The 60,948-nt window shown below is 41.0% G+C and overlaps 2 protein-coding genes across 5 annotated transcripts; one reads left to right on the forward strand and one right to left on the reverse strand.

Moving 5' to 3' along the window:
• Positions 1-21,063: 21,063 nt before the first annotated feature.
• On the forward strand, positions 21,064-23,547 carry LOC136746438 (M-phase-specific PLK1-interacting protein). Of its 3 annotated transcripts, none has more exons than XR_010816398.1 (2): positions 21,064-21,414; positions 22,594-23,547. XR_010816398.1 is itself a non-coding variant. In XM_066698931.1 (2 exons), the coding sequence occupies exons 1-2, from the start codon at positions 21,882-21,884 to the stop codon at positions 22,843-22,845; spliced, it is 606 nt and encodes a 201-aa protein (XP_066555028.1). In that variant the 5' UTR covers positions 21,423-21,881; the 3' UTR covers positions 22,846-23,547. The 3 variants fall into 3 exon arrangements, 2 of the variants coding, with proteins under 2 accessions (XP_066555028.1, XP_066555029.1); XM_066698931.1 differs by lacking the exon at positions 21,064-21,414 and adding an exon at positions 21,423-22,235; XM_066698932.1 differs by lacking the exon at positions 21,064-21,414 and adding an exon at positions 21,423-22,235 and having other exon boundaries at positions 22,597-23,547.
• Positions 23,548-26,372: 2,825 nt separating this feature from the next.
• cdk12 (cyclin dependent kinase 12) lies at positions 26,373-59,633 on the reverse strand. 2 transcript variants are annotated; one of them, XM_066698934.1, is made up of 14 exons: positions 58,342-59,633; positions 43,549-44,289; positions 43,167-43,343; positions 41,591-41,730; positions 40,478-40,648; positions 39,380-39,569; positions 38,629-38,685; positions 37,623-37,724; positions 36,289-36,366; positions 36,047-36,163; positions 35,401-35,532; positions 34,961-35,187; positions 31,846-32,310; positions 26,373-28,988 (listed from the first exon to the last, which is right to left on the reverse strand). In XM_066698934.1, the coding sequence occupies exons 1-14, from the start codon at positions 59,631-59,633 to the stop codon at positions 28,291-28,293; spliced, it is 4,587 nt and encodes a 1,528-aa protein (XP_066555031.1). In that variant the 3' UTR covers positions 26,373-28,290. The 2 variants fall into 2 exon arrangements, with proteins under 2 accessions (XP_066555031.1, XP_066555032.1); XM_066698935.1 differs by lacking the exon at positions 31,846-32,310.
• Positions 59,634-60,948: the final 1,315 nt, after the last annotated feature.

The following is a 60,948-nucleotide window of genomic DNA, read 5'->3' on the forward strand; positions in this document are numbered from 1 at the left end:
ACCAGAGGGAAGAATGCCTGAACACATCACATTTGATAGGGGTCATAAACCCCTCACTATGCAAAATCACGGAATTCAAGAACAGCAAATTGTGAACGCTATTAAATTCTAATAAAAACATGGATGAATCAAGGAAGGCATTGTTAGAGCACAGTAAATGTGGGACACAACTGACTAAACACCATGCTAATTCACGATGGCAAACTTACATAGACTGTCAGTGTGGTGGGGCGTCAGTAGGGGTGTCAGGTTGTGTGTGATGCATGCAGGCAGGAGCAGCAGTTTGTAGAGAGAATAAAAGTGAGGAGCATTGCCAAGTGTATCCCTAGAGGGAGATTGAAGGGGACAGAGAGAGAATAAAGAGGAAATAAAATTAGGATTTGCACACACACACACACACAAAGACAGGTACAGTCGAATACACATGCAGTCATTCTGTCAAATACACATACGCACACTGTGTAAAATGTCATATGATGGCTATCATGCAGGTACAGAAATACTCGTATATAAAAACAGATAAACAGAGGTTCATATACACTCTGAGATAGATGCACATGCTGATCAGATCAAAATAAATCTACATAACACAGTCCAAATGCTGACAAATATAAATGAGAAATTCAGATGCAGAAACACACACAACATCAGCTTAGCTCAGAAGTCATGACAATGAGAGATTTAATAGCCCCGATACACACGAACACACAAGCAGAATCCCTGCAACACACTCTGGGTGTAGACAACCATTAAAAAAGTGCAAATCAGGACACATACAGGGGCCAAGATTAAATAAACATAATGAGACGTCAATACGCAACACCAGCACGTGCACACGCAGGCATGGCTGTTGCAGACATACACGCGTGCAATTGTAAGGTGTACACGCACCTCAGAGCAGGCGACCACCAGTGCTTTGCAACAAGCATGCACTGAAACTGCGTAGGGGAGAAGGGAACACATACACAAAGAGATACAAAACAAGTGTGATTGTAGGAACTTGAAACACACGCACATCTGCAGACCAACTGAAAAAAAACCATGCAGATCCACACAGGAACAGACAGCTGAGAGGGTGGTAGGAGTGAATATGTTCTGTGTATAGATCTTGTGAATCAAGCACAGTGGTTTATCTCACAGCACTCTCCACTTCATAGAGAGAGAGAGAGAGAGAGAGAGAGAGAGAGAGAGAGAGAGAGAGAGAGGGGGAGGGGGCTTGGTTTTGCCTGTTTGGTTCATATGTGACTGCTGTAAGCGTGCATGTCTATGTATCTGTCTGTTCCAAGAGTGTGTATGGCTCTGTCTCTCAATTGTGTGCTGCATTGTGTGTGTCTGCTTGTGTGTTTTTATGTTATTTGTATTTTGTTCTTTTCGGGAGAGCAGTGTGAACGCGGTATGTAAATGAGATGGTTATTACCGCATTGCTCATCAAGCAGCGCGGAGGAGACATTAATAGGCTGATGAATATGCATGTGAATTTGTTAATTAAGTTAATTATTCTGCTGAAAATGCATTCGTCTTCCAAGGACATCTTCCCCAGGATTTCAACCTGCTTCACTCATTAGTCATGCAATATTTTATACGAGGAAGATGGAGGGAGAAAGAGAGAAAGGCAGAAAGAAAAAGAAAGAGTTTTAAGTTAAAAAAAAACAGGATGAACAATTAAAAAAATAAAAAAATAGAAAAAGGAAATAAAGAGCAGCGAACGTTATAAACCTTTCAAATTTCAAATTAAACACATACAGTTTTTGCTCTGATTGTTTTTTTTTTTTTTTTTTTTTTTACATCCTAGGCTTTATTTTCACTCATGCTAATTTTAAATGATTTTTTTCCTCGTTTTTGGCTAATTGCTTATTAAACCTCTTAAATGAACTTTTTGTGCCAACTTTCCAACACATTAATTAATTGTTGTAGCCAATTAACTGTCGTTGTGCAAATGAGTTTTAGCACAAATGGTCCTGCCGGGCCACCAGACAGCCGCCAATCTCCCCGCCAGCGAGGCTTCCCAGCAGCCTCTGCCACTTAAAGAGGCCGCACCTCCACTAGCTGTAAAGAGGCACGGGAGGCTAATTCACTGAGGCTGAAGAGGCACTGGAGACCATTTGGAAAGGCAGTCTTTTGACTCCAATTTAAAATGGCAGAACTTGGATTTCAGATTTGGAGAGGTAGTTCAAACTGCCTTTAGTTTAACAATACAACATTTTGTCTTCATCTCTAATGTCACTGCTATGTCTGACTTCACCTTGAATTGTGCAAGAAAGGATCCTTATTTCATTTTATGGTATTAGGACGAACAATTCAAATGTGACACAAATGTTTTAATGCAAACCTAGTAAATGGTTTTCTAATGAGAAAGGCTACCCATGAAAGTGCAGGACATGCTGAAAGTACTCAAGACCATCACAGTTTAAAAAAAAAGTATTTTCTGTAAAATAAATTATATGAATCTGTAAAACAGAACAAATTGTGTTTTTCCTCAAAACTGGGCTTAGCCTACTCTTAATTTAGGCATGTGTCAATAGATTGTTGATCTCCTATTTTAAATGATAAATGCACTCTCTCTTAGTATGAACCTTTGACTTTTACACTTGACTTTTGAGGATGTGTAATAATTGAATTAAAAAACATCCCTTTGAGAGTGCAGGAAATACTCTCGTCCACATCAGCACCAATCCACGTGTTTGTAGAATTATATTGTTGCATCAAGAAAGCATTACTTGGTTCAGTACAGCACAGTCCACCACAAGGCATGAGAACTCTCCCATCGCTGAAGCTCACTTGTGTCTCGTACACATTGCCTCACAGTAGAATTGACTAGGCTCGCCGCATAAATGGAGCTTTTATCTACACAAAGTGAAGAAAATGGTTAATTAAGAGTTATCATGATCCAATTCAAAAACAGAGCCTTCCTTTGCCATTGTCAACCTTTTCTGCAGGGATGTGAGTACTTGTTCATGAGCTGTCTTTTAAAGTGAACAGCCATAGAAGTATGCTCAAACTTAACCTTGTTTCAAGATTAAACCGAAAAAGCTCACATAATATGACTTGAATGCAGTATGAACATCTCACAAGATAGTTTTCTTAAAAAAAAAGCTTTCAGACTATAGGTGCATACTATATATTTTTAAAGCACTTGCATCAAGCATTGTGTTTTTTGTGTGTGTATCTTTTTCTTCCTCAATTCAAATTCTACATGCCTGGAGTACTATACTGCTGTCAGCCAAACAGGGGAAAGGAGACCAAGGGGTATCCTCTGACCTCAGGGCCAGACCCCTTCCCACCAAACTAGAGGAGATGACGGGTTATAAAATCCTTTAGAAACTATTTCAGCTCAGGCACTTTCTGCATGGCCTCCTGCTCAGAAGCCAGTCTAACTGTGTTGTGAGTCTAACACACTGCGCCCCACTCCCAGGTCTGCAGACACACTTCATTCCCAGGATTTTGCTTCTTTAAGTTACCAAACTATCAACAATTATATAGTCATCGAGATCTCAAAATCTGATCCAATGGCATGAAAGAAATGCTATTCCCCAAAAATTTGTTTTTTCATTCAGTTTTGAGATTTTCTTTTCATTTCTCCCCATAAATATCCCTGCAAAGGTCTGGGTGAACTAAGTTTGAAGTAAACTGGCTATTTTGCCAGTTTAAACACCGTTCACTACCACGTTGACATTTTCACCCTGCAGACACCATCACCCTCACAGAATATCTGCAATCCAAACTGTCTGATGTGTCCATTTGAAGCAACGCTGCACAACTGCCCCAGTGTGAGCCTCTATGCTGGAGGGAGATGCCAAATGTGTTGCCCCCAGTGTAGGTGCCCCAGCACAGAGGGTAGCCCGGCTGGTGAGGCTGGGTGAAGTACCTACTGATTGATGGCAGTGCTCTGGCAGTCCGCCTGCACCGTGCCCAGCCTCCTCTTCCACTTCTTCTCCTTTATCCCTCTTTTTTGGCACTCGTTTCCCACCCCTCCCCTCAGCTCTCAGGGGGCTCATTAATTACTGAAACCCCCTTCTACACAGACACACACACACACACTGTGCATAAGGGCAGGTGAGGCATCTCCTCTAAAGGGTCTCTCACCCTGGGGCTCAGCTGTGTGTGGGGGTCTCTGTGCCAGTTGCAGTGGGTATGTCTGTGCATGTGCCAATTAGAATGAGCGGGTGAGTGTGTGTGTGTGTGTGTGTCTGTGTGTGTGTCTGTCAGTGAGTGTTTGTCTGTGTCACTTCAGGATGTGTATGTATTTAAGTGGGACTGGATTATGCAAGTGTGCCTGTGTTAATTTGGAGGTGAAGATAACATATGTCCTTGTGGACAGGTACCAACTCTGTCCCACCTTGTTGAGGCATATCCTCTAACTAAAGTAAGCTTTCCAAGCTGTAAACACTAGGAATGATAAGGCTTTGAAATTGCTGGAACTGTTTTGCTAAACCTGCATTATACAAAAAAATATCTGAAAGTGTGTGAGAGTATCTGTCCATGTTGACTCGAGCGAGCCTGTGTCTCTACTGCATTGTGTGTGTGCAGTGTCTGTCTCTGTGAGTGGGTGTTTCAGTGTTATTGCCACTGTATGTGGGAGTATGTGTGTGCACCTGTGGGTTGGTGTTGTCCAGGTTTGCACGTGATTCTGTGGTCCTTTCAGTGCCAGCTTCCTTGCATAATTGATCAATAATTCTTGGTATGCATGGGCACATTTTTGTCTATCTCTCTGGGTGGGTGGATGTGTGTGTGTGTGTGTGTGTGTGTGTGTGTGTGTGTGTATTTGTCTATCTGCATTCTCTCAGGACTGTATAATTATATTGTTGCCCATAAGTGAGTTCAGTGTACAATTTTGATAAATCTGTCCATATCTGTCTGTTAACAACTTGGTGTGAAAAGAGTCTCACAACATTGGGTGTCGGTACTTTTCCACACTCAGGAAGAACTTACAGATACGAATGAATGTCATTACTGTGAACGCAGTGCATTTTTAATAAGCTTTAATCAAAGAATGTTAAAAGTTTATCACAAAAGGGGGGGGGGGGGAGTTAATTCAGAGCCATGCAAAAATAGATAGGACTCTTGAGCACACAGAAACACATTGGAGAAAAGCACAGTGTTTGTATTTGACCACTTTAAAGAAATTAATAGTTGAGACATTACAAGATTAATCACTGCTTGATATCATAATATCATGAGGCATTATATGTTGAAATAAAATAATAATATGGTCATTATTTATTACCAAACATATAACATATTTGATATGATGGGAATAGCCGTGGCAAGGTCATATATGCGAACACAGTAGTAGTTCGTCTTACCTGTAAATTATTCAGATTTACACACTCATGGAAAATGTTGTGCAGTTGTCTTTAATATAAATAGTAAATAGCGAAGACAAAACGAAAGAAACTTCCCAAACTTCTTCTATATCTCTTAGGCTATGTTTGTTATTGGGCGTTTCTGCTTCACTGGACAAATATAGATAAATAACTAAATAATAACGTTTAAAGATTTTGTGACTATTAATGGTTACAGTATTTATTAAAGGTTAACTCCAGACCTTTATCAGATCCTCAACATTTTAGCTACTACTTCATTTCAGGTTTGCAGTGCTTTTTAAAGCCATTTCGTTTCATATTATTACACACTGCGACAGCTGTCTAGCCCCCTCAAGCGTTAGTGATATTCATTGTGTGTTTGTTGTTGTTCTTGTTGAATAATGTCGAATTACAGATTAAATATGGTAGATTATTTGTGATTATATAAATGCAGTATTATACAAATTAACTTAATTCTTGTGCGCCAATAAACATACATTTGACCTTACTTATCGATTAATTTGAATATAATGGTAGTATCAACACAGTTCACAAAACATGTTGAACTTTACATACATACATACATACATATGTTGATTATATACTGTATATACATCTATATCGTCAGCAGCAGCCTATGCTGGATGAAAGAGTTTCCATTTGTTTCTATCTATAGCTTCTATTTTCCATGTCATGCCCGCAAGGTTTACATAGGTAACTTTTGACTTATTCGAGTATGCATTGATCTACTTCATTAGTTCAGTTGTTAGATGTATATAATTTAACGCGGCTGTTAACGATGCATTTGATTCTACTAATGTTTATTTTTAGTTTAAAAAAAAAATCATCAGAAAATCGGAAGTTATTCAAATAAACTGTTTATCTGGATTCCCTTTTCCTCCCAGTCCAAAGTCTTGAACATATCTTCAGGTGTTGCCCATGAAGAGTTTTGAAGAGACTGTCACCATCTTTGGCTGACAACCCCCTAGGAACTGAACCCAGAACGAACCATTACCACGACAGCAAACCAAAGCGACAACCCCGGCCGGACATTGATGTAAATTGATGTAATTCATTACTATATATATAATGCCTATAGAAAGTCTACCTAAGGTGGAATTTTGTTGTCAGTTCCTCAGAGTTTCATGCATCTAAATCAGGACTGTTTTGACTTACCTAGACACCATACTCCACATTAAAGGTTAAAAACGTTTTTATTGTGAAAAACAAATATAGGCTATATTAAAAATACAAAACTGAAATATCTCCACCGAGTTAATACTTGGTGAAAGCACTTCTGGCAACAATTTCAGCTGTGAGTTTGTTGGGATAGGTGTCTATCATGTTTGCACACCTAGATTTGGTGACATTTTACCATTCTTCTTTAAAAAAATGTTCAAGCTCTGTCAAGTTCCTTGGGGAACAATGATGGAAAGCAGTTTTCAAGTTCTGCCACACATTTTTGATTGGATTTAGGTCCGGGCACTGACTGGGACACTCAAGGACATTTGCCTTTTTGTTCCTTAGACACTCCAGTGTTGCTTTGGCTGTGTGCTTCAAGTCATTGTCATGGACAAACTTTTTCCCCAGTTCCAGCTTTCTTGCAGAGGGAAGCATGTTTTCCCCAAGAACGTTTCTATACTTTGCTCCATTCATTTCCCCTTCCCACTGCCCCAGTCCCTGCCGATGATAAATCTTACATTAACATGATGCTGCCGCCACCATGCTTCACAGTAGGGAGGGTGTTCTTTAGGTGAAGCATTGTTTTGGGTTTGCCCCAAACTTAACGCTTTGCATTTAGGGCGACAAGGTTCAATTTTAGTGTTTTTGAGTATTGCATTTTGCATACTTCAAACAGGATTCAAGGTGTGCTTTCTTGACTACCATACAACTCAGATTTGGGGAGTGCTGGGATATTGTTGTCACATGCACACTTCGACTAGTCTTGGCCATAAATTTATAATAATAATAATAATAATAATAATAATAATAATAATAATAATAATAATAATAATAATAATATAGTTCTTCAGATCTTCTTTGGCAAAATGTTGTTATGTAGTATATTTGGAAGAAACAACACGCTGTTGAAAGGAAATCTACTCATGCTTGAAGAGAAAAGTACTTAATCAATGCATACTACAAGTTCTCACTTATGGCCGTGAAACCTGGTTACATTATTAGTTGAGTAGAGTCCACCTGTGTGCAATTAAAATGTCACATGAATACATCTATTTCTGGAAGACCCCAGAGTGTCAGAGAGCATATCCAAACAACCCCACCATGAAGACCAAGGAGCTTTCAAAACAAATCCTATCAAAAGTTCTGGAAAAGTACCAGTCAGGGTTGGGTTATAAAATAAATCCCAAACTTTAAATATCCACTGGAGCACAGTTAAATCCATTATTTAAAAAAATGGAAAGGATATAGCACAACCACTACTGCCTACAGTAGGCCATCCACCGAAACTGAGTGACTAAGCAAGCATGTCAGGGGTCAGAGAAGCCACGAGAAGCCAATGGTAACTCTGAAGGAGCTACAGAGTTCCACAGCCAGAATGGGAGAAACTGTCCACATGGCAAATATTACCTGTGTGCTCCACAAAGCTCTCATCAAATCCTGTTTGCATTTTGCCATAAGGCATGTGGAACACAGCAAAGATGTGTCAAAAGGTTCTCTGGTCACATGAGACCAAAATTGAACTTTTGGGCCCAAATGCAAAATGCTATGTGCTGCACAAAGCTGACACTGTACATTTCCCGGATAACAGCACCTAACAGTAAAGCATGGTGGTGGCAACATCATATTATAGGGATACTTTTAATTGGCAAGGACTGGAAACCGTGTCAGGATTGAGGGCAAGATGGATGGAAACAAATATAGGAAAATTCTAGAGGAAAACCTGCTTCAGTCTACAAGAGGGCTTGGACTGGGGCTGAGGTTCACCTTTCAGCAAGAAAATGATCCTAAACACACAGCCATGGCTACACTAGAGTGATATAAAAACAAGAAGCTGAGTGTCCTTGAATGGCCCTGTCAAAGCCCAGACCTCAATCCAATTGAAAATCTGTGACAAGGCTTGAAAGTTGCTGTTAAGCAAAGATGCCCACCCAACTTGAAGAATGTTCAGAATTACAGGAACCAGATGTGCAAAGCTGGTAGAGACTTACCCAAAAAGACTCGAAGCTGTAATTGCTGCCAAAGGTGGCTCTACCAAGTATTGTCTCAGGGGGTGAATATTTATGCAACTTCCACATTTCATTTTTTTAATGTTTAATTAACTTTTTTTCACAATAAAACAAAGTATTTTGCACCTACAAGGTGTTGTTGTATGTCGTGTTAATCAAAGGAAAAGAATCCCAATAAAATCCACTTTCATTCCAGATTGTAACATAACAAAATGTGAAAAATACCTTGGGAGTGAATACTTATGCAATCCACTGTACACACATATATACATCAGATTGGATTGGCGTTTCATTGAGTAACACACATCTGCAGATTCCCACAGGTGTAACTTGATGTTCGGTATTACCTTCTGTATGCAAACATGTAGAGAATGTGTTGCCCTACAGTGCCCTCTTGCGGCTGTCATGTGTCACAACACGCATCATTCCCCCGCCCGCTTCGCCCTGAGCAGAGATGTTTAAATTGCAATTTAAATATTTCTGTGAAGGGGGGGTCTAATTAAAACCCAACGTTTTAGTGTTGTCCAGATTGTAACCGGTATGCGGCGCCTTCCGTTATTCGCAGTATAAGTTTAAATGATATGATAACATCAAATAAAGCAAAGATGACATTTTACAATCTGTTGTAGAAATTTGAACACCAATTATAACAGTAGGCGGCTATCAGATTATTTGGTGTTTGCTAATTTAAATCTCACCCCTCGGTTTTGTTAAGGGAGAGAGTTTATTTTGTATATAATCTAATATTATGGACTTTATTATCAAAGGATATATCAAATCATTATATAGAAATATGTATTTTATTATTATATTTCTTTGCAAACGCCCTTATCCACGACGACTTATATATATATATTGTAACAATTGTAAGTCATCGTGGATAAGAACTGGACCACGGAGCAATGGAAGAAGGTGGCCTGGTCTGATAAATCACGAGTTCAAGGTGTTGACTTGGCCTCCAAATTCCCCAGATCTCAATCCAATCGAGCATCTGTGGGATGTGCTGGACAAACAAGTCCGATCCATGGAGGCCCCACCTCGCAGCTTACAGGACTTAAAGGATCTGCTGCTAACGTCTTGGTGCCAGATACCACAGCACACCTGCAGAGGTCTAGTGGAGTCCAGGCCTCGACGGGTCAGGGCTGTTTTGGGACCAAATACACAATATTAGGCTGGTGGTCATAATGTTATGGCTGATTGGTGTGTGTGTATAGCATAAAACAAGAAAAGCTTATTTATTTATATATATATATTACATACAATTACCCATTTATACAGCTGGGTTTTGACTGGAGCAACAGCAGTGTCCCCCACCCGGGACCGAGCCCACGACCTCCGCACAGACCCGCTGCTCACGGCTGCCCTTTACTTTCTCACATTGAAATGCAACGTTGCTTTCCATCAGGGGCGTCGCTAGACTCTATATTGTCTTGTATTTTCTCTCAGCCCCCCCCTAAAAATAATACGATTATTAACAGCGCAGTCAAACAGTCCGACAAAACACCGTCAGCAACATCCAACACCCCCGATCCTGGACATCGTTTCGGAGTCGCCCTAAAACTTGAAGTTTATAAACACCCCTGCCTGCCATACATATCTAACAATATTTTGATAATAGTCAAGTACATGGACCCCCAAGCTACATAGCCTGCGTTTAAGACGTGGTAAGAAAAACTGTGATGCTTCCCTGGACGTCCTGTGAGACCCCCCTTCTGATCTAAAGTTTATTATACGAGTTTTTCTGGTGTCAAATTAGTGATTATAAATAAATAAAAACTTTAAGCTCAGACCGTATATAAATACACCGATCAGCCATAACATTATGACCACTGACAGGTGAAGTGAATAACACTGATAATCTCATTATCGTGGCACCTGTCAGTGGGTGGGATATATTAGGCAGCAAGTGAACATTTTGTCCTCAAAGTTGATGTGTTAGAAGCAGGAAAAATGGGCAGCGTAAGGATCTGAGCGACTTTGACAAGGGCCAAATTGTGATGGCTAGACGACTGGGTCAGAGCATCTCCAAAACTGCAGCTCTTGTGGGGTGTTCCTGGTCTGCAGTGGTCAGTACCTATCAAAAGTGGTCCAAGGAAGGAAAAGCGGTGAACCGGCGACAGGGTCATGGGCGGCCAAGGCTCATTGATGCAGGTGGGGAGCGAAGGCTGGCCCGTGTGGTCCGATCCAACAGACGAGCTACTGTAGCTCAAATTGCTGAAGAAGTGGATGCTGGTGCTGATAGAAAGGTGTCAGAACACACAGTGCATCGCAGTTTGTTGCGTATGGGGCTGCGTAGCCGCAGACCAGTCAGGGTGCCCATGCTGACCCCTGTCCACTGCCGAAAGCACCTACAATGGGCACGTGAGCATCAGAACTGGACCACAGAGCAATGGAAGAAGGTGGCCTGGTCTGATGAATCACACATTCAAGGTGTTGACTTGGCCTCCAAATTCACCAGATCTCAATCCAATCGAGCATCTGAGGGATGTGCTGGACAAACAAGTCCGATCCATGGAGGCCCCACCTCGCAGCTTACAGGACTTAAAGGATCTGCTGCTAACGTCTTGGTGCCAGAGACCACAGCACACCTTCAGAGGTCTAGTGGAGTCCAGGCCTCGACGGGTCAGGGCTGTTTTGGGACCAAATACACAATATTAGGCTGGTGGTCATAATGTTATGGCTGATCGGTGTGTGTGTATAGCATAAAACAAGAAAAGCTTATTTAGCTGACTTTACATTTTCCCTGAGGTGAAACAACATGAAAAACTAGAAACGGTTATTTAATAAAGATAAATATCAATGTTTTATTACTATAGTGCCTTTATTCGTGACTTAATGACCATGGCTGCACAAAGACTGCCATGGAGGATAGCTGTGTACAGGGTGCCCTCCTGTGGTAAAATAATATATAACAGTTTGGTGTGAAGACGGTGTCACTTGACCCGGTTGTCGTCACTCTTCTGCAGATCCTCTGCCATGGGCCCCGTTAACTTACTGTGTCTGAGCTTTCTTCGTGATTTGGAACAATAATGGCTTCCTGTTGTAAGTAATGTACAATACAATATTTATAGACATACCTCTAATATAAGAGGGAGTCGCTATTTTAATGCAGTAATTCATGTTGCTAATGATATTTACATATTCTGATCATCGCTTCACCTATAGGCTACTAATGAAGTTTCTTTTTTTGATGAGCATGCCTTAACATGTTAATAGTAACAATTTGAAATTGTATCCATATCACACATTTTGTAATCGTGTGAATGAGTGTAATCTGTAGTAATATAGTTACTGTTTGAGATGATTAAGGTTGGCAATGGGATGATTGTTCTTGCTAGGCTGTGGGAGGAGCCTCTCTGCAGGGCCGCAGCGACCACATGGCAAACAGGCGCCATCATTCAGGGGGCACCAAAAATGGGCGAAATATCACTGAATTATAACCTGCTAATGCTGCGATATAGACACAATTCTGACATTGCATTGACTAAGTCGTACAGCAACACAATATAATCAGAGTTCCCAATAAGTACCATAGCAGTCGCACCCGTAGGTAGTCTAAACTACACTTTAGGTTCAAATTAAAGATGGCGACTGATAGTCACCTAACAGCTCCTGACATTTTAATTATCCAGTCAGGATTTAACACTTATATGGATATTTGGATTTAAGCCTATCTAATAAAGGCAATAGTGTTATATACATCCTATAGCAGATGTGTTTATATTTCTAACCAAATGCAGTTTTAATATGGAAGAAAGTCATTTAGAAAGCTGCAGGGGAGCTGTGCGCACTGCTCGGTCACTCCCAGATGCTCATGCTCTTGTGTGAAACTCATGATCGACAGCTTTGACACAAGACTCGCTGTCAGACAATCTGAACGCACGTATTCTCTCCTGCACTGTATCTAATTAGGGCTTTATTAATGCCACCTTCAGGACTGGAAAGTACTTTGTAAGTGCTACGTTTTTTTTCATTAAATAATAATTAAAAACAACTTATAGGTCTGCGTCTCATGAAACGTAACCATTGTTTCCCCATCAGTCTGTTGATTGATTATGCAAGTATCGCTACATTATGCTTCCACATGGAAAAGTTAAATATATATATATATATATATATTAACTTACCTTTGGGTTTGCTTGTGTGGGTTTGTGGGCAGCCATGTTTTCTAAGGGCAATGAGGCCATTACAAAAGCCATCTTTCTTAGGGGTTTTATGCCGTTTCTCTGACATACTGTTCTACCGTCTTAATTTTAATAAGTTATATATCAGTTTATTACAATAAACATCAATAAATGCCATTTTTCATGGACACTTGTCTGTGATAGGAAACCAGGTCATATGAATGCTGTTCATGTTCTCAAGTGTTTTGCTGAGATTTGAAACTCAACCAAAAGACAGAAGTCTTACTTATAGCAACAGGCTGAAAAACAAAGGTAGACTGAGAAATCTGGGGGTAATTTTAGACTCTGATCTTTCCATTGAATCTCATCAAACACATCACTAAACCTATATTTGTATATATTTTTGGCATTTTCTGTTGGTATTCTTCCTTTCCTAATTATCTTAATTTCCATCCATGTTACAGGACATACCCTATAAGAAGTAAAGGTTCTAATAAGAACTTTATATGGTTCCTGGGGTTGATACTGTGGAGGAATGCCAAGGTTCCTTGCAAACAAGGATCCTTAAAGAACCTTAAATGTATCTTAAATCAACTGTGATCATGATGAAAAGGGTACTTAAAAAAATGTGTTTTCGACGGACCTTGCGCTTCTTAATCAAACCTTTTCATGAAATAAACTCACGAAGAACCCAAAGGTTCTAAATACAACCACTGAAGAACCTTCAATTTTTAGAGTGTACCCTTTCACCCGCACCCTCTTGGTCTGTAAATGCTTGGAGGATTGAATGTAGTTGTGGGCTTCCAGTACAGAGGGGTGAATGATGGGATGGAAATGCAGAGAGCTGATGGTGAACAGCCCACTAAAGGGTTTTTGAGAGGAAGGGGAGAAGGGAGACTGGGTGATAATCCTGAAGAGAAGTAGGGTTGAGGGTCTTTTTTTTTCTTCTGTGTGGAATCACAGCAGCTTGTTTGAAAGCATTCAGAGAGGAGTGAAGAGTTGAGATGGGAGGAGATGAAGGGGAGTAAATCAGAGATAAAAAGAAGTTAGCTTTATGTATTGCCTGTACCAATACATTTCAGACATTGCCTACCTCAAACGTGGCTGAAACATAATTCAAACACTGTTGTATATTAAAACAGAGCAATTCCATTGAAGATTAACCAATAGGAAAATCAGTTACTAGAAACAATACTTAAAAATCCAGTTAAACAATGCAAATTCCAAAAGACAATACAATTTAAGTGAAACAACACTGATTACAAACAAGTATATCAAGGTACATGTAATTATCATTATGACAATTAAGACAACACACAGATGTTCCCAATTGGTCTACATACACATGTTTTTGGTTTTGTTACTTCATAAAAAATGGTTCCAACTATTTTATAGGTAACCACTGGTAAATCTTGAACAGTATTCCCAGAAATTGCACCCATTATCCCCTTTGAGATAGGTACCAATGTTTTGAATCACTTTTCCTGATATTATTTGTTCTTATAAGTATATATCAAACCTGGGGTTAGATTTACCAATCATGTGTCAAAAGCATCTCTTACAATTTTCCTACACACAGAGTTTTGAATGTTCACAGAATTTTTGCAAAGGCACTCATACACACTATAACACAACATATACAGTTAGGTCCATACATATTTGGACAAGGACATAATTGTCATCATTTTGTCTCTGTATGCCACCACAATGGATTTGAAAGGAAACAATCAAGACGTGCTTTCAGTGTAGACTTTCATCTTTAATTTGAGGGTAATTTATAACTTTTTTGAAATGCGTTTTTCTGGATTTTTTTGTTGTTATTCTGTCTCTCACTGTTAAAATACACCTGCCATTAAAATTATAGACTGATCATTTCTTTGTCAGTGGGCAAACGTACAAAATCAGCAGGGGATCAAATACTTTTTTCCCTCACTGTACATCCAAATTGGGTGAACGGTGTAGGAATTACACCCATTTTTATATGTGGTCCGCCCAATTTTGGGGGCTCAAAAGTAATTGGACAAACTAGCATAATCATGAATTAAATTGTGAGTTTCAATACTTGGTTGCACATCCTTTGCAGTCAATGACTGCCTGAAGTCTGGAACCCATAGACATCACCAGATGCTGGGTTTCTTCCCTGGAGATGCTCTGCCAGGCCTGCACTACAGCTGTCTTTAGTTCCTGCTTGTTCTTGGTGTTTTGCCATTTTATTATCTGAGCAGATAATAAAGCCCTAAACACTTCAGAATTCATCCTGCTGCTTTTGTCAGCAGTCACATCATCAGTAAATACAAGGGAACCAGTTCCCTTGTCAGCCATACATGCCCATGCCATAACATGCTTCACAGATGAGGTGGTATGCTTCGGATCATGAGCAGTTCCTTCCCTTCTCCATACTCTTCTCTTCCCATCATTCTGGTACAAGTTGATCTCTGTCTCATCTGTCCATAGGATGTTGTTCCAGAACTGTACAGGGTTCTTTAGATGTTTTTTGACAAACTCTAATCTGGTCTTCCTGTTTCCTGTTTACATCTTGTGGTAAACCCTCTGTATTTACTCTGGTGAAGTCTTCTCTTAATTGTTCACTTTGACACAGATACACCTACCTCCTGGAGGGTGTTCTTGATCTGGCCAACTGTTGTGAAGGGGTATCCGTTAGACCTTTTAAATGAAATTGGTGCATATCCATGCTTGATAGATCTATCCCCTGGTTAGAGATAACAAACTTTCTCAAGTTTTGACTGAGGCCATTAATTATATATCATTTATAGAACTAAGTAAACATATCAGTTGTTAGATCTCTCTTCAGAGTAATAGTCTCATTTTCCACTCATAAATTGGAAAACAGTGACAACTTTCTTTAAACACTCAGGAGAAAATATTTTGCAGGCAGTGTATTTTAACTTAGGCTTGTAAATCACCCATACCCCCCAACTCTCTCTGACAGAGGACAGTTGCAGAGGGAAAAAGTCTGGTCTGCTGCCCTGTTTTGCCAGTGATACAGTGTTGTCCCCACCTTCATTTGATCCACTGTACACATGCTGCAAGTGAGAAATCCAGTAACATTCAATGAATACATTAGTGATGTTTCATTCTTTCCATTATTAAATAACTGCAGAACTGGTGACTTGTCAGATTTTCGTCCTGACTGGAGCTTTTCCCACACTGAGAGCAGCAGGACAGTCTCTCTCCTGTGTGAATTCGCTCATGGACTTGAAGGCGAGCTGCAAACAGAAAACTCTTCCCAAACTGGGAGCAGAAGTACAGCCCCACCTCTGTGTGCGTTCACTCATGTCACTTAATGTTCCCTGTGCGATTAAATTGTTTTCCACAACGGGAGCAAGAGAGCAGCCTTTCTGCTGTGTGGTTTTGCTCGTGGATGTTCAGATTTGCTTCTGTTCGGAGGCTCTTCTCCCGTCTGAGAGCAGCAGTAGGACCGCACTGGGAGCAGCGGTATGGTTTCTCTGCTTTGTGACTTTGCTGGTGACAGTTAGATTTTGACTGTGACTGAAACGCTTCCCACACTGAGCACAGCAGTACAGTCTCTCTCCTATGTGAACGCTCAAATGTATTTTAAGAGAACTTGAACGACTGAAACTCTTCTCACATTGGAAGTCCACTGGGATCCTGTTTTACAGCAGTAGATTCTTGTTTGTTCACTCTTTCTACATCAGGTCTTAGTTTAGGCAATTCCTCTACAGTGAACTCTGGTTTACAAAATCCATCTATGACGTAATCCGTTACAAGTTTAATTAATCTTTCTTCACTCTGTTCACTTCATAGCTCTGTTTTAAATATGAACAGATTGTAGCCTGGGCTCACACTGTGCTATATGAGAGATCTGTGCTGAATCATTAATTGACTGTTTTCTCAGATTTCAGGGGCTCCAATTCACTCAACTCTTTCTTAATGGGCTCAGGCATCAGTTAATGTTTCTTTGCATTTTTCTGCAGTGTGGGGTGACTATATTTCACAATTACCCATAGTGTGGATGGAGTTGCAGTGTGTCAAGTCCTTGTGTAGATGGTTTAGATCCTTGTGGAAGATCCCTGTACACCCCAGTAAGTCCCTGTTTGTCTTCAGTATGTCTGGGTGAAGTCTGATTGGAGCCACACCCCCTCACAGGGCCACAGCTCAATGGGAGTCTTTTCTATGGGGTTAGGAAGAGCACTGGGCTCTACAGCTCCTGGGGGGAACACAACATAGAGCAATTGTAATTTGGCCAATTAAGTTAATTGCGATTCAAAGTAGCAATAGCAGTATTAGTAGAGGTAATTATATATATATATATATATATATATATATATATATATATATATATATATAATTACACACACACACATATTAACAAATCATGTTAGATAATTACAATCAAATAAACACACCCAGCAGTCCCAAGACATCAGAGCATGCAACAGAATCGGAATCAGAACTCCAAGATTCAATTTTGTTGTTCATACTGGCAGACTATTGTCAGTTTTTTTTTATTATTATGTAAAATGCCTTTGAAAATAAACTTTATATTTAACTTGAGAAAAATAAAAAAGGACTATATCACGTGACCCTTTACTAAACTATATACCAATACCATCTCTACTGTATTTATATGTAAACATGTATTATATGGATATGCATTTAAATATTTCTGCATGTTGCTACCTTTGAAAAGCTTGAATAATAATAAAAAAAGGTTTTAACCCATGGTTCACTTTTATTAATACAGGGATGTTACTAGCTCTTCTCATCCCAGCAAACAATTCATGAAATGAAACCGAGATAACAGATTAATAGAATAGTCAGTAACTGAGTGTAACAGTATTTGAAGGATAATCAAATAAAATGTAAATTCTTAAGACCAACTTCTGAAGAAATGGCATTATAAATCCTCATTATGGCAGGGAACTGTGGCTGTGTTCAACATTTCATTTGCTAACCAGGAATGTAAAGGTGGATTTAATCTAGGAATCATTCACCTAATCTCTGGGAGAAGCAAGAACTAAATGTTAATATTGCTGTAAAAAAGCCTTAGTGACAAGTCATTCACATGTTGTGAAACTTCTAGTTTCAGGTTGTCCCAGTTTTTTTTTTTTTATAAACAAGTTTAGGCTGGAATTGCATGGGCCTTTTTTCTCTCATTTGTAGGGCTCCTGTTTTTTCCATGATCTTTGACAATCAGAATTATGCACTGGGGACAGAACTGGCCATTTTATTTAAACATTTGCTTAAATGCTTGAAACCACAATGTTTCTACAGTAACTACAGTCGACCACGTTAAGTCATTGTAACTTCAGTAATGTGGATTCTTCTGACATTCAAGCAAAATATTTTCAGACAAGCTACATGAAGATGTCTGCCAGTTTTGAGGTAATTTAATGGGTCATTGTGAAAATGGTTAAAGATCACATTGCCAGCCATAAACATGTACAGAAAGAGAAAAAAAATGTTAGGCTTGAGCCTTCTGATATCTGAATTTACAAGCCTGAATAACTCAGAATTTTCCTTCAAAGACACAGTGTGCCAGGTGGGGCTATCTGGAAGAAAAATACTTCAGGGTAGGTGAAGTCTGGGCACACAACCCCAGTGATCTCATGAAGGATAAACAAAGTGAAATAAAGTGAATCCTTCAATCATGATATATATTCAAATACCATACAATACATGTTTAATGTAATGCAACACAGCACCATGTTGGTAGTGTGATACTGTACCAAGTAATACTTGATTGATTTCTACTATATATCAAAAAGCGAATATGTCTTTATTTTACTTTCAACCGCACAATAATCAAAGTGAAATCAAAGAGTACACATCTAACATGTGGGGCTAGGAGATGTAGAGTATTACAATATAGATTTACAATTAAATACAGAATTGTAAACACTGAAACAATGAATGGCAATTTCAATTTGTGTAATAAGGATGCAGTGCAGTGCAGTAGACCGTAATAATAATAATAATAATAATAATAATAATAATAATAATAATAATAAATATTCAGTTTGCTTCAAGTTATTCAACTCATGTTGTATCAAGCTCTGAAACGTATATATTCTACAAAATACGTTAACAGCTCTTAAAAGGCGTTTACCTGGACGGTCCCAATTTCAAATCCCTAAAAGCGCTGTTAATTTACGTATTTTCGCAGTTTGTTTAGATAATTACATTCAGTTGTGGCCTGAAAAAATAACTTGGCCCGGATAAAATCATAGTGCCTGACATGGAGAGAAGACACAAATATAATACTGGTGGTTTCGATGTCCCCTTGGCTTCTGTGGCCTCTTCCAAAAGATGTTCTGCATTATTTTGTATTGTTACTCGGTGAGTTTTAACGCAAGTAAAATAACACAGAAAACAAAAAATACTAGTGACGTCAGACTCGAAATACTGCTTCGAATCCTTTGAAGCATTGTTTCGTCACATTGCTCCGGTCTGTAGCAAAATGACAAAGTCCCGTGACTGCGCTGCATGAGGCTTAAACACGTCATACTGTTTCCAAACGTTTCTGTTCTGCCGCGTTTCGGCATTGGAGAAACTACGTGCGTCCGGATGATCTGGGATCATTTAAAATACACCTAAAACAAGGTACAAAATCCTATATCTGATCCCGGTCTTTGACAAATGTAGGCCTATACATTTCAAACAACATCAGATTATATGTATCAGACCCAACACAATATAATGACATAAAATAATTGTATTTGTTGATTTTTGGAAAAAAACAACAAAGCCACGTGCATAGTATTGTTTGCGCAATGATGCACATGTTCCTTCTATATATGTGAAGTTAGTTCATACTAATAGGCTATTTTACATTTGAGTTGCTTTTTGTCCAATCATTTGTGATATACAAATCTGATCTGACAGTGTAGCTTAGTATCTGATGTGATGATTCGTAACACTGTCTGGTGTCATAACGATGCTATTATTCGTTGTTTCATCCAGTTTTTTCGATCAGCTCGTCTGCCTGCCACACGGGGCTTTATTGTGCACCATCTGGCCACCAGATGTCACTGCGCTGCGATGTTTCGAAAGATTGAATATTTTCCGAATCAATTGTTTCTGTTGTTTCGATCCCTCAAAAACTCAATTTATGACATAACTCAAAAAAATACCTTCCGTTTCCTAATTTAAACCCCATCAGAGAAGCATATTCAGACTTCACTCCTCAATCTTGGGGGTTCTCACTGCGTTTGTTCATCACCGATACGATTAAATCGTATCGTATCAGTTCCACAGGAACCTTTGATCCCAGCTCGGCGCTGGCTGCGCACACTGCCTGCGGTCGCAAGACTTTTCTGAGTCTGCGCAGATTCCGCACAGACCGTGCAGTAAACCTGAGCAAGCTGCAAGAACTCAGTCGGAAAAAGACATCACGGTGTCATGCAGAGTTTGGGTAGCGTTGTACTTGCACTTCTGCACAGATCTGTACATTTGAACCAATTATATTACAATAACATTACAGAACTGCGGAAATATGCGCTGCAAGACTTTGGCTTAAACTTAAAACAGCCACCCAGCGCTGCAGCAGAGCCGTCTCCACAGAACAAGAGCGCCACTTGACAAAGAAGGTTGTAGGCAAATGCCACAACCTCTGGGGGTATAAATACCGCTGTCACCTTCTGGTTTTCTCATATTTTCCTTTGAATAACATAGACACGGCACTGTAATACATGATTTATTTATGTATGTATTATTTTGTGAAAGGGACTCCAGGACCTTTGGTACCGTCATGCCGTGTGTGACGTCACGTTGCTTTACATTCCAAGCGTGTGCGCAGATTCGGCGGTGGACACGATCATTAGGCTTCCACTACACTGACTGTGTAACTGAGGGTCACTCACTCAATAGTCCCCCTGGTTTACAAAGCACTATATTGTCGCATTTATAACCCATGTACATTGTCTTGTGGAATATTATTATTATTATTACAATGAAACAGAAATATTGTCAGTACTCAGCACACTTAGTGGCTGATCTTTTTAAATATTATTTAACCAAGTCAGTAATACTTATTTCTATTTATTGTAGTAGGCCTACCTCTTTACCATAATGTATCTTCATCAAACTAAATCTGATCTATCTTGTAACTATGTGAACAAATATCTATTAACTGAAAACCAATGTAGGTATTAAAGACAACTGCTAAAAAAACACACACAGTAAATAACTAATTTAGTTTCCGAGTCTGGTAATAGAAACAGTAAAATACAACTTTTCTTAACTTATTTATTAACAAGACCCCGTTTGAGCTGTGACCGCATATCTCTGTGTGACCTTCAGTAAATCATTCTGTAAATTCCCGACTATTGTAATAAAACCCACTTCTTGCTTGTGAAAACAAAAGGGGAACAAGACCAAACCAAAACGTTTGAGAAAATTAGCAAGTGACACACCTGTAACACGCCGCGTTTTGATACACAGCTTTAACGCGGTTTGCAACAATAAATGAAAGCGCGTCGAACGAAAGAGTTTAATTTGATCAGTCGTTTCAAAAGATGAAATCCGCATTGATTGGAAACATTTTAATCCTCTCACAAGACGTCACACACGGAGTGGACAACAATAGCCGGGAGTTTCGTACTGGGTGTGGGCTTCACCTCTTTGTAATGCACATTAACAGACATTTACACCCCAGCCCATGTGTCTGTCTCTACTGGCACAGTGTGAGTGTGCGGCGCGGCTCCTCCCCAGCCGGGGGCCGGGCTGCGGCTCCATAACCCAGGCGCTGCCCGCAGCCCGCAGCCCGCAGCCCGCAGCCCCGGCACGCACAGAGACACTCCCGTCCGACAGCCGCAGGTACGACATCATCTGTTTTTAGGTTTTCATCTGCAGGAAATGTTAGCATGCGTAAGATCCGGACCCACTCGGGTGATAACTGTAAAACATGGTAAAACACGTATTTTGAAATGGTACGATTGCTGATGACGACTGTTGTTTTGTCCCGGGTGAATTTGTTTAATTTCTTGTTGATATTCGCAATTTGCTGATGTGCCATGTAGACGACACATGTAAATCACTGCAGTCATGCTGGTGTACAGGGAGTCTGGTTATATGGGATGTCTGTTTTAAACCGGTGTGGTTTCGCTTGTGTGTGGAAACCAGCGCACTGGGAGTCTGTTAGTAATAGTTATAGTAAGTGTTGCGCAGCGGCCGCCTACAGAGATACCTATAAAGCTTTGGGAATAATGCATTTTACTTTAGTGTATATTATTTAAACGTCAGGAATGTATATATTTTTTCACAGATTATAGGCTACCAAAAAGATGCGACCACAGTTTCCATCAGTAACCCGGGTCCCTTCCCGCGGGGGGCCTCATGGCTACCCACAGGGGCCGCGCTTCAGCCCCGACCCGCGGGCGGCATGGGCAGTGGTGCCCCCGGGCCGCAGGTCGTGGCCGCGCTGTCCGCCACTGAGCCACTCTAGTCCCGCTACCGCTAGGCATAGTCCCCAAGCCGGGGCGCCTAGAGGCAGCAACGGGGGTTGGAGTAGCCCCTATGACAGTCACTACAATCGGCGGGTACCAAACATGAGGTCCCCCTTACAGTCACCTCAAAACTGGAGAGCGGACCAGCACAGAAAGTCGCAGTACAGCGCCATGAGCCAGGGAGATTGCCACGTAAGATGCTTAATAGCAAATATATTTTCAATTGAGGACGGTTTGTAAAACATGTAATATGGCAAATTATGCTCATCATCATGTATAGTATACCACTCATACAGGCACACTATTCAAGTTCAGTAGGTTACGTTTTAAAAAACACAATGACTTGCCTTCTTTCATCCAAAGATCACCATAGTGTGCCCTCTGCCAGATAATTAGAGATCATTAATGCACAGAGACCAGAAATATATTAAAGTAATCCAATGTCATAGCTCAAATAACTAATCAAACATTATGTGGAAATGTTGTTCTCCCAGTAGACTTAGCTGGGGAAGTGCTACTTTAATGTGTGACCATGACTTCTCTCTCTCAGCAGGAATTTCCTAGACAGTCTCCCTCTCCCCTCTCGCAGGGGACTCGGACAAACTATGGTTCCAAGTCAGGACATGGGCATTTCTACAAGCCCTCCATGAGTGAAGACCCCTGGATGGGACTGCAACCCGTGATACACAGTGTGGAGAATCACCAGACCTCCATGAGACCCAATGCCCACTGCCTGCCCCGTCCCCAGAGTTCCCAGCAGAACCACACAGAGAGGCAACCCCTGAGGCAGACCTTCAGATAGGCCTGCTGGAGTGTCAAACAAGATCTGAATCCCATGGTCCTATTGTTGGGTCTTGTGATTGTACTGTGTTACAGGCCTACCTGGCTGTGGCCTCACAGCACCCAGCATTCCTGGCAAGTGGGCAACACCACAACAATGTTTCAAAACACGCAATAGTATTTACAGCTTGTATACCAGACAACTTGCTGATTGTACGAGTGCTAACAAACTTTTGAGCAGAACAGAACTGTGAGGACTACAGAAGCTGAATTGTTTTTCAAATTCATCATTTTTTCTGTTTGCCCTCCTTGCCCCCCAGTTTTGATGATCAGGGGTAACAGGAGTCAACATCAGAATCCGTTTTAATGTATAGTATATTGACATGTTTTATGGTTTTAAGCAGCACATTGTGCCAAAAGAGCAATTTTGGACAACAAAAATATTTTAAGTTGATAAAACGGACTCTGTGTCCAAACTGGCACATCATGTGAAGAGCCACCGTGTCCTGATCACAATCTACAACCGATCAGCTAACCACTGTAAACAAGATGCAGAGCAGGTCAAAGGCACATTTGTTTTGAGTTTTATTTCTACATATTCATCCATTTATTTTTGATATCTTGTACAGTAAATGTATACATTTTTATTGATCCTTTATTGTATTCTGTATTCCTTGTTATACCACTTCAAAATGCTTATTAAACATGAGTTACGTTGAACAAAGTCCTAAGCAATGGTATAATAAATACGCAGCTGATATGTCTGAATCACAGCAATTATATTTTGTACAGACCAAATATGAAAAAAGTACAGGAATTTCCCTCCTAATTGTGAGAGGACCAATGAAAACAACTATAAGGTACTGGAAATAAAAAGGTGTCAAATTACTTGGCAGAGACCAAAGTGAATTTCCAAGGCGACTTAAATGGCATCTTAAAGCGGTAACGAGAAGTGGTAAGATACTGTGTGGTCTAATACGCACCGACAGCTGATTACAGGACTGTGGCAAAGAAATGTGAGCAAAGGCAGTAAAAAGTGGAGAAGCAAATTTATATTGTATTTATGTTAATATATAGTAAGTAGTCTATGAACAGTCAAAATAACTAGTAAAAAAAATAGTTTAGAATGCAGTTACTCCTTTAATTTTAGTGTGATTACAGATACTGTAAACAAGACCAATTCATAGCCAATACAGTCATCTGAGGTATTTATATGAACAAATATTTAAAGCAGCTTCATTAAAAGTAGAAAATATTTTTGAAAACCATTTAAAATGTACATAATAAAAAAGTCAAAATTGTGCATTATATGAAGTTTAACATAAATAATCTAGGCAAGTACATTATAAGTCAAAACACCTGTATACATTAAGTAACAATAGACATTCCCTAAAATTCTGTCTAATTGTAGGCACAGGTATAGATAAAGCAAAAGTATAGCATATCCTTTTCTATTGAAGTGTCACTGAAATGTTTTGCAGGTCTTCCATGGCATAGATGGAGAACTGTATATTTTTTAGATGTTATTTATACTTTATGTAAAAAAGTTTGGAATATGAAATCATGTCTTCTGCCACAATATATTGATGTTATTACTTTCACAAATAAATCTTTGAAAGTGTTTGCTAAAATTAATTAAATCTCAATATCTCTCATAGCCCCTTCAGCTCACACCTAGATAGTGTCAAAATATCACTTTAAAAGGGATTGTATTTAAATACAAATTGTATAAGATGGGCACATCTCAGGTCCCGAGAGTTAACATATCTATAGTTCAGGTACTGTACAGGCAAGCATCAGTTCCTTTCACTAAAATGGTTAGAGAAAAAGCAGCATGAATGCCACATTAGCTCTAGTCTTGGACTACCCAATGTTGTTTTAGGTAGAGCAGTCCAAGCTAGTGCTAATCAAGTTCTGTGAAACTACCTGGACACCCAACACATCTTGTGCTAGATATCAGTTTAAGATCTTATCAAATGACTCAAATATCTCACTGAAAGTTGATGCTTTTTTCCTACAGTACATCCACCCTTTTTATATTTTGGAAAGACTATTTCAACTTCACTTGGCTGTTGAGCACTATTTCCATTGTAGTGCATGTAAATGTAAAGTTGAGAATACATACATACATACATACATACATACAATATACACATTCAGACTAAAGCTGTAAAGCATTTTTTTAAATTCTAAATTAAAAGGTCTTGTGCATCACAAACAGCATTAGATAGCCAATAAATAAAATGCAAAAAATGCTTTGTATAGAATACAGATTGTACTGCAATACAAAATTCTACAATTTAGAAATTCCATTCCAAAATCTCACACTAACATACATTACTGTGCTGTGTTAACAGAGACTGGGCGAGGTGACTGGAAAGATTTAAGTGATGCAAATGTTGGAATGCACTGGAATCAATGCAAACGCTGCAGATCACTCTGGAATGTGGGATTGTTTACCAGGCCAAAATCTCCACTGCGCATTCAGCTTCTGTTGGTGGAAATAAGAAAAAATAATGTTTATAACCTTACTGTTTTTCCTACAGCCAAGGACACAGCAACACTTCATTGTCTACAGAAACTATAGTTACCATCAAGAAGTAAGGCCATGAAAAGCTAACAGTCTGGGCTTGATAATGACTTGAGTTGTGAGACAAATTCTGTTCTTGTTGTTTTTCCACTATTCAAGAGTTATGACAACACCTCCAGAAACCCTGAGACAGCTTTTGACATTGCAAAGTACATTTGTTTTAAGGTTTAAAAGTTGCTTAATTGAACAGGAAAAGTACACATCTTACTCATACACTATAGAAACACTATTAGGAAGCGTGCTGACCTTATCACATTTTGGAACTCAATTGTTAAAGAATAATAAACAGTCATGACTGCACTGTACAGCCGCTGAAAACTTCACCTCCAGGGTTTCTCCTGTGATTATATCCCATAGTCAATAATGTATAAACATCCTAAAAACACAACATTGAGTATCCATTTACAAGTTTGGAAGAGAGATTTAATTAAATGTAAATAAAATTTAAACATTGTATGCTTCAGGCAGGTTTACAATAAGATTGTGTAACATGTTTTCAGGTACTTTTTGTGTGTGTTTGTACATGGTTGGATGTGGTCTCTGATTTTACACAAGAGAAGCCCAAACAACCCTAGCCCTCTAGCATCTGCGATTATGTTTTTGCCTTTAGCCATATCGACAGTGCTTCTGCTGAGGAAAGGGAGTTACTTTCTTAGGCTGACAATTGCCAGTTTTAACCAACAAAGGTCTCCTAACACCTTTTTAACTGCAAAATAATATACATGAACAGAATTTTGGTGAAAGTCATAAGGTAAATTCCTACTTGGTTACAGATACATGATCTCAATAATAATAATAATAATAAGGAAATCTAGTGGTTAACGTGGATTTGTCAGTCAGACAGTTAGGGTAGTCGGGAGCGGTTTTGGACATTGCCCTCTCTCAACACCACAAGTGCTCCCTCCAGCTTCCTTACACCCCCCAATCCCAGTAAAGGACAACTCATAAGACACAAGCCATTCCAGCCTTCAGATTTCCTTTAATAAACTGAAAAAAGAAAACATTGTATATATTACAAAATATCTGTACAGACAGAGGTACAACCCAAATATTTTATTTACCCCCCTCAAAGCTGAAGGAACTAGAACAATTTACTTCAAGCTTTTTTTTTTTCCTTTTAATTTTTAAATTACAAAATAATGCAACCAAACTCAAGTGGTATTCTGCTGTAGGTTTCAGTTGGGAGCCAGAAAGCAGGGGTCAGAGCGAGGGGGAGGGATGACACGCTGTCCCATCACAGTATCACAGAGTGTGCGCCCCAGTTTGGGCGTCTGTCACTCTAATTCATTCTTACAGGCTTAACACCAGGTTCCAAATCTTTGCACACTACGCGTCTCTGTAACACAAGTACACTGGCGGTGTGCCTTTCTTTTACACAATTAAAGAGGTTCATTTTTTGGTAACTAAATTAAAGTATCTGCGTTTGTCTGCGACTTAATCAAATCATATGACTGTGCCGGTCTGATTTCACACCAGCCTATGGTGTTGTGTAATGGGTAGGGGGAAGCAGCAGCAGGGATGAGGGTTGCAAACTGTGTGTATAACGGAACCTGTTTTTATCAGGACCTTTTTACAGTATTGTGGACATGTCAAAATTACAGGTAGCTGACAGTGGTGAGGAAGTGTGTGTATGCATGTATGTATGTATGTCTGCCCAAAGTGGATATCTGACCATTATTTTACTCCTTAAAGGTATGGTAACCACCAAACGAAGTGCAACAGATTACTATGAGGGAAGAGGGCTTATAGTTTACAGAGACAGAGCAGGCAGAGATGAGACAGACCAGGGGGGAGGTGGCAGAGTGCAAACACATCAGCTCAGCTCCACAGGAATGTGTGCCTGACGAGGCCGGCAGTCCCACACAGAAACACCAGGGGTTGGTACTGTATCAATCAAGATCAAACAGTCTTTGCTTCCATTAAACCATTCCTATGTAATTTACCAGCACTGTTGTGGTCGGGAGATAGAAAAGAAAGAATAAAAGAATAACAAACGAAATGATGCTTAACCATTCAGCCACTGACTCCCAATTCTGATTTCCCATGGAAAAGGTCACTCAGGGGTCAAAAGATTAAGGTGAAGGAGGCACATGGTTCGGACTTGAGGTCCATCTGGGTCAAAGTTGAGCATCAGCTGCTAACCGGTCAGCAATTTCTGCATCCTCTCAGAAATTTACCCCTCACCCGAAAACAAGAATATTTTGCAGCCCACAATCCCCTCCCACAGACTCCCACATCTGACTTCTGAAGGAAAGAAAAAAAAAAAAAAAAATGCTGCAATTGCTAATTCCAGCCCACAGCCCAATCACACACATTCCCTCTATTTTTACATTACCAGTATTACTTCAACCCTTTTAAACAATCAGAAATCAGGTCTAATAGTATGGCTCAAGGGATTTCAGAAGCAATGTCTAATGAGGGTCAGTGGGAACTGGTCTGTGTGGACAGCGAGGGAGCTGAGCGGTGTCCCTCATCAAACAGCTGTGTTGCCAGGCTGTGACTGAGGACGAATAGGACACAGGACTCGCTGCTCTGTGCGAGCGACATGCCTGGGATTTCAATGACAGTCACACACTTGTATCAACCCCTCTTCCTTCCAGCTTAGTAGACAAAGGAGAGAAAGAATGGAAAAAAAAAAAAAAAAAATATGAAAAAGAAGAATCTAAATCTCTGGCACCCCTTACCCCAGAGGAGGTGTGTGATCGAACACTCTCTCAGCTAGAGAGGGTATTCTGAGGCCCAGGACTTGCAGCTCGTGACCCTTACTACTTGGGGAGCTAGCATGGCCAACCTATGCTCTCTGCGAGTCCCTCCGCCCTCTATTCAGTGTGGCCTCTGGCAGGGGCCCTGTTCCCATAGTGAGTGGTCATGGCAGGGTCAGTAAGGAACACCCTTCCCTTTGCTGCCACCTGGCGGTTGGGTCTGGGGCCGGCCATTTCCCCGGTAGCTCTTACTGCTGTGGCTCCACCCAGAAGCTCCCTGGAACCCAGGGGCCCCTGGTTCGACAGGAGCCCCACGTGCGAAGCGCAAGTCCTGGTCCCCAGGGAACTCTGTGGAGGCAGCACTTGGGGGGAGGGACTGGGAGCCGGCACGGGGCCTGGTATGAGGAGACTTTGGGGAGTCTGTAGACTGAGTCCGGGAGGCGATCCCCACTGAGGATGTTGCTGCCCTCTGGTGGCTAGAAGATCGCACCGAGACATGTTGCTGAGGCTCTGCTCCTCTGGATGCTTCAATCTTCCGGTTGTGTTGTGGATCTACCCTCCAAGTTGGCTCCTCCTCCCGGGTGTCTCCTCTTGGCCCCACCTTCTCTTGCCCCAGGTCTGGTCTTGGCCCTGACCTCCTCTGCCCAGGCTCCTCCCTCCCCATGCCAGGCTCCACCTCCTGCTGAGAGATGAGCTGCAGGAGGGCTGCAGCCACAGCAGGATTGATGTCCTGTGGAGCTGGAAACTCTGGGTCACCCTCGCTGGGAGCTGAAGGGGCTCCTGGTGGGGGGCCAGGGGGAGAGGGTGGTCTTTTCTCAAGGGACAGTGATCCCTGGCTCAAACCCACAGCCTTCCGCCGGCTGCCTACACCGTCTGAGGGAGCAAAACAGAAGAAGGGTCAGAAACCAGAAGCGCTTAGCATCACACCGATTGCCCTGTAACAGGAAGTAAGGAGAATACATCTGCACGTTTAGTTTTTTACATTCACCACCATGCATTTATTTGAGGAGTCTTTCCATAACCTTAAACATTCTAACAGAGAATAGTGAAAAAAGAAACCCAAGATGTCCTGGATGGGACATCTGAACAGGACTCTTCTGCTATGCTTTGCTTACTCTCCAAATTGGACTAATCGGACTCTGGTCTCAAAGGTAAGTTACTTCCTGGGGCTCCCGAGTGGCTCAACTAGTAAAAGCATGCACTGGGAAAGCAGGATGAGCCCTATAGTCTAGACAATGCTGGCTCAAATGTGATTCATAGCCACCTGTGACCACAATTCCCCAAAGGGGGAGTGTACAATTGGGTGAATTCTGCCAAAAGTGATTAGGTTCGAAATCAGGGAGTGTTTCCTTGGCCTGCTGTGAAAATGGAAAACCGGTGGCTATTCAGAAACTTGTGGGCCTGCATTTTTGCCACTGTAAGCTAAATCACATCTCCAAGCAAAGCTATAGCTCTGCTGATTGTGTTACGGGGTCTGTGTGTACAGAAGCTGATGTCATTGGCATCCTCCAAAATGGCCACTTCTGCCATCTCCCTAAGGTCAACAAAGTTAAAAAATAAAACTATTAGTAAACTACTCCATATCAAAAATACAAGGAATGTCTCTCTGCCCTCTGGTTGCAGCCTAGCAGACATATTTGCTCAGAAACTCAGGGAAATTAAGATGGGTGGCAAATGGCTCTACTGCCCCACATCATGCAGAACATGCATTTCAGGGGCAGTACTGAAACATTGCCTGTTGTGATGCACCCAATCACATACTGAACCCCTCACATCACACAACCATACAACAAGCTTCACATTTTACTGCAGTAATTGACAACAGGGCCGAAGTCACATGATTTTTACATTGTGTGGCCGTTGTATGGACAAATGTGATTGATCAACAGGACTATTACCGAGTCCTCTGCTAGTCCACTGGACAACCTCCAAAGAGTATTACACACAGCAAAATGAACTGAAAAAACAGGAATTAAGTTTACAGTGTAATACAACACACTAGTATTTTACATTCACATATACATTTTAATATTTCTGTAGTACCTGCACTAGCCTTGGAATATGGAATAATACTACCTGTACAAACTTATATTAACTTACAATAATTAAGTAAATCCCCACACATAGGACTCTAAGGTAGGACAGGGTATGTGAATTTTGGAAAAGAAAACTACTGAAGTTTATGAAGTGTGTATTTATTTTAGTAAAAACTAAAATCTATAATCTTTAGTCACTGGCTTGTTTTCACAGACATCTAATTAAATGTTAACTTTTGAAATGTTTTTCTGAATGTTGGCAATTAATCAAATGTACAGCAGTCTTCCTCCAATAGCTTTAGGGAGCAGTTAGTGGTCACTGCATCATGGGAAACAATTGAGTGAAAATTGGACCTGACAGACAAATGGGACTACAGAAAGGATGGAAGTGTTGTTCGAGGTTTGAGGATTGAGGTCTGCAGCAGTCGATTTATTTTATTCTTTGGCATCAATGATTAAACTGTCTGTTATGGATGTCAGGTGCTGTATTTATCCTTAGTCTCTGCAGAATTATGCAAAGAGTCATCTTCCAACTCTGTTCCGGGGAACTGAAACGCACATGCCATTTTTGATTGGTAAAGCAAAGGGTCCGAGTGCATGGGTAAGCCAACTTTGTTGCAGAGACAATCTAGTAGGTTTCATAGGTCACCCCTTAAATTGCACATTCGATTAAATTGAGACCCTAGTAATGCTGTCTGAATTTCTCAGATTATGCTCTGTAGCATAATCATATTATGCATATTCCTTATATGAAGACAGGGTATCCCTTTCATTTTAAGAAAAAGGGAAAATAATTGTAAACATTTGGTGCATCTGGATACAGCCCTGAAAGTAAGTCTGGTTTCATAACTATAAATACATTGCAGAATTAAACCCTCAGTGAACCATGACAACTTAGAAGTTCAAAATATGGTATATGTAATATTTAAAGGAAAATAATGTGAAATTCTTACCTTATTTTGACTGATATTATACAGCAGTTTATTGTGAGTATGTGAAATGTAAAAAAATGAAGACATGCATGTGAAATCTAAGGTTCAAAACATTTATTTGGATTTATAATTTATTATACTTTCTTCATAAAAGCTGACATTACAAAATGTTTTTTAAAAGCAATGTTTTATGGAAAAAGATTGCCAACAGTATCCCTGTAGAGTGACAGAAACTGAAGTTTCAGCAGTTTGTGAGAGGTGCATGTTATGACCTTATCATTATCCTTTTATGATATTTCCTTGACTATATTTACATCACTGAAAGCAGAGTGTACAGAAGTATAGTACAGAGACTCAGTGTGTTCCCATACAGTGAAGAGATGTGCTGAAGCAGCCTTGTGTAGTAACTTATAGATCACGAATGTGGGACTCATTTTATACATGGGAGGCTTCTACAATCTGTACAGTCTGAGTTCTCCACTGGGGGAAGTTTAAAGAGTGCAGCTAGCAGCACACTGACAACCTAGTCCAGAGTAACAAATCAAAACAAAAAAATACACCATTACAAAAAAACAACAACAACGTTTTGGTTTGAAAAGAAACTGAAAAAATATACAAAAAATGATGAGAAGGATTTCTATTCATCATCATGAACAGCTAATGGTTGGCAGAGAGCTTTCTGAGGTTTTCCCCCCACCCCCAGCCCTGCAGACTAGCAGAGCCCCAGTGTGTCGTGCCCCTAGAGACTGAACACAGACTTGCCCTTGCGGTCGTTGGCGCTGTTTGAGAGCGGCTCCTCTGACTGGACCCCGTTACTCTCGTCTGCTTGCTCCGCCCCTTCCTGGGGTTTGATGAGCTGGCCCAGCAGCAGGGCCAGCAGGTTGGGCAGGTCTTCTTGACTGACGGGCAGGTCTGCCACTGGTGCTGGTTCCGGGGGCTCCGGATGGGTGGAGACAGGCTGGGCGCTGGCCGTAGGCTCCCCCCCTTTGTCCTGCTCCTCCTCCTCTTGTTGGCGCTGCTTGTGGTGCTCCCTCTGCTGGTTCGAGGCCTCTGTGAGCGCAGACAGAGACTGGGTGAGGGCCTCCAGCTGTTGCTGCGTCTCAGGGTTGGAGGAGACATTGAGCAGCTGGGCCATCTGGGGCAAACTTAGATCTGTCTGTCTCTGCAGCAGGTTCAGCAACACAGCCATCTCACTCTGATTGAGCTGCTCGGTGGCCTCGCCGAGACCTGCAGAGGACAACACACAAGGGTCAGATCACACCACCACACCGGTATACACGTATACCACACACACAGGCCGCTTTGCAGTGTCACAGTGAACAACAAGACAAATCCCACCATTGTGTGTGCTCTTACCTCTCACTTCCTCACTCCCGCTCCTGCTCTCTCCCAGGCTGTGCTGTCAGTGGGGCTACAGGCTTTATAGGAGTTTGATGTGTGCACTAAACAAGACCACTGACCACACAGTCTTTTTAGCTCGCTTGTTTTTCTTAAGTTATACATTGACAATTAGAAATGGAAGGGGAAAAAAAGCTTTGAACAGTCTGTCCGTCTCATGTTTATGAAATTCACAAATATCAGCGAGTAAATAACATACATCATACAGAGACCTGTCATATTAACATGAGCAGCTTCAGATCAAACTGAGTCAACGCTAAGAAAACAGTACATGCTAACCTGGCCTTGTGCGCAATTAACAGCCTGATGCAGACAGTCATGCAAGAGAAGCTATGGGTAAACTGGACAATTCAACTTTTATGGAAATGCTAATTTTAATACATAAGGGCTTTGTAGTTATATTACTTAATATGCGTATGTGTGTTACATTAAAATACTGTATACATCTACAGGATTATAGGGCTGTCATGCTTATATTTAGTTAAGGCATGGGGAGTTTGGGGAGTCAAATACAAGACACTGGGCCAGTGCAGCAAAACTACATAAAGCATATGTCAATTGTAAGGAAACCAATTCTGCTCAGGGTTTGTTTAATGCATTTCCAGAGAAATGGAAAACTAATGTCACACACCACACCCTCTGTCCTCACCCTTCACAGCAACATTTAAGCAGCCATTGCAAATTATTCAAATTAGTATGGGAATTGCAGCATTCTGCAGAATAATAAAAAGGTGCTTACAGATGGAGCCACAAATCCCAAAACAGGTTAGCCTAGGAATTATGCTCCAAACACCTGCAGCAAAATCTTTGAAGACCTTTTTAGCCACGTCACAAACATCACATAAAATAAATGATCATCCCATACAACTAGTTGAATGCAAAAACTAGGGTTATGTCTATATTTGATGCATAGTCATGCAACTCTATATTAACAAATTCTGATTTAAAACACAGAGGGAGTTCTGCCAGTGATCTGACAAGTGGAAAAGAATCAAAGACAAAATCTCTTTCTAGTTCAGCACGTCATTGAATCATACCATTCTGTCAATATAACTACACAAGTGAAATCGCTCTCTGCATTTTAATGGAGATATCTTTCTGTGACAACATCATCATTCTGTTGTGAAAGGTAATATTAAATTCCACAGGTTTGATTTCTGTGGTTAAAAAGGAATAAAAGCTGCAATGCAAGGAATCCTTAAAGGGCAACACTGACAGATAGCTGATATAAAAACACTTTCAATTACCACAATCTTTAGAAGTTGAGAGTAGAAATTGTGCCTTTTGTTTATGTAAAATCATTTCCAAAGTGATGTTATTGATGTAGTACTCTCGAGTCTTGACACTATTTCATTCAAAACCCTCAACCTATAACTTCCCCACAGAAACGAGTGATTGCTCACATTGTAATTCGTCTTGAAAAACGGTTGCCAGTGTGGAGTTTGTTCCCATATATAAAACAAAAATAAAAACGACTAAGTGAATCTTTTCTTGTGAATTAATTTGTAGGCTAGATAGGACTGTGAATGCTGGGTTTCCTGCAGCTATATTCAGACCAGGTGACGAGCCCAGCCACAAATCGGTGCCGCCTGGCAAGCTCTTGCTCCCTTGATTTCGTTCACTATGGCTACACCCCTCCACCACTTCCCCAGTCAACAAATCTGAGACCACCGTGCCAGACAATTGTCTGGTGGGAACCTTGGAATGTAAAGAATATGGAAATGTATCCGTCACCACTGGCAGCCAAAATTTGGAGACCCTTGGTAATAAAATACATTTCACAATTAATGTAACTACTGCTTGCCCTGGGGTGAATGGGGATATGTATTGTTAATGTTTAAAAGTGAAATCAAATATTTTGTAGATTTTAAAACAGCAGCAATACTGTGGTAACAGCAGCAACCAAACTCTGTATTGAGAACAATTATAACACAAGCAGACATGCATATAACGCCAAAACCAAAATAAATTACTATTTACTGTAACATATTAGAAATACTAAATTAAACTAAGTATTATAGGAACATTCTGAATCATACTTCTTGGTTAAAATAAAGGTAATTAGATATTGAAAGTGATTCCCTAAGGTGTGCACAATGTTTGTATAATGAAAAGTAAATCACCACAAATAGAACCCTTAAAGCTATGTATGATCAGGTGTGATCATCCTCAAAAGAGACACAGAAAGATAGAGTATTATTCCAAACAGTTTTTGATTAGAGTTGTTTGTAAAGCTGTGTTAACTAACCTATGAAATGATTGTTCATATCATTATATTTGTATTGTAGGTGTGTAGTTAATTATTCAGTTTATATAATCGACTGGAGAACATAGAAAACAGCAACCAGATATTAGTTTATTGTCCGTGGCTGGAAAAAAATTGAATTGTTTGTTTGTAAATTAGAATATAACTAATCTGAATATGTCCTGGTTTTTCATTTGAACTATGGGGGCTGACGGGGACAGACGGAGCTCTGACCTGCAAGCTCGGCAGCAGAGATCCCAGCAGGGTTTGGATGGCTGGGCGGGGGTGGTGGGGGCACACCAGCAGGGCTGATCGGGGGGCGGCTGTTCTCACTGCCAACGGCTACAGCAAGGTCCTTACGGGGCACTTTAGGGACAGGCACATCTTCGGGCATCCCACTCTGCCGCTGGCGCCGGCGTTTCTTACTCCAGAGCTCATGGCAGTCCTGCCAGTGAGGGAGACTGGTATCGAAAAAGAAAGACTTGGTTAGAGGCGAGAGGAAGTGCAGCACATTTTCCGAATTAATGAAATTAATAAATATATATTTTTTTAACAAGGAAATAGAAAGGTTATGCGATAGGCTTTTCTATGAGCGTTATATAAATTACATATCTATGACGCCCACCCCCTCATACGTTTTCTGTCCAGCACTGTGAGGTGTGCACGATACTCACTCTGGGGGGGCCATCTTGCTGGGCTCCACATCATTCAGGAAGTCACTCTGCAGGGCCTGCTCGGCTGTGCAGCGGCGGGCCGGGTCAAGGGTCAGCATGCGCTCTAGCAGGTCCAGTGCTGGTGCTGGGAGACTGAGGGCAGAGAGGGAAGGACACGACGATGAGACGGACACACTGAGGGACAGACACAACCCTCAACCATGGGATTGCTTGAATGTAAACCGCTCACAGCCAGGTGTTCCGTCATTCTGTACAAGATCCAGTACAGAGTCGAGAAATGCAAAAACAACATGGGGCGCTGGGCAAGAGAACAAAGCACAATACTCTTACATACACAGACCTGCTGAGCAGTGCATGCAGTTTGAATGCTGATATAATAAACTCCTTTGAAACACACTGGTTGCCCTTATGCATTATTCACAGTCCTGTCAGGATGAGTGATGAGGATAACGCAGTGCCTTTGATGGAGACAGACAAAGCAGGGCATGTGTACGTCTGAACTCGTGACAACTTGGATGCATGTGCACCCTCTCAGACAGAGCTGACAGTGTGGGTATACGTATAACCCAGACTCCTCTGAGAGACAGTGGAGCTGAGGACAGAGGTCAGAGTCCCCCACAGACAGACAGACGGCGGTTATACATACAATGCAAATTCCTCACGCAGGCGCCGGCGATACTGCTTTTTGGGTTTCATGGTGTTGAAATAGGGCAGCTTGATGACATCGGGCCACACTGCAGGGCAGGGGCTGCCACAGAGCCGGCTGAGGAGAGAGCAGAAAGGTCAGGCACAACCTTTACACTTACGTTATAACAGCAACATGCGTCTGACCACTGTAACAGTTTTTAAACATGCCAAGTCAGTGTTTGCCAGTAGGGGCGCTGTTACCTGATGAGCTCTAGCTGAGCCAGCTCCTGATTGGCCTGGAAAATGGGCTTCTTTGTAAAGAGCTCTCCCAGGATACACCTGCACAGAAGTACACACGGTCAAATACAGAGAGAAATTCAAAAGAGAGAAACTGAAGTAAAAATAATAGTTATATTACAAAAAAGAGCTTGATGTCCTTAAAACTTCTATTGAGGCATGAAATATAATAGCCAAGTTCCTATAGGCAGATTTCCAGTAAAAATAAAGAACAGTAACAGTAAGGCTGCCTCCTTACAGCAGCAGAGCACAGCTTCAATAACCCAGTGTGAGAGCGACAGCGTGTGGACATGCGCAGACAGTGCAGCCTGCTCTCCTCTGTGTGGGAGCAAGAGCTCCACTGAAACCAGCAGTGCAGCAGTGCATGCGATCTCAAGCTGCCACTGCCTTGGCTATAAATCCCTGCATCCACTTCGCAAGCTGTCACCTATTATGCTATATCAGATATCACTGGCTGGAAAAAAGCTTTGAAAAACAATTTTCACACCTATCCTTTTTTAATTTTAATTCACAAACCTTTAGAGAAACTATTATTACTCTATTTCTTAGCAGACACCCTTTACAACTGTTACAAGATATCACATTTATTACATTTACCAGCCCAGGAACTGATTGAGAAGCTCACCTCCAAGGACAGATAAATAGAGAAGACAAGAATGTTTTTTTTTTTTTTTTGCTTTTGTTTAAATTTGTTCGTTTCTGTACAGACAACCTGGCTTTGTTCCATGTGCTCCAGTAGCTGGGCATTTACTGGAGCATTCAAGGTAAAGTACCTTACTCACTACATACGTAATGCTGTCCAAACATAAACTACAGCTTTAACTTAAATGCAGGACACACAAGGCTGAGATGGCTGTGAATACAAAACATAATGCGGTTACATGAGCTACAATATTTTGTGCAAGTAATTGCTGAGCCAGGGAAGCATCTGTGCACGTGGGAAAGGGTCAAGATAAGCCCATGGTGTCTGAATTGAGCCAGATCATATTAGTGTAGCCCAGTGTGTGACCTCTGAAGTATGCACCCAATACACTTAGCTCTGTTAAACACTAAAGCTATTGCATGCACCAAGATCCCACCACAACTGGACTGGTCCAGTCATCCCACCAGACTCCTGTGTGATTCATCTGAATCAGAGGTAAAAGTCTTCCACACGCTGTTGTGTTTGTGCGGAGTATTGGGTGGTACACACATTGTGAGGTGGCTTGTCAATCGGCAGGGCTGCGTGTGAACTGTAAGGCAGTGTGCACACGTGCTGTGCAGTGTGGCAGGGCATGGTGCTTGCCATGGTGACTCACCCGCAACTCCACACATCAATGGCGGGGGTGTAGCGTTCCTCGCCCAGCAGCAGCTCGGGGGGGCGGTACCACAGCGTGATCACCTTGTTAGTGTACGGCCGGCTGGGGGAGGCAGCACACAGATGGACATCAGACAGACAGGCTAAAAGGGTTATCACTCTCTCACATACTCACTACACCAATGCTGCAGTGAAAAGGCTGAAGTTACTGCAATCTTCTGTATTGTGGTAAATCACATTTGCATGCAGCAACTCCAACACCGGACTCCCTTTGCACTGTCAAGAAGGTTTTTTTGGATGCTGATGACTGCAAACAGTATTTCACAACAAATATCCAATGTAAATACCCCAGCCTCAGTTCTGGTGACAGTAAATTATGAGGCAGTATTAACCACATGACCCAGAGCTTTTGCCACTTCACATTCATGGAATCAATTCCATTAAAACAATTCAGTGGATGCTGAAGTCTAACTCTCAAAAGCACTGTATCAAGGTACATCTGAGTTTTTAACACTGCTCCGGTTTGTGCAGTTCAGTATTTGCTTTGGAGTACAGGAGAGAACAAGCTAATGGAATATGTACACAGTAAAGAAAACAAATAACATAATTAACATTAAATTAACATAATGTACCATGCAGAAATTGCTTACTGTGTGAACAGGTACTCACGTTTTTCAGAAACAACTATCTCCTTGTATGAAATTTGATAAAAATGAAGTTTAACTGGGTTGTCATGTAAATACAGAGATGTATATCTCTGAAAAACTATTTTCTGAAAAATTGGTTGTCTAAATAGCAGACAAGGCATCTTGTGTTCACCCAACGTCAGTGACACCACACTCCTGTTCACATTACGTAAGCACCACTGACATCACACACAACGGGTTTAAAATCTCAAAGGTCGAAAGCTTAGATTTTAAAATGATTCACTTTGTGGTTACATAATAAATACAAGAGCAAACTTAAGGTGAATTATAGGAATGACATGGAGAGTTATGGTGCCTCACCTCTCCTCCGAGTTGTATAGTCGAGCCAAACCGAAGTCCGCCAGCTTGATCTGCCCACTGTGACCGACAGGGAGAGACTCATTAGGAAGTACATGGCAGCCATCAGTAATACCCCACCACTCAGATAAGCCCCCCTAAACAAACAAACCTAATTTCACTGAACATTACTGTTGAGACAAATTCTCCATAAGAGGATATTTTGAATCACTTGACTGCTGCTGTTGTTTTTGGTACAAGCACTATTGCGATGTTTAATACCATACACAGTGTGGCAGAAACAAGTGTTTTCCAATTATGTACTTAACAATCATCGTCGTCATTATTATTACACTGTAGTAATAAGTACACTAATTAAACACTTCTACTGTGCACTACAGTAGAACACTAGTGGTACCTTGCAATTCCAAAACATTACACCCGTGAAATGAAATGCAAGTAATTCAATGCAGAGGGACTGAAATATTTAGTTATATATGTATAGGCTTTTAGGAGTTCTCGAAGCCAGCCTGAAGTGTTTACATGGTCCTAAGCTCAGTGTAAACGCAGCAATACATTATTGTGTCTAGTCCATGAGCAGGATACCTCAGCACATTATGTCTCTGTGTACATTGTTCCCGTTTAGTTTGTAGTCTAGCCCGAAGTCAGAAACCACCAAGACACACAGACCCAGTGAAACACAATGTCACGGCCAAGCAGCTCTGTAGAACAAGCTGTGCTTTTGGCCCTGTGACAGACAGGTAACACCCTGTACCTGTTATTGAGCAGGATATTGGAGCACTTGATATCTCTGTGCAGGAAGTTCTTCTTGTGGCAGTAGTCCAGGCCCTCCATCAGCTGCCTCATGAAGCTCTTGATGTGCTCCTGAGAGAACTGCACCAAACCCGACTCCAGCAGCCCCATCAAGTCATGGTCCATGTACTCAAATACCAGGTAGAATGCACCTGTGTACAGGTAAGGGATGAGGTTACTTGAATTTCATGCATCTCAACCACTATCAAGTAATTATTTTAAGCAGCACAGTAAATAAATAATTTGCTTTAAACTAACATTACTTATTTGGTTTGATTTCAAGCATCAGAATGTGTTGGAAGCGTTAAATCTTTAGTATAGCCTGTTTCTATTAAGGGAAACAAGCCGACTTAAACAGAGCTAAAATAAACCCCTATTGTGGATTCAAGAGATGCCCATTGAGATTTTCTGACTTTTGAATTAACAAAATCTATTTTTCTTTAACTGAAAATATGTAGAGCTATTACTGTACTAAATAATGAATGCCCCTAGTCTTGGTCTTAAGGAAAGGTGTGTGGATGATTTCCTGTTTTCCCTTAATGTCTGGGAAAGGCCTTTGGGACACAGAACTGGAAATGCCCAGATTTCCCAAATGCCTAAATTTAATTAAAAACGTCACAGATTCTGTGAGAGTTTTGACAGAGTACAGACATCACCGCCACAAATTCATTACATTACCTGGATAAGAGCGTATGCTAATAAATAACATTTATCTGCTGCTAGATGTACATTTGTGAATTAATAGTTTTATAAATTCTGAAAGATTTGGTTTCACTGATAAAACAAAAGCATGCAAATTAGAGCACTGTGTATCCCATAGACAATTCATACAACCTTCACAGAAGCCTCACCCAATTCCAGATTTTCTGTGCAATTCTACATTTAATTGTCGAGATGCAAAACAGCAATAATAACCTTTACAATTTGACTACATTTTTTAAACCATTGCCCTAATATTGTGACACCAAGCAAAGCCTGGCCTGCATGCCTGGGACTGTTAGTTAAAGCATCTGCCAATTAATTAACAGATAGATGGCCGGACAGGAGCCACAGCACACACCTTTGTCCTTCTTGAAGTCCACAGCGTCTTGCTTGTCCGTGACAATTTCCTTCATGTTTACGACACTGCGGTGGTTGAGCTGCCGCAGGATCTTGATTTCTCGGATGGCCGTGATTGGGAAGCCCTCCTTCTCATTGTCCAGACGCACCTTCTTGAGAGCGACCAGCTCACCTGGGGGGGGGGGGGGGGACAGACTCTTACTGCCTGTACACACACAAGTCACTGCAGTCCTGAGACTAGGTTTAGGCGACCTGCTCATAAACCCAGGGTGATGTTCAAAGGCAAACGGGACAATTTTAAAGAGGCTGCGTAAAGATGCCAGCAATTACACAGTGAACAGCCAACTAAATGCAGAGATCACTAATGTCTTAAAATGAAAATACTTTTATCTTCTATATTGCACTGATATAGATCACTTATCTGCTCATGAGTGCCAAAAAACTATGTTATACGGGGGGAAAAATGGGGTGTTTATGCTCAATTACATGTTAATTTTACAATACAGCTCTCCTCAGACTGAAGATATCTGCATAGGAAATGGAGTACTATATTAAAGTTTCCAATTTTGGGGAAGGTAGCACATGCACACATTCTCTCCATCTCTCTCATTCTTTCACACACTCATTTACCCAATTCCACTCTCCCTGCATTATCCTTCCATTCATCCCTCCATTTCACTTTTATTCTTGACATGCCACCCTCCATTTCTTTGACATCCTCATCTGTGCCCTTAACCCTTCACACTCTGGTTCCCATAACTCCATGTTTTGTTTGTAGCCTGCTAGTTAGAATATTTTGGGGAAGGAACATCGTAAATCAACAGGACTTGTTTGATCGATGAGGCTTTGTGCAGTTTGAGCCTAGCTGTGTTGCGACAGCCCTTCTATTACATCTGTCATTATAACATTTGTTAATCGTGGAATATGAAGACTTGATAAATTAGGTTTTACATTTGGAGTTTAAAGGGTTAATCCTGTCCAGGTTTCTGGAGTTGTATGTACCCCCCGCAACCCCCGTCTCTAATTTTGTGGTTCATTCCTCGTCTCTCTTCTCCGTCAGTATCCCAGCCATCAACACCACCTGAAGACCCTTTCACGCGTCGGCTTCTCTTACCCGTGTCTTTGTCCTTGGCTTTGTACACCTGTCCGTAAGTGCCTTCTCCAATGATGCCAATAATATCAAACTTGTCAACACAGCGCTTCCCCCAGTCGCTCTGTGTCTGCTTCCTCTCTCCATAACGTGGGCAGCAAAACCTGTCCAGCAGAAACAAGTCAAATGAGGTCTCAATGCCTGGCAGGGCCGAAACCCAAGCTACTGAAGAGCACTGAAGCAAATGTGTTGTATGTAACCTTGGTGTATTAGTAGATTTAAGTGACCTGTATTATGCATACTGTGTGGATTTGTCATATTTGAGGGAATTATGCATTTCCTTGGCATTTTGAAATATTTCAAATTTTAATCCCATATTCACTTTATAATTTTTGAATTTCTCCTTTAAAAATAGTTTGAATCACTTAAATAGGAACTATTTTAGAAAATTGTTAAGTTGAGATTCCATGCCTCATGCGAATTCTAAATCCATAAAAGCCATCTCTGCAGTTCCCCTCAAAAAGTAGAAAATATTGCTTTAATACAGTTGTCACATAAAATGTAATAATCCCAGTTGTATAAATGAATTAACAATTGCATTTTTATGAGTTTGCAAAGGATTACCATGTACTGGATTCTAAAGGGACCAAATTATTTCATTTCAGGTAGCATTAACAGTGTAATCACACAAATGTGTTTAGGGATAAGGTTCACCTTAACTACATTTTCAAAATATAAATGTTTTATTGCTTATGAAAAAGAAAAAGAAAAAACACCCACTCCACACGTGATGAAGGAACATTTGAAATGTTTTTGGTCATTTTAATTTAAGACGTTTTCTTAGTTTCACTACATGAAAAGGTGAAGATGGAAAAATTCTGTAATTTTGCACTTTGTTTTTATGGCATTCATTTATGGCACTTCGTATTGCACTTATGTTGTAAGTCGCCCTGGATAAGGGCGTCTGCCAAGAAATAAAAATAATTAAGTAATCACCGTCCCTGTCAAACATTTCAAAAGGAAAAATTACATATATTCTTTGCCATCATTCATCTGAGCTATTTGTTTATCATTTATTTTGCCACCTTTCCATTTCTTGTGCTGTTATGACCTTATCCCATGTTGCAAGCAATTAAAATTCCAATGGACAAAAGGTAAAGCTTAAATCATTATCTCAAATATATTCAAAAATAGTGGAAATGAAAATCTGCATTAAAAGTTAATAAAAGGGAAATTAAGAATCTGAAACCAGTTTCAAACTGGGAATCTTAGAAATTGTGGAAATAATGGAACATCAGCTGGAATAATTTCAAATTTCACATTTGTTTTTATAGCCAACACGTGCTTTTGCTCTAAGTAAATATGTTACAGTATTAAAAGACTAAATACATAGACAAATAGACACTTGCAGTCTCCAGCATTGCACAGCACTGTTTCTTAAAATTAGCTAATCTGTCTCTAATATATGGAATATTAGTGGAATATCGTAACTCCAATACTAAGATAATATTCTTGTTCATATCGTATAATCTTTTCACATGATTGACAATGTAAATCTGCAGTAATGTGTATTCCACATTCTAGGCCCAAGAGTACTCACTTTGGTCTCTTCTTGAAGGTAGGCTGTGGTGGTGGGGCGGTCTTGTGGACAGGCGACTGTGGAGGGGAGGGGTCTCCCCCAGGCAGGGTGGGGGGCAGCGGCAGGTCACTCAGCAGAGGCCGAGACCGAACCTCCTTCTCCTTCTTTTGGGAGCGGTGAGGAGGGGTCTCCTTTGGACTGAGCAAGAGCAAGATAACAGAATAACTATTACTCAATGCCTATTGATATTTCCAATGACAAAATTCTACTGCAGTTTTCCAGAAGCACGTTATAACAGTTAAAATCCCACACTATTATCCTTTCTATTCATCTAGCAGGTTCATTCAGTTTGTGAACACCGCTGCGAGTGAATGCATCAGTGCAAGTCTGTCGTTCGGCTCACCTGTCCTGACTGCTGTCTCCCAGCAGGATTGGCGGCAGAGGGAGGGGGGGCAGTGTGGAGGTCTTGATGGGTGGGGGCGGTTGACGAGCCGGGCTGCGGGTGGGGGGCACAGCTGGGGATTTGGGCTGCGATGTGGAGGTACTGTAGGAGGAGGTGGTGGGGGGGACAAGGGCAGGCTGGCCCTCAGGCAGGGGAGGGGGTGGTTGTTGCAGAACGACGGGGGAGGGAGGCAGCGGGGGCAGAGGCGGGGTCTGGGATGGAGGGAGTGGGGGTGGAGGGGAGGTGAAGGGTGGCAGGGGAGGTGGGGTGCTCTTATCCTCCCGTGGGGTGTCATCTTGGACAGGGGGAGTGGCTGGGGGTGGTGGCAGGGGAGGGGGATGTCTCTCAAGGGTAGGTGGCTCTTCAGACGCCGTCTCCTTCTCAGGCACGGCTGGTGGCTCTGGCTCAGGCTCGGGTCGGGGGGGGCGGCTGGGGGCTGCTCGCCGGGGGGCCGGGGGGGCCGGGGCCGGCGAGGAGCCACGGGCGGCGGCGGCGGCAGCCTGGCGCTCCTTCTTGCGGCGGCTGAGCTCGGCTCCGAGGCTGGAGTTGAGGGGGAAGCGGGATGAGGAGGGGGAGAGGCTGGGGGGCCGGCTGCTGTGGGCCCCTGCCAAGTGCTTCTTACTGCGCGAGCGAGAGGAAGAGCGCCGGGAGGAAGAGGAGGAGAAGGCCACCGGGGAGCGGCTCCGGGAACGAGCAGAGCGCCTGGAGAGAGAAGGAGAAATTGTTTCAGGCAGAGGGAAGAGACTAATTTAAACCGGTGAATGGCACTTTATCAAAAACTCAGTGGAAAAGTGCAATCAAAGAACTGAAGGACAGTTACAACATACAACCCATTTTGCAGGACTGTGATGCAAACATCTGGGGCTTCTTTACTATGATCAAGTAAACATACTTTTGTGCTTTTCAGGGAATGAAAAACTAGTATTCAGCAACAAAATCTATGATACAGCTGGCAATGTATAGTGTTAATCTCTGCATCATGTCAATTTCTTGTAAAGAAAAAACCCTACCCTCTCTCAAAGCACTGAGGCCCTACAACAGGGAAGTTAATTAATCAAGCTTTAAACCTCTAAATCAATGTTATTCTGCATTTTCTTAAGTGCTGCAAATAATCCATTATTAAGTCAGAGAAGATTGTAAAAATCCTGTTTGAATTTTGTTTTTCCCTACAAATCCCATAAAAACAGATTCTAAGTAATCCAGGTGTGTAGGCAAAGTGCTAAAGTAGCCGTCTAAATATCTTCCCGTTACTACACATCTTAAGAATATCTTGCTTACGGTATGCATGTAAATGCCCTGCCAACCTGTCTTTAAAAGCTGTCCTGATTTAAACAGTATGAAAGCATGTTCAGAAAGAAATAACTACATGAAAGCTGTTTTGGTTTGAGGAAACAGGTCAGGCCTATATCAAATGAAACAAAGAATAAATACGAATGTTTCCTACAATATAAATGACAGTAATGCTATAGCATTTACAGAAGGAAGTGAATTGTGCTTTGATAAAACTAACAATCGACTTCCTATGACAGTAAGTACTAGAAGAACAGACCTGTTGTTTAGGAGGCACTGTGTTTACACACAAAATACCACAATTCATTTCCCCCAATAGGGTAGAGATTTCTCATCTAACGGGTAACAATTGTTTTCTTTCTAATGTTGCATTACATGGACATAAATCAATACATATGAAAAAAGTCATTGTCTGTATGTCCATTTAAAAAAGGGAAAATATACTATGTCACAATTACTGTCTGAACTCCTTCAATATGAGAACTTCTGACAGTAGACAGAACTTTAAGAAGTTCAGGAACATGGGATGGGTGGAAATGAGCCACTCTCTCATGAAATGCATTTTCTTTTACCAAAAATCAAACAGACATGCACTACACTACATATATAGAATACTGTATTAGATGTTTCTAATACAATTCCCTTCTCTTTTTGTATATCAGTAAAGGTGAATTTTGCAGACAAACACCATTGTTTGTTGACAGCCACTGATCTGCCAATCACTTACTCCCTGGATTATTCAGATAAACTCCCTTAAACCTAAACTAGAGGTTACGATAAAATCATGACCTAATATTGCTTATGTGCGTTTTAGTGGATAAATAGAAGTAAAGGGATAGTGACCTATAAGACATGTGGATAACCAGGCGATGTTGAGGCAAAGATAAGGAGAAGCAAAATCTGTTGAAAACAACTAAAAAACAGGATATGAAACCTTTATGAAATAAAAAATAACAGGAAATGGCAAATGCAATAAGGCATTAATTATACAGCCTCTTAGAACAATTCTGAGCCAATTGAGGCAATGCTTACAGTGAACTGGATTTATTAACCTGACAGATCACAGTCTTGCTGCAGAGAAAAGGGAACCAATCCTGGTTTTGCTTACAGAGAGCGTGATTACTTACAGACATGAAAAATTAGGTTTGGGCATGAGGCAGCCATTACAGGCTTGAAAAGCTGAGCAATGAACTGGAAGAAATACTTCAATGCAAGATCGCAGACTGAAATGTTGGAATCAGACAATGAAACTGGAATTGAGCATTTTAGGCACAGCATTTTCATAACATGCTAAACCATAGACCGCAAAATAGATACATTTCAGCAAAAGAGCGATACTTTCTCAGATTTATATGATTTTGGAATGCTATTCTGCCCATTTGTAACAAACTTCCCATTTCAACAAATTTTTGACACATTTGATTGCTCGTAAGACACACTGGTGTTTAATATCACATTAATCCACATTCCCTGCTGCATTGTATCATACAGGTTCCCCTTAAATTGAGGTGTGAAATGTTGTGCGTGGAGTTCTCAGCTCAGACATAACCTACAGAAACACAGCTTCCCAACTGACAAAGGTGCATAAGAACAAATTAACTTAACTGCCTTGTACACAGACTGTTAAAAACTGATAAATTCTGTCTTCTGTAACATTTTAAATGCATAAAGAGCCCCTATAGGTCATCACATGTAGTCATTAACTTTACACTGCTGAATCATCATATATTCATTGGTGTTCAACATTTATTAATTACTGAGGTCAGTGTTGTGAGAATGCTTTGTGATCATCGGCTCGGTTTAATTAATTTTTCTTTGTTTTAAATTAAATTAAAATGAATGCAGTCAAGTTGATGCAATCAAATCTAGACGATGCATAGTGTAACCCACAAGCAAAAATTATAGGGTACACTATATTGCTACTAAACGTGCACAGATCTTAGTTCTGATTCTGTATTAGTATACTATACATTTTAATCTATCAACATCAAACAATTCTATACTTTAAGGAAGTAAACATTCTTTTCATTCCTGTTATGTTTGAACATACATGTCCATTTCATGCTTAGAGCTGATGTAAAATGCTAAGAATCACTAAAACATTAGTGTTACAGGGAAATGCTCTATGTGCTGGTATCTATGGTACCATATAGCATGTACTTCAAGTATACCACACAATAAAATCTGCATGGAAACAATCAGTGACAATATTCAGGATACAAAAATGGTTTGCCAGTATTGTCTCAGTACAAAAACAAAAGTGAGTTTGTTTTCAGTTCTGTCAGATGAACAAAACAGGATACAATTGAAAAATATGAGATTGACAGATACACATTGAGAAAAAAAATTGTTCTGTCATCGGTAGTAACCCCTTTGAATGTAGCGCATGAATTCTGTGTGGTTTGCCAAGAGCAATCAAAGGTCTGTTAAATTCCTATCTATTACTATCAGTTCGTTTGTTGATCTGTCTGCGGGGTGGGGCTCAATTCCAGTTTTTCATTTCCATTTCAATTTAATTCCAATTCCAGAAGAGCCTATTATCTAAATGGAAAAATAACAGGAATTGGAATTTGAAATGGGTCTTTGAAAATGTAATTGACCCCAACCATGTCTGTCCCCTTATGAAAATGACTTACAGGTTTCTATAGAATTTAATACATTTACAATTTACCTATTTGTCTATTAAGTCAGAATACTTGTTATATAATTATATAAACTTCCAAATGTCATCTATACCTACACAAGCTGCCATTCAAATGATCCCGTGGTAAAAAAATACACATCCATAATGATCAATACTAAGGCTTGCCCTGGGTATGACAACTTCATATGCATTGCTAAATTAACTATGAGTATTGAAATATGTGACGGTGATCGTTATTATAGATGTTTTACAGGGTGCAGGCTGACTACTATTGGAATACATTAGGGGTAACCATGGCAACAGAGACACTGTGGTGGGACAGCAAATTTGATGCTCAAAACCAAATATATGCATTAAATTCAACTACAAAAACTGTGCAAATGGAGACAAAACCTTGCATGTCAACAGAAAACTAACATAATTGGAGAGGAATCTGACTACAGGCTATGTAGGATATATAATAGGCTACATGTAGGCTATACAGACTGTACATGTGGGCTTAAATAAATCCTATATAGTTTGCTGATTTAATATTCCTTGCGTCATAGCACAAAGAACTGACAGTGAAAATGTTAGAAACACAGAATATGTCCCTGAATTCTGTTAAGATTTTAAAAGACCCAACATTGTGTAAGTTCTCTTACTTACATACATCTAGGTGGATGTGGTAGATGGGTGAATTCATATCTTAACTGTCATGTTCGTGTTGTCATTATTAACAAATAGACAAAGCTGTTTGCATAAGGAAAACATGATGCAGAGTATCTCCTCTAGGAGCTTTATTTGTTAATGGAGCAGGAAGCACCAAAGCCACCAACTCCCCTCTGCTCCTGTATCATAAAGACAGTGAAGATTCGGGCACTTGAACGACTTGTTTCAAAGATTTGATCTCTGCATTCAAAACTAAAAGACTACGGGTTGTTAGTCTGAGGCATCACTGTTACAGCTATGTGATGCCAAGTTTCAGATTCTTCAAACAATACATTAAATAGCCATACATAATTCATCATCTCATAAGACTTTTGGTAATATTTTGGTTTTTCATCTCTATATATATATATATATATATATATATATATATATATATATATATATAGACAGACATGTTTAAAAATATTTCCACAGTCATTAAATGACATGTTCTAATACAAGTGCTACTAAAACATTTTTCTCTTCATGGAAATATTTATGATTGACTTCACAGGCCGTGCTTACGGTTTCCCCTGCTCGTCTGAACTGTAGGAACCCTATTGCTGCCATCTACTGTGCTTTGTGGGGAACTCCTTCTTTGTACCAGGGGAAGATTTCAGCAGCAGCGTTTCCTGCTGCAGCATCCGGTTTGTTTCGAGTCAGAGGGGGAAAACATGTATAATGTGATGAATGAGTACATTCTTTATCATCTCTAAATTCATAGGGTTGTTCTGCTCGTAAACAAAATGCATGTAGTTAGTGTGAACAGATGAACCGCTGGGTATGTAACTCAAAATCACAATAACATTTGACCTTTAACATTAATACACTACATTTTTACAGAATAAGCTCCACCTCATGCTTACTTTTAAAAATAAAAATGGTGATTTGCTTCCCAATGTTAAAATGGAAAATAAATAGAACTAGGCATTTTTGAAAAGCAGAATTTGCCATCTGTAAAGGACTAGGTTGATACTCCAGCACTCGTGTGTGTGTCATTGATGCACTATGAGTAACAGTTCTGCTCTGGAAGAATTAAAACATTGTTTTAGGGCGTCTTCAGTGAGAGGTTAAAAAAAAAATTGAATCCTGCCTTGCAAGTCAGTAACTTGTCTGGAAACAAGAAGGCCCTGTAGCTCTCCATGACCTGGCCTGGAGACCCAAGAGATAGAACGTCCCAAATGCATGGGGATTTATATATATATATAAAAAAAAAAAAAATCAAGCTGGCTCATTTTTTTTTTTTTTTAGGAGTCTTAGGGGTATAAGCTGCTAACAAAATTATCTTAGCTGACCTCCTACTACAATCAATATTTCAATGAATAATGGTGCATTTTTGCAGAATGGGTTTGTTAATCAGGCCCCACGGTTGATAAGCCCAACCAAGAGTGCTGCTAATGCCAATCCAATGAAGGACAATGAAGGCAGAAGCCAGATGCTGCTCAGAGAATCAATTCCTGGAGGGCCTTAGTGTCTGACTTTTGTTGCAACCAAAAGCAAGAAAACAACTTAATTGGTCTGATTAGCTGATTAAATGAATACATTTAATACTGTGCTACAGACAGCAAACTGTTATAAATAGTGCATTTTTAATCAAATGCAAAGGATGAGCCATCAGCTCTAAATACATTTTTTAAGTTATACGAGTGAAAATGATAATATAACTACAATAAGTACTGGAGTGCTACAGCTGGAATGAAAAACAGAAGACACTGAGAAGAAGAAACTGAGATTGAGACTTACGATGTAAAGACACGTACTGTAGGGTGAATGCTGGAGGGATGAGAATCAGCAGTGCAGTTACTTATGCTATGAAATATGTTTAACAAGCATAAATATAACAGACAATTTAATAAAAATATCAAAGCAGTTTTCCAAAACAGACAATGATTTAGAGCATATGGCCTTTGCTGCCACACATCCACTGAGTAAAGATGTAAATTGGTCTAGAGCAGCTGTATTCAATCACAGGTCACATGTTAAAATTAACTGGTGAAATAAATCTCACAAAAACAGTCAAGATGGCATAATTACCATAGAATAAAAATGAGCAGGTGTTGGTGACTAGGCAAACACCTAAGTGAGAGTAGGTGATAGATACTACATCGATACATAAGATAATAAATAATACTGTGTATTATATATATATATATATATATATATATATATATATATATACACACAAGCACTCACCTAAAGGATTATTAGGAACACCTGTTCAATTTCTCATTAATGCAATTATCTAACCAACCAAACACATGGCAGTTGCTTCAATGCATTTAGGGGTGTGGTCCTGGTCAAGACAATCTCCTGAACTCCAAACTGAATGTCTGAATGGGAAAGAAAGGTGATTTAAGCAATTTTGAGCGTGGCATGGTTGTTGGTGCCAGACGGGCCGGTCTGAGTATTTCACAATCTGCTCAGTTACTGGGATTTTCACGCACAACCATTTCTAGGGTTTACAAAGAATGGTGTGAAAAGGGAAAAACATCCAGTATGCGGCAGTCCTGTGGGCGAAAATGCCTTGTTGATGCTAGAGGTCAGAGGAGAATGGGCCGACTGATTCAAGCTGATAGAAGAGCAACTTTGACTGAAATAACCACTCGTTACAACCGAGGTATGCAGCAAAGCATTTGTGAAGCCACAACACGTACAACCTTGAGGCGGATGGGCTACAACAGCAGAAGACCCCACCGGGTACCACTCATCTCCACTACAAATAGGAAAAAGAGGCTACAATTTGCACAAGCTCACCAAAATTGGACAGTTGAAGACTGGAAAAATGTTGCCTGGTCTGATGAGTCTCGATTTCTGTTGAGACATTCAGATGGTAGAGTCCGAATTTGGCGTAAACAGAATGAGAACATGGATCCATCATGCCTTGTTACCACTGTGCAGGCTGGTGGTGGTGTAATGGTGTGGGGGATGTTTTCTTGGCACACTTTAGGCCCCTTAGTGCCAATTGGGCATCGTTTAAATGCCACGGCCTACCTGAGCATTGTTTCTGACCATGTCCATCCCTTTATGACCACCATGTACCCATCCTCTGATGGCTACTTCCAGCAGGATAATGCACCATGTCACAAAGGTCGAATCATTTCTAATTGGTTTCTTGAACATGACAATGAGTTCACTGTACTAAACTGGCCCCCACAGTCACCAGATCTCAACCCAATAGAGCATCTTTGGGATGTGGTGGAACGGGAGCTTCGTGCCCTGGATGTGCATCCCACAAATCTCCATCAACTGCAAGATGCTATCCTATCAATATGGGCCAACATTTCTAAAGAATGCTTTCAGCACCTTGTTGAATCAATGCCACGTAGAATTAAGGCAGTTCTGAAGGCGAAAGGGGGTCAAACACAGTATGAGTATGGTGTTCCTAATAATCCTTTAGGTGAGTATATATATATATATATATATATACACACATATATATATATATATATATATATATATACACACATATACACACACATACATACATACATACATACACACACACAAATACATGTATATATATACACACACGCATTTAAATGGTATTATTTTCCTACGCTTTCAATGTGGGGACAAATGGATGGGTGAAAAAAACAAAACAAAAAAAACATTAAATTTTATAAATATTCACCCGCTTTGCTATGACACTCCAATATAAGTTCAGGTACAATCAATTGCCTTAGATGAGATGAATGGAGTCTATCTGGGTGAAATAAAAGTGGTTCACATGATTTCAGATAAAATATTCTTGTCTCTGTAAAGTCACAGTAGTGCATTAAAAGCAAAGATACTACCATGGAGACCAAGGAGCTTCCAAAACAACTCCAGGATAAAATTGTGGAATGGCACAGATCAGGGGTGAGGTATACAAATTTCAAAGGCACTGACTATCCCTTGCAGCACAGTCCAATCGATCATTGAGAAGTGGAACCACCCAGAACCTGCTTTGAGCAGGACGGGCTCTTAAACAGTGTAGCCAGTTTAGAAGGGCTTTGGTCAGAGTAGCCACTGAGAGGCCAATGAAAACTCAGAAAGACCTACAGTGTTCCATGGGACCCTGAATCCCAAGAGAACTAGCAGGAAACAGAAGTAGATATAACACGATGGATCAAAAGTTGTACAGTAAGTATTGGAAGGATGCAGAGGATATGAGCTTCCTCTGTGCCTGGGCTTTGTTGACTATGAGAAAACATTTGATTCAATAAATAAATAAATAAATAAATAAATAAAATAATCTCAATCATCAGGCCTATAAGAAATCAAAACATTGAGGAAACCTATATAAACTTCTTAAGCATATCTACAACACAACAACAACCCAACTCCACCAAGACAATGACAAGATCAAGATGTGCAAAGATTCACAGAAGCTCTAAGAAGTGTTCAAGACTTTGAACTAGGAAGAAAACGCAATCAAGTTAAATGGAGCTTATATGATTGACTTACAATTTGCCAATGACATCTTCAGATTTGCAAAAAACACCTGCAGCTTCAATTTCAATAACTCTCAGATGAAAGCAAAAACAAATTGGACTTAACATGAAAATGTCATGTTTAACAGCTTTGTTTAATTTTGGAGAATCAATGGATACTCTAAGAAGTCAAAAGTTATTTCTAACTTGCACAACAAATCAGTACAGATGGGGATATTACTGATGAAATCAAAAGAGTGAAAATAGTATGGACTCATGCATTTGGATGAAAAAGCACATGCTGTTGAAGGGAAATCTACCCATTTGCCTGAAGTAAAAAATATTTATAAATGTATCTATAAATCTATAATATCTATAAATAAATGCATTATACCAGTGCTCAGCTATAGCTGGGAAATCTGGTCACTAAATGCAAAGATTATGCTCGGAATAACCAGAAGAGATAGAATAATAAATGAATGGATCAGAGAACAAACACAAATGTGACATCATTGAGAGAGAAAATGTTAAAATGGCAATGGGCTGGGCACATAAAATTAAAAAAGACCTAGAAGATGACCACATAAAAGATGGGTCGGTGTAACATGTAAAAGGGAAGCTTTAAATCAAAGCAAGTGGAAACTTTTTTTTTTTTTTTTTTTTTTTAGTGGGGGGCGGGCTTCATGCATTCAATTATGGCTTGTTCCCATAATATTTGCTGTATTCCTTGAATGTAAGGGCCTATGTGAAATGATATTACAACAAATTGAGCAAAGCAATCAACTTGTGTTTTCGGTATGGTAATATTCAAACATTTTGTGAAGTCAGTCACATATTTGTATTTAGTTTTGGTCCAGAAAAGATCAAATTTGCATTCCATTAGTAGAAATCTAAACTTCAAATGGGTATTTGCATTTAAATGCATTTCACCACAAGTCTGATGAATTCACATAGATTCTGACCTGACTGAAGATTTCTAACAAGCTTCTAAATTGATACGGCTGAGCAGAGCATTCATACAAGAAAACAAGAACTAAGCAAACATGGCCAATTTAATCTGCCAATAAAACAAGTCAAGCAATTTCCTTTAAAAAAAAAGTGTTTTCGATCACCTGGATTCCTCCTGCTCTTTTATTGCTTATGCTTTGCCTTTAATGCTATGGTCTATTGCATAAAATGTTTTCTGAAAAATACTTCTCTAATCTAATAAAGTGATCATGTAAAAAATAATAAGGTTCAAGACATTTAAATTGTCCTTCACTTATTTATTTCAAGGACATTTTCAATTCTAAGTGCACTTAGTTGAGCAGCACATTTGTTTGTAATGATGTGGGAAAGTGCCTGGTCTAAATGAGCAAATGTAATAATATTTGCACCATTGTTGCAGCAAGATTGTGTAACCCATGTATGAAGGCCAGCTGTAGAAGCACTGTGTAGCTGATTTTTAGAAACACATTTAGAAGACAGAGGGAGAAGTGTGAGATAAAGTTTGGGGTACCTCATTGACACCATCTAGCTGCCTGCCAACCAAAGGGAGTCATCTTGTATATGACTGTGTTCTTTAGAAAAACTTTAAATGTGTCTTCCCGATTGGCCATCTACAGAGCTGAATAAACTACTTTGGTATTATTTTAGTTAAATGGAGCCCTGAGTCTTGTTCACCTATCTATTGAGGGAGTAAATGTCTCCCCATCAGTAACATGAATGTACGCCTGTGAGACTCAAACTGGTGCAGCACTCATAAACGTCCCCTGGGCATTTCCTGTCCTGCATTAAAAAAGTCTAACAATTCTAAGCATTCCTCATAGGTCCTGGGACAGAATGCAGTACTAAAAATCCAACTACAGTGGCTAAACCCACAAATCAATCAACTCCATCTCAATGAACCCCTTAAATACAAACAGCACCTGAACTTGGCCTAAAGTACTTGCTTCTCAAAACACCAGCTACATTTCAAACTCTTCTGCAATGTGGATTTAAAAGCATGTGGAGCCCTGCAGCCTAAAGAGTGAGAAAGGCCAATCACTGTCAGACAAACTATAGCTGCATTTTAAAACTAGATGCTGAATTATTCCACTCCCAAGCTAAGTTTACAGAAAGCACATTTTACACATCTGTGTGTCCAAGCACTTTTGCCGACTCCCAGTTGTCTCAACTCTTACACTCACTGACTAGTAGAGCTCCACACCTGTCCTAAGCAGCCCTGAACCTCTGAATCCATCAACAAGGACAACCCAAAAAAGCAAATATGCCAACTGCCTCCATATTAACATTGACTAGAAAGGCCCATTTACAAAGGGATCAAGCTGCTCATTTACAAACTGGTGAATTGATTGATCAAATCTTACATCTGTTGAAACTGAAAACTAAAAGAATGTTCCAATTTCTGTTGTATTCAGCGTGGGGTGACCAGAGATTTCTGTGCTTAGTCAAGACCAGAAAAAACAAATTACATTAAAGGCCATTGGAGAAGGTACAAAGGTTCGAGTCAGGTCTTTCTAGAAGGTTCTGAGCTTTCAAGGGTTCGTTAAAGAAACCTTTTTAAAAACAAAACTGAAACGACCCCCATATTACATTTTGTTAGCACATTACTATTAATGTACAAATGTGTCAACAACTTTAAGCACCTGTAAGGTATATTAATAAACGGTCTCTGGAAAAAATGTGGGGTGAAGGAGCCCAACGACAAGGATGAGGCCGTGACTGTGACTCAGTGCAACTCATCTCTGTTGACTGTTGCTCAGACCTTGCCCACCAGTTTTGTATTTTGCAGTTTTATTGTCCATATTGCTAAGATGGATAGACCCCAGAGACCCTTATTATTTGTATTAATAATAAACAAGTTGATCTCAACTCCTAGAACAAAACAACATCATTGGAGAACACTGAGCGAGATCAACAAGCGTAGGCCCTGTGAACACTTCAAATACAAACATCGGCTGTGAGAACACATATTTGAATAGACCGGATATGCCAGAATCTCTAATAAATCCATAAACTCTAAATTATTACAGATATTGAATATGACCGATGGGGTTCCAAATGTTGCAATCTCGACTCAAAACATTTAAACATTTTACAACTGCTGTAAAAAAAAAAATACATCAACTATTTGAGATAAAATTTTACTTTATTTCACCCTAATTTATATGACCTGCTTTCCATCCATCACTCACAATGTTGAGCTTCAGGAAAGGACAAGTCTCCTCTGATGAGAAACCACACAGCTCAGGCACTTTGATTTTTCGGTCCTCATGATTTCTGCCCAGATATCGTTATAAACACTACTTTATTGCGGGCGAAGGTCCTTGTACAGAGACGGGCTTCCTATTGCAGAAAGCTGGATCCTAGCCAGACTTGGGATAGTGGAGCCACAGCTCTACAAGTGAAACACCTCGCAGGACACAGGGACACGGGGAGGCAGTTAGGTTCACAGTAGAGCCTGGGACAATATCAAATAACCTACTTAGTGAAGACTAATCTAAATGTCTCACCCAACCAGTGATTCGGTAAGTATAATGCTCTTCACTAAATAGTGTAATAGATTATTTATTTATTTTTAGCTCAAAATATGATCCAGGGAGAAAATTTTGTCCAAGTGATTCACTGCTCCTTTGAGGAAATCCAGGCACTTAAACAGCACTTTGTGATTTTAGCTTACATTTAAAGGAGAAAGTCTAGTACATAGTGCACTTTTCAGAATGAGTTCTAATATTGTGTTCTTGTACTGCTGTATGTCTTCTCAGTATGGCTTGGACATTTTTCCCTATAAATATATAACTGTTCTTTAACTCCTTCTGTAGATGCAGCCCTCTGCTCAATACCTATCAAGCGTGATCATTCGAGCTCTCAGGCAGCATTGTTTAATGTTTAGTTTGACAACCCCACTACTCAGTAATACAGTCCTGTGGGTCAAGTTAAATTTTATTGCATTGTACTGCATGTCCCCCAATGTATAATGCTTTGAATTTTGGACTCTACATTTTTGTTATATTACAGTACTAGGCCTATATGTTATCATTGCATTTAATGTCTTTGACCTTTTCAGCATTGCTTTGTGACAGTTGGGGAAGAATAAGCAATTGATGTAAAAAGCAGTTTAAGTTCAAAGAATGTTTAATAGCATAGCTATTTTAGAAATTAGAAAAAAGGGGTGAAGCTTTCTCAAACACACCCAACCATTAGGTAAAATCTGAAGGTAGAAGGATGTTTGTACCCAGAGAAGCTCCTTTGCTTGGAAGTTATACACACACTCATATAAATGTGCATATTACAGATAGATGGATATAGACACACAATACCTTTATCAACAGTGATCAAGCAATGCAATTTGATTGTCAGATGTATTGCCTTAGTTCTCAGTAGATATCTGCTATTCAATATGGTGAATATTATACCACATGCTAATTTGTATTACAATTACAAATCCCTGAAGCTTTCCCTACACATGATTTAACAAAAACGAATTAGCATGTATCCATGCATTTAATGCCTATTTGTGCAGCACTGAATCCTGCAGTCTTTGCAACACCAAAATATTTTCACAACTTCAGCCTTATGGAAACATTTATCCCAACAAGCATTTTGGCAGACTATAAAAACAAAACCAGACCAATTAACCAGGTGATAGAAAATAAGATATAAAGCATACTGGATTTCAAGACAGCAACACTGGTTAAAATAAAGCAATCTTAAGGCCTGTTAAGGTACTTTAGAAGCAAACTAAGAGCAGACAGGCTGTGGTGTTAAGAACAGGTGCAGAAACATGCTGGTCTGCTTATTTTTGTTTACTGATATTACAATATGGCAAAGCCTTTTCAAGGAACGCAGTGAAGAATGTATATATTTCAGATGTTTTATGTCCAGAGTCGGTGTCCTAATTCAGTAAAACCTCACTGTGGAGCTTGCCTGTCAGGTTAATGACTAATCAGCCACCGTACGCGGGACATATTTCCCACTTTATCTGGTATTTGCTGTGAGCAAACTTCTGACTCACAGAAAAAACTCCCCAAAACCCACAATCTGTTCAAGGTTCAACTGACACAAAGTTGCACTACTACTTGCACTTCATTCATTCCTAAAAAAATTACATTTTCTCTACAGTTAGAGGGGAAATGAATTGCCATTTCCCCAATTGAAAACCACAGACAATCCTGCCATGGGAAAGCTCTGATGGGCTGTGATGTACACCTGTGTTTTCTCAAGCCTGTTCACCCTGGCAGCCTGAGGACAGGAGGAAGGCCAGGAACCCCCACTCTCGCTCTCAAACAGCTGCAGAAACAAAGGCCTCTGACCACAAGCATCGCCTCCAGTCCACACAGGGAACTGAACAGTTTCTGGCACTGGCACTTTCCTCTCACAACTGCAGACAGACTCCACTGCATTAGTCTTTTCACATGAGACTACACATTTTCAGCAGAACATTTTAAGAGATGATGCCTGACCACAGATTTAATGTTCTTCGGGTAACTGGCAGGTGTTATGGGCTCTAAGAAAATGTTCTTCCACACAAGTTAATAAAAACTTGAATACTAGACCAAGTTTCCTATTCTTGCGCCGTTACATCCACAGCAGCCTACATATAATGACATGTGTGTATACAACTCGCTCATGGTTTACCTATAGAACAGCGAGGTCGTGTTACAGTAACACACACACACACACACACAGTACGGTACGGTACAGCACAGCATGAAGGCCGTGTGGGGCCGGACTCACCGGGAGACGGGACTCGTGCTGGAGGAGCGCCGGTTGCCGTAGGGGCTGACAGAGGAGCGCCTCCTGCTGGTGTAAGGGCTGTTGTCCCGCTCGTAGCTGGAGGAGCGGTGGCGCATGCCGTAGGGACTGTCTGAGCGCTGGCGGCTGCGGCGTGAGGGCTCCCGGTAGGGGCTGGGGCTCTGCTGCGGGGGTCGCCGCCGGTGATGATAGTTGTCCTCCCCATCTTGTCCGTATGCACCCCCGGAGGGGCTGTCATTATCCCCTCGCTTTGGGCTGGGAGACTGGGGGGCAGCGGCCTGCTTCCTCCTGGGGCTGCCTCGGGACGAGGGCTTGCCCTTGGGACTGGCCTTGTAGCTCTTGCCGGACTTGCGATGGCCCTTCTCGCCCCTGTCTTTCTGCGAGGAGCTGCGGGACTCCCCCCGCTCCCCGCGCCTCTGCTGCTTGTCCTTGCGGGATTTCCCCGACCGGCTGCCCCCGTCCTTGCTCCGAGAGGAGGAGGAGGAGGAAGCCGTGCTGGTGCTGGTCCCCAACTGGGCCTGGACAGCAGTGGAGGCTTCGACTCGCTTGCCCACCGCTTCCCCCTCTGGGAATGCCAGTCTCCTGGACCCGGTGGGGAAGGAGGCTGGGGCCGCGGTGACAGCCTTTTCCTTTCCACTCTTGCCTGCTGCCCCCTTTTCCCTATCCTTGCTGCTCTTCTTTTTGGAGCCCCCTGCCCCCCCTCCTCCTCCACCTCCTCCTCCTCCTCCTCCACCCCCCGAGTCCTTCACTCTGTGAGGGTCCTTGGACTTCTTGTGGGGATGCCTGTGTTTGTGGCCCCGGCTGTCCCCGCTTCCACCCCCTTTACCGTAATCCGAACTGGCTTCCAAGCGCTCCCCGCCGCGGCGATCCGCCGCAGACCTGCCCGCTGGCGGGTCCGAGAAGGTGTCGGAGTCGGAGCTGATGTCGTCATATTCCACTAGAGGCTTGATGGCGCTGACGGCAGGAGGCGCCGCCGAGCCCTGGGTAACAAATGCAGGGCCCGGGCCGATGGCCGAAGATGAAGACTCACGTCCGTGTTTTGAGGATTTGTGCCGCTTGCGTTTGGTGGAGGAGGAGGAAGACGAGGAGGAGCTGGATTTGAGCAGCAGCTTCCCGTCCTTCCCCGTCATGCTCCCCGCCGAGGAGCTCAAGTGTGGCGGGAGCAGGTGCTGCAATGGCCCGCTGTTAGTGCTCCCCGGCTGCGGCTGCAGCGAAACGTTGGCGCTTGAATCCGGCTTCCTCTTCGTCCCATGATGTCTTTCTGAACCAGGCATTCCTCACGTTAGCAGCGGTCCTTCTCCCAAACGCGGGCCTCTGCAGCCGAGACAATACATTAAATGGCGAATAAAACCCCAAAAGCTCCAGAAAAAAACAGCTAAAAAATAGAGATGTTAATAAAACAAACAAAGATTCAGCGCACGTTGTGTCCTTATGCTGTATCCGCGCTCACTCCGGCCAGGTCAGCGGCTTCTCTGCCTTTTGTAGGAAAAAACATGTTTACAGAGAAATAAAACGAAAAAAGGTACTTCTAATAAGCGGTTGAACGTGTAGCTTTATATCTGATGTAAGACGTGTTTAAATATGAAGTCGTTATAGCGTGCTCTCCCTCCCGTTTTCAGGTTACTTGTGCTGTGTTATTTCTTTTGTAAAAACAAAAAAGCAAGAAAAAATCAGCAGCTCTCTGCTATGCCCTCGCCCTGTACGACCCGGGGAAGGAGCTCTAGTCCCTGCAGTTTACGCTCTTGGTTCGGAAACAAGCACAGTCCATGATGAATGGGCGATATTGTTTCACCAAATTGAAAATGAAAACTTGAACCGGTTGGTACTGTTTACATGTTCGGTTTTATATATGCAGTCTTTTAATCTCTTTATATTTGATATTGGTCAGCAATGGCAGAATATTCGTGTGCAGTAGATGTTCTAGTTTATTTTGAGTGGCCTTTTGAGTCTACCAGGCCTGTATTTAGGGCGATGTTTGCGGATTTAGAACACCCACTGCCCCGGTTGCTAAGACGAGAGGACAGCCGCCATTGTGGCTCCTTCTAGCAGCTTTAGCTTCTGTTCTCTCTCCCCCTCCAGCCGAAACCGGAAGTCCCGCTGCCTGTCAATCCTGGCCGGCGCTTAGCCCCGCCTCCGTGCCGTGGCGCGCTGCAGCGGCGGAGCAAGACCGCCAGGCGTCGTCCGCCCTGGAAACACTCGGCGCCTCCGCCAGCAGGAAAAGTTTGACACAGACTAGTGAAAGTAACTATTTTAATCAACGAAACGAGAGAATGCACCAGATTGCAACCGTTTCCTCTTGTCTTGACACATCCATGTAACACAGGTGTGCGCTGCATGAGCCGGTGAATGGCAACTTGTTATGAAGCAAGACAACGTGTATATCGATCTATCCTGCGAAGTTCACCATGTTCCTCCACAACGAACCCATTTTATTACCCTTGCACATTCAAGCTTGCTCACTATAAAGCCAACATACTGTATTTTTGATATGCGATCGGGGCCATTTTGTGTGCAAACACAATATCAAAAGCGACTATGACTGCGCTAAATACGCCCGGTGCACGCCGTTTTGGTCATTATTTGTGTCTC

This window comes from Amia ocellicauda, chromosome 3 (assembly GCF_036373705.1).
Source record: "Amia ocellicauda isolate fAmiCal2 chromosome 3, fAmiCal2.hap1, whole genome shotgun sequence".
Classification (NCBI taxonomy): domain Eukaryota; kingdom Metazoa; phylum Chordata; class Actinopteri; order Amiiformes; family Amiidae; genus Amia; species Amia ocellicauda.

Bases quoted from the DNA above. Each gene is read 5' to 3' on its own strand.
- LOC136746438 (XM_066698931.1), top strand. From the start codon at position 21,882: ATGCGACCACAGTTTCCATCAGTAACCCGGGTCCCTTCCCGCGGGGGG. The intron at 22,236-22,593 runs GTAAGATGCTTA...TCTCTCTCTCAG, and splicing joins TGAGCCAGGGAGATTGCCAC to CAGGAATTTCCTAGACAGTC.
- cdk12 (XM_066698934.1), bottom strand. From the start codon at position 59,633: ATGCCTGGTTCAGAAAGACATCATGGGACGAAGAGGAAGCCGGATTCA. The intron at 44,290-58,341 runs GTGAGTCCGGCC...TTCTCTCTCCAG, and splicing joins AGCACGAGTCCCGTCTCCCG to GCGCTCTGCTCGTTCCCGGA. The intron at 36,164-36,288 runs GTAACAGCGCCC...CTCTCTCCTCAG, and splicing joins GCTCAGCTAGAGCTCATCAG to CCGGCTCTGTGGCAGCCCCT.